Source organism: Schistocerca nitens, chromosome 6, assembly GCF_023898315.1.
Source record: "Schistocerca nitens isolate TAMUIC-IGC-003100 chromosome 6, iqSchNite1.1, whole genome shotgun sequence".
NCBI lineage: Eukaryota > Metazoa > Arthropoda > Insecta > Orthoptera > Acrididae > Schistocerca > Schistocerca nitens.
The window spans coordinates 547520488-547592576 of record NC_064619.1 but is presented as its reverse complement, the minus strand read 5'-3'; positions in this window follow the sequence as shown (position 1 = coordinate 547592576).

The window sequence follows — 72089 nt, the reverse complement described above, 5'->3', positions numbered from 1 at the left end:
TCCACCCGAATATTCAGTTCACTGTGGAGGTGGAAAAAGTGGATGCCTTCCCTTCCTCGATGTGTTGGTCAGAAGGAAGACTGATGGTACGTTGGGACATTCTCTTTATAGGAAGCCTACTCACACTGACTTGTATCTGAGAGCTAATAGTTGTCACCATCCAGCTCAGCGTGAAGGAGTACTTCGTAGCCGGCCGGAGTGGCCGAGCGGTTCTAGGCGCTACACTCTGGACCCGCGCGACCACTACGGTCGCAGGTTCGAATCCTGCCTCGGGCTTGGATGTGTGTGATGTCCTTAGGTTAATTAGGTTTAAGTAGTCCTAAGTTCTAGGGGACTGATGACCTTAGAAGTTAACTCCCATAGTGCTCAGAGCCATTTGAACCATTTTTTAGTACTTCGTACCTTGGTTTACAGGGCCCACGTTATCTCAGACCTTGAAAGTTTGGCAGCTGAGCTATCACATCTCGAAGTCACCTTTCGTCGGAATGGTTATAGTGAGAGGCAGATCAAACGTGCGTTGCGCTGTCAGCCTTCTGTGCAGCGGGTGAGTGACGATAGCAACGAAGTGGCACCTAAGTCTACGGCCTTTTAGCCTTACGCAGGAAGCATTTCCAACAGTATTGGCCGTATTTTGCGGAAATATGATTTTAAATGTGTTTTTCTACCACCTTATAAGATTAAGGCCCTGTTGGCGTCCGTAAAAGATGATCTTGGTTTACGTGAGGCTGGTGTCTATCGTATTCCTTGCAGTTGTGGCATGTCATATATTGGTTAGACAATCAGGACTGTGGAAGACCGGTGTATTGAACACAAGCGTAATACATGCTTACAACAGCCGGGCAAATCCGCTATTGCAGAACATTGCCTGGACACCGTTCATCCTATAGAATACAACAACACGGAGATTCTGGCTTGCACGTCCAGCTAGTGGGATAGTGTTATCAAGGAAGCTGTTGAAATCAAACTATCAAGCAGCCTTATAAACAGAGATGGTGGATTTTGTTTAAATGCTGCTTGGAGTCCGGCTCTGTCTCTCATCAAAAAACAGAGGGACAGAATTAGTGCTACCTCAGCTGTTGATTAATAGTCAGTATCGATATTTCTGATGTTGGTTATCTCTGGTTGTGTGTTGAATCTGCGGTTACTTGTTCTGTGTATGGTATCTTCCTTGTTTTTCCTCTGTGAACCGAGGTATTAAACTCCCTTGCACAGTTATTCCTCCTTGCAGTTGTGCCTTGAGAATGGCAGGGTGTGCTCCTGTCGAAATATCGGCGGTGGTCGACGACGTCACCCGGCAGCAAACCCGTAAGTTTTTTCAATTCGCCGGGAAAAGTTAAGGACAGCGAAGTTATTTGGTTGCGTATAGCAGTCCTTCGTGAAATCACGTTAACTGATGGGTGTTTCTGTCAGCCACCCGAATCCGAAGGGAAAAGGGAAAGAAATGGAAACTACAGAATTTCATTGAGTACTGCGGAGTGTCGAGCATAAGTTACATGCAAAAGACAACTACCAGCATGCCTCATAAGTAATGAAATAGGCAATGTTAAATAAGATAGTCACAGACGAGAATTTCGCCTTGAACTCAGTCCATCTAAACATGAACCTTACATTTTCTGACTTCATGGCAGGATTAAGTAGAAAATCGATGGACTGTTCTACATTAGCGGTAAATCTGTTGCTGTTAAGGATGCGAGAGATAAGAATATGACTGAATACAACAGTCATATTTGCAATGCTTTAAATGAATGTGCATTTCCGTATCTGAACCTATATGAAGATTTAGGAACCGAGAATACTGATCCAGCAACTAACGGATAATCTAAGACCACTAGTATAGCCGTCGCGGATAGCGCACTCATAATAGCACTGTCTGAGGTAACAAACAATAGCCATCGTGAAAATGACGCAGTCGTAGTCGGACAACTTATGTTGTTTTTGTGGTCTTCAATTCTGAGACTGGTTTTGTGCAGCTCTCCATGCTACTCTATCCTGTGCAAGCCTCTTCATCTATCTGCTAAGCGTATTCACCTCTTGGTCTCCCTCTACGACTATACCCTCGACCATTCCGTCTAGTACTAAAATGGTGATCCCTTGATGCCTCAGAACGTGTCCTACCAACCGATCCCTTCTTCTTGTCAAGTTGTGCCACAAATTCCTCTTCTCCCCAATTCTGTTCATTACCTCCTGTTTAGTTACGTGATCTATCAATCTAATCTTGAGAATTCTTCTGTAGCACCACATTTCGAATGCTTCTATTCTCTTCTTGTCAAAACTGTTTATCGTCCATGTTTCACTTCCATACATGGCTACACTCCACAAAAATACTTTCAGAAACGATTTCCTGGCATTTAAATCTATACTCGATGCTAACAAATCTCTCTTCGTCAGAAACGCTTTCCTTGTCGTAGCCAATCTTCATTTTATATCCTCTCTACTCCGACCATCATCAGTTATTTTGCTCCACAAACAACAAGACCCATTTACTTTTGTAAGTGTTCAAATGGTTCAAATGGCTCTGAGCACTATGGGACTCAACTGCTGAGGTCATTAGTCCCCTAGAACTTAGAACTAGTTAAACCTAACTAACCTAAGGATATCACAAACATCCATGCCCGAGGCAGGATTCGAACCTGCGACCGTAGTGGTCTTGCGGTTCCAGACTGCAGCGCCTTTAACCGCACGGCCACTTCGGCCGGCTTTGTAAGTGTCTCATTTCGTAATCTAATACCCGCAGCATCACCTGATTTCATTAGACTATATTTCATTGTTCTCGATTTGCTTTTGTTGATGTTCATCTTAAATCCTACTTTCAAGACACTGTCCATTCCGCTGAGCTGCCCTTGCAGGTCCATTCTTGCCTCCGACAGAATTATAATGTCATAGGCAAACCACAAAGTTATTGTTTATTCTCCATGGATTTTAATTCTTATTCCAAATTTCCATTTTATTTCCTTTCTTTCTTGCTCAATATAGAGATTGGATAAAATTGGGGATAGGCTACAACCCTGTCTCACTCCCTTCTCAACCACTGCTTCTCTTTCATGCCCCTCGGCTCTTATGACTGCCATCTGGTGTATGCACAAATTGTAAATAGACTTTTGCTCCCGGTATTTTACCGTTGCCACCTTCAGAATTTGAAAGAGAGTATTCCACTCAACATTATCAAAAGCTTTCTCTAAATCTACAAATGCTAGAAACGTAGGTTTGCCTTTCCTTAACCTATCTTCTAAGATAAGTCTTAGGGTCAGTATTGCCTCGTGTGTTCCTATGTTTCTACAGAATCCAAACTGATCTTCTCCGAGGTCAGCTTCTACCAGTTTTTCCATTCGTCTGTAAACAATTCGTGTTTCTATTTTGCAACCCTGACTTATTAAACTGATAGTTCGTTAATTTTAACACCTGTCAAGAAATGTTTACTTCGTGATTGTCCGCCTGCTTAGCTGGGTGGTAACGCGCTCGCCTCCCACGCATGCGGTCCTGCGTTCGATTCCGGGCCGGGTTGGAGATTTTCTCCGCTCGGGGAATGGGTGTTGTATTGTCCTCCTTATCATTTCATTCTCATCACCACCGCGCAAGTCGCCCAACGTGGCGCCGACTGAAACATGACTTGCACTTGGCGGACGAAGTTTCCCCGATGGGGCATCCCGGCCAAAGATGCCATACGCTCATTTCCATTTTTTTTCCCTTGGGATTGGAATGATTATATTCTTCTTGAAGTTTGATGGTATTACGCCTGTCACATTCATCTTGCTCACCAGTTGGAAGAGTTTTGTCATGACTGGTTCTCCCAAGGCTATCAATAGTTCTAGTGGAATGTTGTCTACTCCCGGGGTCTTGTTTCGATTTAGGTCTTTCAGTGCTGTGTCAAACTCTTCACGCAGTATCATATCCCCAATTTCATCTTCGTCTACTTTCCCTTCTATTTCCATATTATTGCCCTCAAGTACATCGTCCTTATACAGACCCTCTATATACTCCTTCCATCCTTCTGCTTTCCCTTCTTTGCTTAGGATGGGTTTTCCATTTGAGTTATTGATATTCATACAGGTGGTTCTTTTTTCTCCGGAGTGTTTAATTTTTCTGTATGCAGAATCTATCTTCCCATAGTGATACATGCTTCTACAGCTTTACGTTTGCCCTCTAGCCATCCTTACTTAGCTATTTTAATTTCATGTCGATCTCATTTTTGAGATGTTTGAATTCCTTTTCGCCTGCTTCATTTACTGCATTTTTATATTTTCTCGTTTCATTAATTAAATTTAGTATCTATTCTTTTACCCAAGGATTTCTACTAACCCTCTTCTTTTTACTTCTTGATCCTCTGCTGCCTTCACTATTTCATCTCTCAAAACTATCCATTGTTCTTCTACTGTATGTCTTTCCCTTGTTCTTGTCAATCGTTCCCTAATACTCTCCCTGGAACTCTCTATAACCTTTGGTTCTTTCAGTTCATCCAACTTCCATCTCTTCAAATCCCTACCTTTATGTCGTTTCTTCAGTTTCTATCTACAGTTCGTAACAATAAATTGTGGTCAGAGTACACGTCTGCCCCTGGAAATGTCTTACAATTCAAAACACGGTTCCTAAATCTCTGTCTTACCATATATGACCTATCTGAAACCTTCCAGTGTCTCCAGGCCTCTTCCTTGTTTACAATACATTTTCATGATTCTTAAACCAAGTGTTAGCTATGACTAACTTACGCTCTGTGCGAAATTCTTCCAGGCGGATTTCCCTTTCATTCCTTACCCCAGTCCACATTCACCAATTGCATTCCAATCCCCCATAACTACTAAAACTTCATCTCCCCTAACTATCTGAATTAATTATTTCTTTTATCGCATCATACATTCCTCCGATCTCGTCATCATCTCAGGAGCTAATTGACATACAAACTTATACTACTGTGATAGGTGTTGGCTCTGTATCTATCTTGGCTACAATAATGCGTTCACTACGCTGTTCGTAGTAGCTTACCCACTCTCCTATTTTTTATAGATTATTAGACCTACTCCTGCATTACTCCTATTCGATATTGTGTTTATAACCCTGTATTCACCAGACCAGAAGTGTTGTTCCTCCTGCCACCAAACTTCACTAATTCCCACTACATCTAACTTCAACCTATCCATTTCCCTTTCTAAATCCTCTAACCTACCTGCCCGATTAAGGGACCTGACATTCCACACTCTGATCCGCAGATCACCAGTTGGGTTTCTCCTGATGAAGACGTCCTCCTGTGTAGTCTCCGCCCGGATATTGGAATGGGGGACTATTTTACCTCCGGGATATTTTACACTAGAGGACACCGTCATCATTTATCCACACACTAAAGCTGCATGCCCTCGGGAAGAATTACTGCTGTAGTGTCCCCTTGCTTTCAGCCGTTCGCAGTACCATCACAGCAAGGCCGTTTTGGTTAATGTTACAAGGTCAGATCAGTCAATCATCCAGACTGTTGCGCCTGCAAGTGCTGCCCCTCTTCAGGAACCACACGTTTTTCTGTCCTCTCAACAGACACCCCTTCGTTGTGGTTGCACCTACGGCACGGCTATCTGTAATGCTGGCAAGCCTTGCCACCAACGGCATGGGAGCGGCGGGGGGGGGGGGGGGGGGGAACCAACTGATAAGAACCCAGCAATGTCCGCGATGGGGTTCTTTCCGGGTGATGCAAAGACAGCGATCAATGGTAAATGCAAGTACCTGTGGATTCACCATCTCAATAACAATCACAAGTGCACACATGTGTTTCTGCTGGTGCAGAAGAGACAAGCTTCGACAGAAAAGAACAAAATTTCTAGTAGTAACCACAGTGAACAAAACAAAGTAATCAATGAGCCCTCAACAGCGTGCAATAGTGATTAAGATGAAAGCGAGAGTGAAGATATAGCAATGTAGGATCGTTAGTGATCAATGCCGAACACCAATTGTCTGCCGAAAATCGTATAGCTGTAAAGAAAGTTCAAAAGCGGAGGATTATAAGGTGATGTAGAGAAAGAGACAATAAGTGTATTCTCAATACAAACTCCAGACCTATTACACCTTCTAAAGCATTTATATATGCCAGAAATGAAAAGATTGAAATTACAACCATAAAACACGGTGAAGATCGTTGAAATGTGAAGAACTGGTTCCTTAAATATAGAATTTCTGCACTTGACTCTAATAATAGTACAATAAGAAAGAACTACTACAACGATAGAGAATGATCAAGTGACTGGCTTCCGACACAACATCAGAATTCCTCATCTGTAAAATGCACAAACAGTGACTGAGATTTAAAAAATTTAGGAAGAACGAGAAAATGCTTTAGATTTTGCGGAGAAAGAATATTTATTCCTCATTATTTTATTTACCGCTAGGCAGATCTTTAAATAAGTAATAAACAATATTAGTTGTTAAAGACTGAAAAATATTTGTTAAAAAATTGTTTTTGTTGGCTGAAAAAAAATTTATATGGTAGTTAATATTTTCGGCAAGGGAGCAAAGTAAAAAAAAAAGAGAGAAAAAGACAGAGAAATGAAGTCTCTTGTTCGATTCATGTTAGTCCATGAGTTTAATGTTATGACAGTTCTATATACGTAATCAGGCTGAAATGTTAATTAGCATATGTTGATTCGCGACTTTTATGAAGTATTTGATTGTGTGAATCACAACTACCTAGCACAAGCTATGAAGAGAATGGAACTCTGAGAAACTGTAATGTATATTATAAAGAATAAGGAGGATAGCAGCTTAGGTGGCGATAAATAAGTAGCTTACGAAGAAAATCTAATTCAATACGACAGCCTCTGGCTGTAGAAAAGTGTGTGCCTGGAGAAAGGTCGTGGGATTCAAATCTGGGTCAGATTACGAAATATTTCAGCCTACCTTTGAACCTGACTTCATCTCTGAATAAAATGAAGATTAGTGAGGATAATCTCGTGGTTCGGATTCCACGTCAGTACAAGGTCCCCTTTGCCCGGCAGGATTACTGTGCTGGTTACGTTAATTATGTGCTGCCTTTGCAAAGTATAATCAATAAAATTCTGCTGTTTTTGTAGATTAAGGTTGCAGATGGAGAAAGACAAATCGTCAGACCTCTGTGCGTAAAATCAGATGTCATGGCTAACCTCCAATAGATAACCTGTAACTTGTCAGTGCTACTATGTCTGTGGAACACTTTTATGGTACCGGTAGCCCGGAAAACCACATAAAATTAGTACTAGAATCACTGTATAAATAACGTTTCTTTGATATTAATTCTTACGTTGGTTTGTTTCTTCTGTTTGCTTTTACGTGATTCTCAAATATAAACCGATAACGCTACCGTTTGAGCTGAGGAATCATGGTATATGTTATAACATTTCTTATAATTTGTTAGCTGCGTTTGGGGCACAGCGACGCAATAAGAACCCAGTATCAAAACAGATATACAAGTTCCTCACCTGGTTTCCCAATAATGTATCTTCTACATGAGCGGCGATACAACTACCACCTGAAGCTGAGGAAACATAGTACTTGTTAAAACATTTCTTGTAATTTCTTAGGTGAGTTTGACGCACAGTGATTAACAAGAACCCAGTATCGAGACAAAAATATGCAGAGTGTTCAGCTGGTTTCTCCCTACGTGAATGTGATTAGAAGCTTGGAGTGAATTTTAATTTACACATCGCACTAAACTATTACCTTGGTGACTTTTGTAAGGAGTCAATTCCTGTAGTTGGCAGTAGAAATCTGTACGGTGAAGCTAGCTTTCTTCCTCTATCGATCAAAAATTACCCCATGCGCTTAGAATCCAGGTGGTGAAAGCACAGCAGCAAAGGCAGTCTCGTGTTCTTCGTTTCAACACGTGCAGATCAATCCCATTTGCGGCGTGTGGTTTGGGTAGTGAGGACGGCATTTCATTGGCCGTAAGAGGCGTAGTACATTGATATCGATTATTAATAGAACATGATCGATTTCGGTATATACATTATTATAGTTACCTGAGACGACAGTATCATCAATATCGATTCAGTAAAATACGCCAATGCATGTATAGTCGATCACCAGTGTAAGTTTAGCAGGTAGGTAAAATCATCCTTAGTTGTCTTTTTACAACATGCACGGCCTCTAAACCGAATGTGGAATGTACTAACGAAGTTTTGGTTTCGTATGTGTTGTACAACAAACAAAAACTCTTCGCCTACCTGTACCTGATTTTACCGACAGGGTACAGTAATATGGCAGGATGCCAGTAGTTACTGTCCACCTTGCAAAAAAAAAAAAAAATCAAATGTCTCTGAGCACTATGGGTATTTTCTCTAGTGCATATATTTTCAATTTCGTTTTTACAACGTTCAGCTGGAGTCATCACAAACAAATATTGCTCATCACGTTGTTCATGTGATGCCCAGTGTCCAAGGAAGGTGTCGTTTTATTTCCCATTACAAGCAAAATGATTTTTAAAGTGGAATTTTACAAGCGCTTATAACAGAAGGGTCCCAAATTAGTTCAGTGCGATATTCGTTTCATAAATATTTATATAGTAAACACGAGGAAGAGTGAGTACTCAAGGGATACAGCACCGTCGTGGCCCACGCTGGCTGCTACCACAATGGAGAAGTGGGCTGCTTAGTCGCTGCTGGAGTACTGGTTATTCATCGTGTTTCACTGTTTCCGTTAATACATTGCGATAAAAAGAACATAGTATCAATCTGGTAGAGCTCTATGGAATAGGGATGTAAAACTCCAATTTAAAAATAACTAAGCCGACGCTGGTCGTCGTATGAAAGACGTGATTAACAATATTAGTTTTGGGCTGATACCAGCTACTCGTTACAAAAACGACATTGCAAATATCTGTCGAAAGACCAGAGAAGTTACGCCTGAGGGATGTAAAACACCAAGTTAAAAATAATTCTGTCGACGCTGGTCGTCGTATGAAAGGCATGATTAACAAAATTAGTTTTGGGCTGATACCAGCTACTCGTTCCAAAACGAAATTGCAAATATCTGTAGAAACACCAGAGAAATTACGCCTGAAAACTGTTAGGAGGGACGCCCCATATATGTGACTGGTTTTTGAATGTGTTTCGAAACAAACTCTAGTAATATTTAAAGTTCTTTTAAAAGCAAATAAAACTGTAGCCATACTACGAACCACCAAAATTCAGTCCCACTCTCTGTGCTGCACTTTCTGTACCCCACTTTCTGTCTTCATTTGTGTAAAAGATCCGCTAATGAGCCACAGCATTATGATGACAGCGCATCTCGAGGGGAATCACGCCTGGTGGTCTTAGGTGCCATTATAAGAGGCAGTACATGGTCTTCAACAGGGTGTATGATTACCAATAGTGGCATTGCATGCCCTGCAACGTCCTTACACGATGGACACAAGGCTGGTAAGGCGTTCTTGTTGTAGGGCTTTCCACTCCTCCACCAGGGCCCAATACACCCCTGGAAAGACGCTAATTGGGAAGGAGTACAATCTCACAATAACGTTGACTCGTAAGTGTACCTCGTTCTACGTTTTGGAGATTGTGCTTCCTCATACCATAATACATCGACCACGAAAGTGATCAGGATCCATAATATTCCAGGTCGCATTACGTAATCCCACATGTCGACAGATGAGGGTACGTCCAGAATGGCCGAAGATGATCGTTCCGGATCCGACCGGGATGGCCGAGCTGTTCTAGGCGCTACAGTCTGGAACCGTGCGACCGCTGCGTTCGCAGGTTCGAATCCTGCCTTGGGCATGGATGTGTGTGATGTCCTTAGGTTAGTTAGGTTTAAGTAGTTCTACGTTCTAGGGGACTGATGACATCAGAAGCTAAGTCCCATAGTGCTCAGAGCCATTTGAACCATTTGACCGTTCCGGTGGCGCAGGTCCTGTTGTGTGGGGATGGAAAATGTTGCATAGGCGTACTAGTCTCCAAGTTTTTGAGAAGTATATTCCCTGGTCAAAGCTATTGTGATTTTTACTGATGACAATGCGTGACCGCATACAATAGCGGATGTGGAGGAGCTCTTGGAACGAGAGCATATTCAGCGAACTGACTGGCCGCCCCGTTCACCCGTCTTAAGCGCCATCGAGCATGTGTGGGATGCTTTGGGCAGATGTAACACAGCATGATCACTATCATCAAGGGCCATCTATCAGTTAATAGTCACTCTGGTGGAAGAATGGAAAACTTCACGGCAAGAAAACCTTACCCGTTCTGTAGCCGGCATGTACCGTGTTGCAGGGCATGCGTTTGTGTTCGCAGTGATCACACACTCCATTAAGAACCCTGTGTCACCTTTTGTAATGTACGGGGCTCCATTATGAATCGTATTGACTACACAGTAGTTATTGTCTTTGAATAAAAGTCTCATTTCCGTTTGTGTAATTGCTTATTTGTTTGAATTACCTTCTGTTCTATACTGTAGAGGTCTACTATGTTCCGTCCAAGTTCAATCAACATGTGATTCTTGGCAGTGAGACAGCATGTGAAAGTTACTTTCGTCCTTAAGCTTACCACACATGCGTATTGAAGCAGGGAAGGGACGAATGGTGAACTGCTCTCCCTACGATGGGCTGCATATAAGGAAATCCAGTGACTCGCTCTTGCGACGATGGGCCACAGTTAGAGAAATCCACGGACATAAGCGACTAACAAATGGTAGATTGTTTTGCCTGTTGACGTGATCCTGTTGTGAGCATCTATGGAAAGTGGTTGAACAACGGTGAGAAAACTAGTGCGTGACAAAATGTGGGAAGTCGAAGCCCCTTTTTAGTACGTGGGGGTCGGAGGCTTGACCGTTCTGTGAAAGCAATATAGGCGGCGATCTGTAACATATCGGATGGCGGAGATCAGTGATGGCGGATATTGAAAGCTTTGACAGCATATCGTTCAGCGCATATGGTTCAACATGGAGCTCCAGAGCAGACTCCTCCTACACTTCCCCATGTTCACCCAAAGATATCGCCAATAACGTTGCATTGGGAACGGGATAATTGGGATTGTACCGTGGATCAATGGACACGTGTCGCTTGGTCGAATGAGTCACCTTTTCGTTACATCAGGTCGGGGTCGTGTGCAGGTACGCTGTGCTGCAGACGAACATGCACCGTGGAACGCAATTCCGACAGTGGAACTGTATTATAATATCGGGGGCATTCACCTGGGGTGCCATACGACCTTTGATATTGATCAAAGGCATAATGACAGCTACCGACAATGTGATCATTATTGTAGACCACTGATATACTGATATGTGCAGTAATGGAACGTTACAGCAGGATAACTGTCCGTGTCACAGACTCGAGGCTTCAAGCGTTTCAGGAGCTAGATAGTGAACTGGATGTATTGGTTACCAAAATCGTCTGATCTGAACTCTCGGGCGCAATAAGGTGCCAGTTCCGCGTTCACAAGCTACCTGCCAATAATTCACGAGAACTGCAAGGGAGTAGATCCAGAATGAGATTTTCACTCTGCAGCGGAGTGTGCGCTGATATGAAACTTCCTGGCAGATTAAAACTGTGTGCCGGACCGAGACTCGAACTCGGGACCTTTCCCCCAGGCTGTGGCTAAGCCATGTCTCCGCAATATCCTTTCTTTCAGGAGTGCTAGTTCTGCAAGGTTCGCAGAAGAGCTTCTGTAAAGTTTGGAAGGTAGGAGAAAAGCTGTGAGGACGGGGCGTGAGTCGTGCTTGGGTAGCTCAGTTGGTAGAGCACTTGCCCGCGAAAGGCAAAGGTCCCGAGTTCAAGTCTCGGTCCGGCACACAGTTTTAATCTGCCAGGAAGTTTCAGGGGAGTAGATATCTGATGCCAATGTCTGCGAAAATGTACCCAAGACAAGACGAATCCATCTCACACAATCGATGGGAATCACCGTTTTATTGCGTTTCACAGGTGGATCAAAACGTTGTTGTGTAGGTGGTCACAAAGTTTTGGTTCATGAGTGAACAGCCTAGCTGCAGTCATGGGCTGTACGGCTGGTGCCGGCGGAGATTCGAGTCCTCCCTCGGGCATGGGTGTGTGTGTTTGTCCTTAGGATAATTTAGATTAAGTGGTGTGTAAGCTTAGGGACTGATAACCTTAGCAGTTAAGTCCCGTAAGGTTTCACATCTATTTGAACATTTTTGGACAGCCTAGCAACATCGTATGGAACTTTTTGCAACAACCTCTGTGTGTGTGTGTGTGTGTGTGTGTGTGGTAGGAAAAATTAGATGTTGACCAACGGTGCATAAATAAGACACAGGAAAAGGACTATGACGTCCGCCTTCCTTGCTGCAACTGACGTGCATGCAGAAAAAGAACAGCGGCGCCTTGTCCCCAGGGACAAAGTATGGCGCTGTTTGAGTCGCAGGTTGCCGCATGGCTGGAGCCACACGCGGTTGCAGCATCTGTAGCGCACACTGCCAGCCCCTGGGGGGTCCGGCAACTTGGCGAACGCGAGAACCTCCCCGAGTCCCAGACGGCTAGCGAGTGTGAGCAGGGAGCGAGAGAGAAGGAAGCGCGGAAAGGCACTACCCATCCCTCTGCGTCCTTACTCGCCAATTATCCCGGCGGCCTCGGGCGGAACTAAAGGCTGTCTTCCGCTCGACCTGCGCCAGTCTCCGGCTGCCCTTCCCTCCCGAGAGGAGCCGACGTGTTTGTTGGCGTGCCCGCAGCGCACACGCGCCACCGAGCCTGCCATCAGTACAGAGGGGTCGCGCCCGAGTCGCAAATTGGACGTCGCACGTTTTTCGGTCGTTAATTTAGACTGCGGTGATGCCGTCGCATATCCTATACGTCAGTGAGCGCGAAGGTGGAAAACCAACCTGCTGCACTGGGACTACGGCCTGGGAATCATAACACGCGTGCAGTGTACGTTTTCTGGGAGCACCGTAACAATGGCAAACAGCTTTGTTTAAAGGTTAGGAGTGGTGTTTCTGCGTACAAGATGACGTTTCCAGCCACTGGTTAGTTCAAACGAGAGCGCTTATTTTCCTGTTTGTTTATTCAGAAATCCCGTATCCGTTATACGCCATGAACAGCTGTACGCGAATCGTAACATGCTCGCTCTATAGCTTTGTTGAGACTACTGTAATGATGGCAAACAGCTTTGTTTAAATGCTAGAATACGTATTTGTGCCTACAGCTACTGATAAGTTCCAGCGCCAGAGCGTTAATTTTCCTCTTTGTTTCTTTAGAAATATGTCTCGGTTATATGCCAAGAGCTGTCAGTTGTACTCCTGGCGAAGTGTACCGTTTCTCTGCTGTAGTTCAATATGCCACAGCTGATTTGCGTACTTATTAACATTTGTCATAGGAGTTGGTCTGAAAGCCTCAATACGAACCTGAATTAAAAAAAAAAAAAAAAACTTTCATTTACCATTTTCCACAGCAAAGAGGAATTGCATTCATAACAAGTCTTCTGCTTCACATTTATATTTCAAAATGTATAATAGAGTAGCAATTTTTTTTTTCAGAGAAAGTTCAAGGGTTTTTCTTCTCCTTAACTCCTCTTTCAACGTTTCCATTGCAAACTTGTGCCTGTAACAATAACCCTCTTCGGGTAATACGAAATTTTCTCTCGATTGTCTGTTGAAATTCTCTGTATCTTAATAATGAGACACTCAGAAGTTAGCTTTAATAGCTGTGATATGGAATTACTTGAGACGACTATTTTTAAATCTCAGATTAAGCGCTTGTCCTGATCACCAATGAAGTCTGACCACTCTATAAATAACACATGGTCTCACATAAGTACAACAAACAGTAGCATGACTAGCCTCTCCTATGAACACACAACAACGAATTGCTGTAATTTTGTTACATAACCGGCGAGAAATCCCGACGGAGGCACAGAAACAATTAGGGGTCAGACAACACAGCATCTGCAACTTTGCGTATGTGAGGATGCAAAAAGGAAAATTAATTAATATCGTGTTACTAGCACTTTTATGTTTAATTTTTCCGTAAAACCTTACCAAGAACAACAGCAGAGCTTGTATTTCCACTTTTTGTTTCGTACACCATAAGGTGAACAGCTTCAATCATTCTTACATTAGGATTATCTAGAAGGCAGAGAAAAACAGTCAGTAAACAGAGAAGGGTCATATGCTTCATTCGCACTCAGCAGTGGGCATGAAAATATTGTGGAGCAACCTTCACCCTTTATGATTGACAGGTCTAAAAAAATCCTAAAACGCAAGGTTACCAGCAATAATTTCCAGGAAGTTTTAGCTCATACTCCGCTACAGAGTGAAAATCTCATTCTGGAAACATCCCCCAGGCTGTAGCTAAGCCATGTCTCCGCAATACCCTTTCTTCTAGGAGTGCTAGATCTGGAAGGTTCGCAGAAGAGCTTCTGTGAAGTTTGGAAGGTAGGAGACGAGGTACTGGCAGAAATGAAGATTTGAGGACGGGTCATGAGTCGTGCTTGGGTAGCTCTGTTGGTAGAACCCTTGCACGTGAAAGGCAAAGATCCAGAGTTCGCTTCTCGGTCCGGCACACAGTTTTAATGTGCCAGGAAGTTTAACGCAGCGCACACTCTGCTGCAGAGTGAAAATCCCATTCTGGAACAATTTCCATTTTCACGCATTATAAAATTTTCTATATGACAAAATTAAGAAAGATAATCCCATGTTCCCGATGAGGCGCAAAAACCAACGTTCCTCCTGCGATCGATCCACAGAACTAGCTCGTAATCAACTGCTAATGGGTAATAATAGCCTTAGATTAGGCACAGTTACGATCCCTTCATTTAAGCCTGCGGAGATATGTGTAGGGAACCTTCTAAACACTTAAATTTAAGTAGTGCTGTTTCTGATTGAAATTTTTTACCCACAGTAAAAACTTGTTTACGAAATAAGTCAGTCCAGATCCGCCGAGGACAGTGATCCCTTGTATCGCAGTAGAATGAAATAGTTAATGAGGTTAATGTGTTAGTCATATGCTACTTCATTAAAATTAGTAACCGTTTTTCTTCTCCGAAATTTTACCCCAGTCATTCATAATATTTCCAGTTGGTTGTAATTCTACTTTGTTGTTAGATCTACTTATATTAAATGTACTGATTGTCAGCACACCTATAGCACAGAGACCCTGCTGAATATGGAACGTCATAACTAGAAAAAAAATATACAGGGTGAGTCAATAACTGTTGCCACCAAGAATAAGCCGGCCTGAGTGGCCGAGCGGTTCTGGGCGCTTCAGTATGGAACCGCGCGACCGCTACGGTCGCAGGTTCGAATCCTGTCTCGGGCATGGATATGTGTGATATCCTTAGGTTAGTTAGGTTTAAGTAGTTCTAAGTTCTAGGGGACTGATAGCCTCAGAAGTTATGTCCCATAGTGCTCAGAGCCATTTGAACCAACCAAGAATAACTCCGAAAGTATGATAGGAGCTGTAAAGTTTGTGGGACAAAAGATTGATGGGACAACGGGGGCCATAATATTACGGTGGTTTCTTGTTGCCAGGTGGAGTCGCTTCAGAGAAATGGTCAACTTTGTTATTTTTTAAATGGGGTGTTATAGTTCGGTACTAATGTTCTGATAGCGGCTATCGAGACGAATCGAAGGTCTTTGAAGGTCAACGAAAGTCACAAAAGTGGCATGAACGTCCATTTACAGAAGGTGTTCGAAGTGATGACCATTGGTATCAATGCAACGCTGCAATCTTCTTATCATGGACTACATAGTATTCCTTAGCACATTAGCACCTATTGAAGCACATGCACTGACAATTCTCTATCGCATATATTCAGGAATAATTGGAACGTCTTTATGAACAATGTCTTCTTGCAGGAATAAGGTGCATTTCCTACCATTTCCTCCGATGAAATAGGGGCCTATAATTCTGTCGTCCAGAATCCCACACCATACATTCACCGACGACGGTTTTTGGTGTGCAACTTTCCACAACCATCATGGATTTTCAGTTGCCCAATAATGCATTTTATGCAAATTAACATTTCCATGGTTCGTGAATGTAGCCTTTTCTGTAAATAAAATCAAATTAATTAATGTGTCATCCTTCTGAATCTCAAGTTGAGCCCAAAGGCAGAATTCAATGCGACGCATACGATCCCTACCAGTTAATTCTGGAACCGCGCGGCCGCTACGGTCGCAGGTTCGAATCCTGCCTCGGGCATGGATGTGTGTGATGTCCTTAGGTTAGTTAGGTTTAAGTAGTTCTAAGTTCTAGGGGACTGATGACCTTAGAAGTTAAGTCCCATAGTGCTCAGAGCCATTTGAACCATTTTTTGAGTTAATTCTTGGTGGAGACTGTTATGATAAGGATGATATTTATGGCGATGCAGAAGGCGAACAACACTACTGTGGCTCACGCCAGATTCCCGTGCTATTTGAAACGAATTAACACAAGGATCTCGAACCACAGTGGCCAGAGTAGCAATATCCGTTTCCTCGTTAGTAACTTTCCTTTGCCACATATGTTCCCGATGGTTTGAAGATCCAGTTGTTCTCAATTTATCGTACGCATATTAAAATATACGACGTGTTAGGTGAGTACCTTGTTGATAACATTCAGCCTATAAGTCTCTAGCTCTCACTGAATTTCGTTAGCATTCTCCGTAAATGAGAAGCATATCGACTTGTTCTTCGAAGGAATACATCATTCACATTCGCTTTATTCGACGATATTAGTCTCACCGTTCCTATTAGAGTTGTATTGGTAAACCGTCGAATGGTGTTTACACGTCAACGGCACGTTAGATGGGTCCACCGTATTCGGCTGGTATTTACTATTTGCACGATATACGAGAGAGAATTGTCAGACCATTTGCTTCTATAAGGACCTAAGTGACAAGGAATACCACTCAATCTATCATAATAAGATGGCAGCATGCAGTGATACCAATGGTCATCACATCAAACACCTTCTGAAACTGGACGTTCATGCCACCTTTTTGACCTTATTGACCTTCAAAGACCTTACTGTTACACATCATTGGATTCGTCTCGACAGCCGCTGTCAGAAAATAAGTACCAAACTATAGCATCCCGTTTAAAAAAACAGAGTTGACCTTCATATCTCTGAAGCATCCCACCTAGCAACAAAAAAAAGCAACGTCATATTATGACCCCCATTGTCCCATGCAACATTTGTCCCACAAACGTTTCAGCTGCTATCATACTTTCGGAGTTACTCTAGGTGGCAATAGTTAGTGACTCCCCCTGTATATCTTATGCAGAGATTGATGTAACTTTAATATTAATTTTACAGATGGCAAGCGAAATTATTTTCTGTTTGGAGCAAGAGATCACTATCTTTCAGCAACAGTATATATGTTTCAGCATAGGAATCACATAGCCGACCTGTTGCAAATAGCTATTCATTAGATTGATCTAGGTTCCGGCAGCTCTAAGGATTTCTTCATCGGGATGAAATTATAAGAAACATTGTGATAACTAAACTGAACGTCCAAACAGGCCTCGGAAGGTCCAAAGGTACCGCCCGACCGCCGTGTCATCCGCAACCCACAGGGGTCACTGGATGCGAATACGGAAGGGCATGTGGTCAGCACACCGCTCTCCCGGCCGTACGTCAATTTACGAGAACAGAGCCGCTACTTATCAAGTAGTTCCTCAGTTTGCCTTACAAGGGCTGAGCGCATCCTGATTGCCACCTGCATTCGGCAAGTGCTAGCCCAGCCCCACAGCGCTGAACTTCTACTGTCTGACGGGAACCAGTGTTACCACGGCGGCAAGGCCGTTGGCACACGTTGCGAGAAGGCAATGGTCAATATTTAGAGCAAATATCCTCAAGTCACAAATTAAAAACGCGTCGATCTTAGACACTTATGCCTTGCTAGGAACAACATTGACCATTGCCTCCTCGCAATGTAATTTTACGGTCTCTTAAAATTTATTTCAGGTGATGGTATCCTTAGAGCTGTCGAAACCTAGGTCACTGCACCAGTTACCTGCTATCGGTCGGTTCTGTAATTCCTATGTTGAGATAAATATCACTTCCGTTAAACACGTAGAAATTCACTCATGTAAATATGAATACACAGCGCACACAATTCCTGAATAATTATGGACTAACATTTTTTAATTCAAAGAGTTTGTAATGGGTTTGAAAACTTCTCAGGCGTACTGTCGCATGATACTGCGTAAACAAAACAATATTTACTCATGTTGAGCTCGTTGGGGTGATCTGTACTCATTACTTAGGATAAGAAGAACTTCTTAGCCGCGATCGCTATAAAAAAAGCTTTATTGTAGATAATCGGTTTCGGTAAAACTAAGTTACCATCTTTAAATCTTCACAAAAGTTATTACAAACCACAGATTTTCCAGGTACATAAAACATGAAATAAGCGATGTTCATTACAGTTCGCCAAAATATTTCCCACAACATGTCACGCCTACCGGGCACCACAGGACTAACTCAAAAACAATATTTCAACGCGGCAGGCGGACCCATGCAGGCGCATGCGGGAAAGGTGCCCACGACCAGCTTAGCCCTCTTGGCTTCGATTCCGTATCAGAGTTGTCTCACCCGATTTGGTTGCTTGCCGTCAAGGATTTCATAATGCCACCTTTATTGGTTCCCACGTTTTGCAGAGTTGAAAACGTATCTCCGTTAATTGAGTCGTTAGCTACGATTAGGGATGCCAACTTCTACAACACACCAATAAGGAACCTCAACCGTAACTCCAAATTTTTAATCTGATCAGATTTTATTTTAGTAAGAGAAGAACTCGTCCAGCGTACCATTCAGAAAAGGTATGACAATCAGTTTAGTATAACACAGTGAGTCAATAACTTTCAATGTAAATATCACAGAGCTTATTTAAATCAAACAATGGAAAATCCAGGATGGAATGTAACAATGCGACAGAATGAAAGTTGCTACTCACCATCACACAATCATAGCTTTCGACCATTAAGGCCTTTGTCAGCAGTAGACACACACACACACACACACACACACACACACACACACACACACACACACACACACAAACACACACACACGCACACAAACACAAACACACACACAAACAAACACAAACACACACACAAACACAAACAGACACACAAACACAAACACACAAACAAACACACACACACACACACTCACTCACGCAAGCGCAACTTGCACACACGTCTGCAGTCTCAGAGAGCTGAAACTGAGTGTAGTTTCAGCTCTCTGAGACTGCAGACGTGTGTGCAAGTTGCGCTTGCGTGAGTGTGTGTGCGTGTGTGTATGTGTGTCTACTGTTGACATAGGCCTTAATGGCCGAAAGCTATGATTGTGTGAATCTTTTTATAGAACGTATTTAAACTCTTACAAAATTTTCAAGTGCTAAAAATTTAATATAAACGTGTACCATTCCATATAGATGCTGATCGCCGACTAAATGGTACCAACCTTGTATTTTGCCTTAGTTATCAACGTCAAGTTATGTCATTTTTAACAAATAAAATTTTCTGACAACTGTAACTATAAGTCACAACTCAAGCATTTCACCGTGACTAATGCTAGTTATACGTTCCTTTCTTCATCTTTCTTTGTAAAAAGATAGCTGTTGAAGTCGCTTAGGAGATGAATTAGATATTATTACTTTCGACATTAATGGTCTTAGTACAACAAAGAACTAATGGCGATTGTCGACCACTGACGATTGACATCTGTTATCTACACGTAATTGTTGTTGGGAACTTGGCTCATTCCAATAAAACATTTAATTTTCTCGTGAATTTTCAAAATTCAAGGTATTGTTGGGTAATACATAGAATGTATTATTTAACCTACTTTATCAGCTGACTTAGGGTACAGTTTAAATAAGGCCAATTCAATCTTAAATACAACCTACGATAAAGAGTGAGTAACGTGATATACCATACCGAGTTTCCGAAGTATACGTCATAAGACAACTCCTTACTTCGTTATATTGATCAGTGACATATAGAATAAACATTGTTCTAATTTAGACAAATCAGTTGCACAAATAACTAAAATTAGCATAAAGATACAGTATTCTAGCGTCTTGTTCAGGATCCATAGCAGACTTTTTTTTTATTCTCAAATACTTTGAATACGAGACGACTTGAAATCCTAGCTATAGGCATTTCGTCTACTTCTTTAATTACTGTCCCAGCAAGGAGAGGCGGGAGAGAAGATCTTTGTCTCTACATATTTTATGCTGCGTCCCGTATCAAAATTGAACAGAAACAGCAGATTTTTCCGTCTGACGTAGCCTTTTGTGACTCCTATGTTCATCGAATCCGTCTTTAACATCCACACGTCTTACAAGTAGCACGGGATCATGTATTTTCCTGGTCTTAGATTTAGCTAGACTTTTATGGATACCACATAATTTACACTCAGCCGAGGTATGGAAAACAGTTATATTGAATGGCTCTTTAAGTGTCGGCCGATAATGGACAAAAAATGGTTCAAATGGCTCTGAGCACTATGGGACTTAACATCTGAGGTCATCAGTCCCATAGAACTTAGGACTTCTTAAACCTAACTAACATAAGGACATCACACACATCCATGCCCGAGACAGGATTCGAACCTGCGACCGCAGCAGTCGCGCGGTTCCGGACTGAAGCTCCTAGAACCGCTAGGCCACCGCGGCCGGCGATAATGGACACACGACATAAATAAGACAGAAAATCCAACCTAATGGAGTTCTCCGTTTCTTATGGCTGCATCCGCTGAAGTGTAATGTATTCTGGTTGAAATGTATTGCAAATGTGCTTCTCGCAGTTTCTCTTCTGGACAAGCACAGAGGATAGAGGTTTAAGTTGTGATAATAGGGTCCGTGGTTCTGAGATTCCACAAGCTCTATGAACGTGTGACCATAAACACCGCTGCACTGGAATGGATGCAGCCCATAGATACAAGTTGGTCTGTACTTTGGTGTACGAAATTCGCTGCAACCCAAAGAACAGTCTCCTTTTCTATGAATCATCATATCCAGAAATGGAGGGGTATCCATTTGTCTCCACTTCCCTGGTGTACCATACATTTGGACGGAGGAGTTTAGATGTTATATTAACGAAGAAATAGTTAATGCGCCATGCCGCGAATGTACCTTCCGCATACCCCCAGAAACACTTAGGTTTCAAAACCGCCAACTGAAGTGCTTTGTCCTCAAACTCTTCCATAAAAAGAGTACCTACTATGTGAGACTACAGGCTACCCAAAGCAAAACCGTCAGTTTGCTCAAAATATTGGTTTTTGAATAAGAAGCAGTTTCGAAAAATGTGGGATGCCGTCATCCAGCTTACTCCTACGAGATGCAACCAATTCTTGTACAGTTCTTATTACCCTTCCCAATTTCTGCAGAAATAGAATATTTCTGACTACTCACTTCATGTTATGTTGTTGTATTGTGTTACTACTAGTATGTACGTCATTTAGTTCTGCTTGAAGAAAACCTTCGTTGTGATAGAACGAATGAGCCTCCAATAACTTTTCGAGGATGCATTCAAGTTGCTAATTATTACTAGCGAAGTACTTCACGATATTGACAAGCTATTGCCGGCAGCGATCGCCGAGCGGTTCTAGGCGTTCAGTCCGGAAGCGCGAGACTGCTACGGTCGCAGGTTCGAATCCTGCCTCGGGCATGGATGTGTGTGATGTCCTTAGTTAGGTTTAAGTAGTTCTAAGTTCTAGGGGACTGAGTACCTCAAACGTTAAGTTCCATAGTGCTCAGAGCCATTTGAGCCATTTGGCAAGCTATTGCAAATGTATGTTCCTTAATGATGTGCAGTTCTGAAAATTCCTGCCAGACAACTATTGTTCACCGGACCGGTTCTCGAACTGGGAATCTTTGACTTCCGCTGACGATAAACCTACAGTGCTATCCAGACTAAATTCCCGCAACAGACGACGATCTCGGCAGAAATCATGTCTGAAAGTGGTGAGCGCATTTACACGACTCTGGCACTGAATTTCAAAAATCCTCAGTAAGTATGTGTGTTTTACAGGTGGGGTATTCATCGCCCAAATATTTATTAAAATACATGGTGAAAAGTTCACCTCTCCTTCTCTTTGCACAGTTCGCTACTACTTTCGATCAAGTGACCATTATCAAGCTAAGACGGTATAAACAGCAGGAAAGTTATCCCATAATTTGAACAAAAGTAAAACTCCCATGTCTGTATTCAATCTACCACGTATAAGTGATCATCGGACGACATCTCCAATTCTTCCAAGAACAGCAATAGAAGTCCTTGTATTGGCCGACCATGTGCAACGGGCATGGATCTCCATCACACAAACAGGCATCCCACACCTGTATAACATAAAGCATGCACTCTTGTATGCTCGTATTCAACAATCTGGCAGTTACACCGGTCATTAATGTACTAGCATTCGACATTTGAAATGGCTTATCCCTTGATTACATTAACCCGTAATCTTGCGACATAAGTCACTTAAATATGTTACCTACAGGAATATATACCAAAAATTTTATTACTGTACATTAATTATTAGTTGGTTTTGTGATTTTTTCCGTCACTGTGTTAATCATCGACGGTTGAAATTTTATATCTGACCGTTGCACGGACATGGGACCTTTGCCTTTCGCGGTAAACTTACCAAATTACATCCGCCCATCATCAGTGCCTCTTTCCCGCCAGCACCTTTCACTGTACACCAAAGATCGTAGAGGTTCTCCTACCTAACTTGCAGAAGTAGTGTACTAGAAAGACAGGAAATAAGAAAGAAGCGCGTTAGCTACAGCCAAGAGGATTGTTAGCAGAATGGGATTTCACTTGCGTTGACGTGTGCGCTGTAACTTCCTGACTGATAATTACCGGATAGAAATATGCTATCCAATTAGGTCTCAGGGCACTTTCTCACAAGTTAGTGCACATTTTTTCACCGCAGATTATAATTTCTGTTGTGGACTGGCAAGACAGCCAATCCACAATGGACGGGAGACCGAAAGACACGCGTTTTGCTCACGCAGGCTGGCGTGAGGTCTGGAACAGGACACGGTTGTTATAGTAGCAAAAATAGTACGTAGCTTCTGGAATACTTAACTTTAATCTATAATTGGTGAACATCGGTCTGACGGTACATGCATCACAAGATAAATAGCAATTGATAATGGCGCCTTGCTAGGTCGCAGCAAATGACGTAGCTGAAGGCTATGCTAACTATCGTCTCGGCTAATGAGAGCGTAATTTGTCAGTGAACCATCGCTAGCAAAGTCGGTTGTAGAACTGGGGCGAGTGCTAGGAAGTCTCTCTAGACCTGCCGTGTGGCGGCGCTCGGTCTGCAATCGCAGATAGTGGCGACACGCGGGTCCGACGTATACTAGCGGACCGCGGCCGATTTAAAGGCTACCACCTAGCAAGTGTGGTGTCTGGCGGTGACACCACAATTTCATTCTGGAAACTCACAAACAACTCGAAAGTTACTGTACTACTGTAGTATTGATTTGTAAGGTACGGGATGAAACCTCCTGAAACTTTAAGCGTTATTTGACGTGATGCGCAGGATATCGTTTAGTTCTGCTGCTGTGAAGTTCCCACGTCACTGGTTCCTCCGCTGAACATCGAACACTTTGCACAATTTCCAAGGCGCCGCGCAGTTGCCGCCCTCTAAGTCTGCCGGTACGCCCACCAACCTCCCTTTTCGCAGAGACCTCCGCGGGAATACGCTGTAAGGAAGTTGAACTGCGACGCGGAGACCGTGTGCCCGTCCCAGCGGACGAATTTCCAGAACTTTCCACATAAAATTCGACAACAGTGCAGAGACCGTTTCCTAAAACTTATGTAACTGGTCCAGAAGAATGCTTAATACGTGAAAGAAGTTTCCTATCCCCATAGAATGAACCTAAAAAGAAAAAGAAAGAAAGGAAAACTTCCAGTAGAGTGACAGATTATCTCATTGTGTACGGCACAACAGAATAATTCTGAGCCTCCTGTTATCATCAATCGGAAGTAAGTGAACAACAAAAAGCCAGATATCTGTGTTTGCAGGTGACTCACAGGAAACACAGTGGTTTACTACAGCTGTGAGAAACTGTATGATTTAGAATGAGACTTTAGGAGTGTATAAAGCACATTGAATGTTTTTTCTTTCATATTACGCGAAGACTTTGGCGTATGGGAAAACCCTTACCGGAGGAAGTGACCCCTCAGCGGGACAGTATCTACACCCTTACTGAACTGTTAACATTGTGCTGGAAAGGGTGGACTGAGGTGAGAACACAGAAAATGTCAGTGGCGACTGGTGCTCACTTTCGTTGTTGGGGCTCGGATGAAAAGTCAGTAAACTCAAAATCTGAATTATTCGGAAGCTTTTGTTCTATAACCCTCATTTATGACATACTGCTTAAAAGACCTTGATAAACAGTAAATATGGTAATTGTACAGCAATAAATATAATCCTGGGGATACCTTAGCTAATGGTGAAGTTTATACAGAAACGTCTGTTGTTGCTGTGTGTACGTGTGTGTGACTGTATGAGAGAGAGGGAGAGGGGGGGGAGGGGGTCGGTGGGAGTAATATTGTAGTTAGGCAGTTAGTCAGGTATTCCAGCTTCACTAGGTTTCTGTGTGCTTTTGTAGGTGTTTGATGGCTGTTCTGTTGTCACAGATTTCACTGATTAAAATTTAAGATTTGGAGCAAATCTGGCAAGCTTGCTTGCTTTTGCCTTACACCACAGGAAAGGAATTGGGGAAAACCATGGGTAGGACTAGTTTCATGAGTATTTAGAGGTCTCTCTCTTGGCAGATTATTTACACATTAAAGTGACAGAAGTTACAGGATACCTCATAATATCGTCTCGGATCTTCTATTGCTCGACGTAGTGCAGTACCTCGACGTATGAAGGGCTCAACAAGTCCGCTGCAGAAATATTGAGCTATACTGCCTCTATAGCCGTACATAATTGCTGAAGTGTTCCTGGTGTAGGATTTTGTGCATGAACTGACCTTTCGATCATGTCCTATAAATGGTAGAGGGAATACAAGCCGGGTGATCTGGTCGATCAAATCATTCTCCTGAATTCTCCAGAATGTTCTTCAAACCAACGACAAACAACTGTGGCCCTGTGGAATTGCAAATGAAAGGCTGCAGAAGTCAATGATCGGTTCAGTTGGACCAGAGGACTCAGTCGACTGCATGAAAACGAAACCTAAATCATTATGGAGCCACCAACAGCTTGCACAGTGCCTTGTTAACGACTGGAGTCCACGGCCTTCTTGGGACCTGCGCCACACTCACACTCTACTATCAGCTCTTACCAACTGAAATCGGGACTCACCTGACCAGACCACGGTTTTCCAGTCATCTATTGTCCAACCAATACGATCATGAGCCCAAGAGGTGCGCTGCAGGGATGTCGTGCTGTTAGCAACGTGACTCGTGCCGGTTGTCTGCTGCCAAAGTCGTACGTTCGACATCGGTTTCTGCACTTATTTCACGCAGTGGTGCTGTCTGTTAGGACTGACAGCTCGATCGTTAAGCCACTGCACTGTCCATGTTGAGAGGTAATGCCGGAAATGTGGTATTCTCGGCGCACCGTTGACACTGTGGACATTGGATTATTGAATTCTTGAACGATTTTCGAAATCGAATGTCCCATGCATCTGGCCCCAACTTCCATTTCGCGTTCAAAATCTCTCACTCCCGTCGTGCGGCCATAATCTCGACGGAAACCTTTTTACATGGATCATCTGAGTACAAATCATAGCTGCACCAACTGACTGACGTTATGTTTCTTGTGTATACGTTACTACAACTGTCTGTATATGCGCATATTGCTGTGCACTCTTGTCCTTTTGAAAGGCAAACATGTCAATCACTATATTGTAAGAGTTTGAAATTCCACCGATATCCTCCAAATGAACGGAACATACAGCCTCTGAATTAGGCTTTTCCTGACCGATACTGTTGCTGAAGTAGGTTTTAATTCTTTTTAAAGCACTGAGGCTGTTCTCTGATTCTGCTGTTGAAACAGGTGTAGTTACTACACTTTGCAAAACTTTCCGTTCTTTCCTTCGTGGGACCACAGTCCTAGAGAATTTTTAGAAAGAATTTTCGATATTTGTCTCATAAAGGCGGAAATTTCTTTAAAACAACGGTACACTTCAAGTACCTTTTTTTCAAGGAAATGTTCCTTAATAAAAGTGAATAGATCAGAGACCCCCCGCATGAACCATGGACCTTGCCGTTGGTGAGGAGGCTTGCGTGCCTCAGCGATACAGAGGGGTATCTGTTGAGAGGCCAGACAAACGTGTGGTTCCTGAAGAGGGGCAGCAGCCTTTTCAGTAGTTGCAAGGGCAACAGTCTGGATGATTGACTGATCTGGCCTTGTAACAATAACCAAAACGGCCTTGCTGTGCTGGTACTGCGAACGGCTGAAAGCAAGGGGAAACTACGGCCGTAATTTTTCCCGAAGGCATGCAGCTTTACTGTATGATTAAATGATGATGGCGTCCTCTTGGGTAAAATATTCCGGAGGTAAAATAGTCCCCCATTCGGATCTCCGGGCGGGGACTACTCAAGAGGACGTCGTTATCAGGAGAAAGAGAACTGCCATTCTACGGATCGGAGCGTGGAATGTCAGATCCCTTAATCGGGCAGGTAGGTTAGAAAATTTGAAAAGGGAAATGGATAGGTTAAAGTTAGATATAGTGGGAATTAGTGAAGTTCGGTGGCGGGAACAAGACTTCTGGTCAGGTGACTACAGAGTTATAAACACAAAGTCAAATAGGTCTAAAGCAGGAGTAGGTTTAATAATGAATAGGAAAATAGGAACGCGGGTAAGCTACTACAAACAGCTTAGTGAACGCATTATTGTGGCCAAGATAGATACGAAGCCCACACCTACTACAGTAGTACAAGCTTATATGCCAACTAGCTCTGCAGATGACGAAGAAATTGAAGAAATGTATGATGAAATAAAAGAAATTATTCAGATAGTGAAGGGAGACGAAAATTTAATAGTCATGGGTGACTGGAATTCGAGTGTAGGAAAAGGGAGAGAAGGAAACGTAGTAGGTGAATATGGATTGGGGCTAAGAAATGAAAGAGGAAGCCACCTGGTAGAATTTTGCACAGAGCACAACTTAATCATAGCTAACACTTGGTTTAAGAATCATGATGGAAGGTTGTATACATGGAAGAACCCTGGAGATATTAAAAGGTATCAGATAGATTATATAATGGTAAGACAGAGATTTAGGAACCAGGTTTTAAATTGTAAGATATTTCCAGGGCAGATGTGGACTCTGACCACAATCTATTGGTTATGAACTGCAGATTAAAACTGAAGAAACTGCAAAAAGGTGGGAATCTAAGGAGATGGGCCCTCGAGAGACTGACTAAACCAGAGGTTGTACAGAGTTTCAAGGAGAGCATAAGGGAACAATTGACAGGAATGGGGGAAAGAAATACAGTAGAAGAAGAATGGGTAACTCTGAGGGATGAAGTAGTGAAGGCAGCAGAGGATCAAGTAGGTAAAAAGACGAGGGCTAGTAGAAATCCTTGGGTAACCAGAAATATTAAATTTAATTGATGAAAGGAAAAAACTAAAAATGCAGTAAATGAAGCAGGCAAAAAGGAATACAAACGTCTCAAAAATGAGATTGACAGGAAGTGCAAAATGGCTAAGCAGGGATGGCTAGAGGACAAATGTAAGGATGTAGAGGCTTATCTCACTAGGGGTAAGATAGATACTGCCTACAGGAAAATTAAAGAGACCTTTGGAGATAAGAGAACCACTTGTATGAACATCAAGAGCTCAGATGGGAACCCAGTTCTAAGCAAAGAAGGGAAAGCAGAAAGGTGGAAGGAGTATATAGAGGGTCTATACAAGGGCGATGTACTTGAGGACAATATTATGGAAATGGAAGAGGATGTAGATGAAGATGAAATGGGAGATACGATACTGCGTGAAGAGTTTGACAGAGCACTGAAAGACCAGAGTCGAAACAAGGCCCCTGGAGTAGACAACATTCCATTGGAACTACTGACGGCCTTGGGAGAGCCAGTCCTGACAAAACTCTACCATCCGGTGAGCAAGATGTATGAAACAGGCGGAGTACCCTCAGACTTCAAGAAGAATGTAATAATTCCAATCCCAAAGAAAGCAGGTGTTGACAGATGTGAGAATTACCGAACAATCATTTTAATAAGCCACAGCTGCAAAATACTAACACGAATTCTTTACAGACGAATGGAAAAACTAGTAGAAGCCGACTTCGGGGAAGATCAGTTTGGATTCCGTAGAAATACTGGAACACGTGAGGCAATACTGACCTTACGACTTATCTTAGAAGAAAGATTAAGGAAAGGCAAACCTACGTTTCTAGCATTTGTAGACGTAGAAAAACCTTTTGACAATGTTGACTGGAATACTCTCTTTCAAATTCTAAAGGTGGCAGGGGTAAAATACAGGGAGCGAAAGGCTATTTACAATTTGTACAGAAACCAGATGGCAGTTATAAGAGTCGAGGGACATGAAAGGGGAGCAGTGGTTGCGAAGGGAGTGAGACAGGTTTGTAGTCTCTCCCCGATGTTATTCAATCTGTATATTAAGCAAGCAGTAAAGGAAACAAAAGAAAAATTCGGAGTAGGTATTAAAATCCATGGAGAAGAAATAAAAACTTTGAGGTTCGCCGATGACATTGTAATTCTGTCGGAGACAGCAGTTGAACGGAATGGATGGTGTCATGAAGAGAGGATATAAGATGAACATCAACAAAAGCAAAACGAGGATAATGGAATGTAGTCGAATTAAGTCGGGTGATGTTGAGGGTATTAGATTAGGAAATGAGACACTTAAAGTAGTAAAGGAATTTTGCTATTTGGGGAGCAAAATAACTGATGATGGTCGAAGTAGAGAGGATATAAAATGTAGACTGGCAATGGCAAGGAAAGCGTTTCTGGAGAAGAGAAATTTGTTAACATCGAATATAGATTTAAGTGTCAGGAAGTCATTTCTGAAAGTATTTGTATCGAGTGTAGCCATGTACGGAAGTGAAACATGGACGGTAAATAGTTTGGACAAGAAGAGAATAGAAGCTTTCGAAATGTGGTGCTACAGAAGAATGCTGAAGATTAGATGGGTAGATCACATAACTAATGAGGAGGTACTGAATAGGATTGGGGAGAAGAGGAGTTTGTGGCACAACTTGACCAGAAGAAGGGATCGGTTGGTAGGAGATGTTCTGAGGCATCAAGGTGTGGTGTCACCGCCAGACACCACACTTGCTAGGTGGTAGCCCTTAAATCGGCCGCGGTCCATTAGTATACGTCGGACCCGCGTGTCGCCTTTGTCAGTGATAGCAGACCGAGCGCCACCACACGGCAGGTCTAGAGAGACGTACTGGCACTCGCCGCAGTTGTACAACCGACTTTGCAAGTAAAGGTTCACTGACAACTACGCTCTCATTTGCCGAGACGATTGTTAGCATAGCCTTCAGCTACAATTGCTACGACCTAGCAAGGCGCCATAACCCTTTGCTATATATATTGTGGTTATAACATGTATCATCAAGAGCGATGTTCTACAATTGTGGATTAAATTTAAGTATTCCAGAAGCTACATACTTTTCTTTATAGCATTCATTACGTATCCTGTTTCAGACCTCACGCCAGCCTGCGTGAGTTTAAGCGCGTACCTTTCGGCTTCCTCTCATTGTGTCTAGGCTGTCTTGTCTAGACACAACATACACTCCTGGAAATTGAAATAAGAACACCGTGAATTCATTGTCCCAGGAAGGGGAAACTTTATTGACACATTCCTGCCGTCAGATACATCACATGATCACACTGACAGAACCACAGGCACATAGACACAGGCAACGGAGCATGCACAATGTCGGCACTAGTACAGTGTATATCCACCTTTCGCAGCAATGCAGGCTGCTATTCTCCCATGGAGACGATCGTAGAGATGCTGGATGTATTCCTGTGGAACGGCTTGCCATGCCATTTCCACCTGGCGCCTCAGATGGACCAGCGTTCGTGCTGGACGTGCAGACCGCGTGAGACGACGCTTCATCCAGTCCCAAACATGCTCAATGGGGGACAGATCCGGAGATCTTGCTGGCCAGGGTAGTTGACTTACACCTTCTAGAGCACGTTGGGTGGCACGGGATACATGCGGACGTGCATTGTCCTGTTGGAACAGCAAGTTCCCTTGCCGGTCTAGGAATGGTAGAACGATGGGTTCGATGACGGTTTGGATGTACCGTGCACTATTCAGTGTCCCCTCGACGATCACCAGTGGTGTACGGCCAGTGTAGGAGATCGCTCCCCACACCACGATGCCGGGTGTTGGCCCTGTGTGCCTCGGTCGTATGCAGTCCTGATTGTGGCGCTCACCTGCACGGCGCCAAACATGCATACGACCATCATTGGCACCAAGGCAGAAGCGACTCTCATCGCTGAAGACGACACGTCTCCATTCTTCCCTCCATTCACGCCTGTCGCGACACCACTGGAGGCGGGCTGCACGATGTTGGGGCGTGAGCGGAAGACGGCCTAACGGTGTGCGGGACCGTAGCCCAGCTTCATGGAGACGGTTGCGAATGGTCCTCGCCGATACCCCAGGAGCAACAGTGTCCCTAATTTGCTGGGAAGTGGCGGTGCGGTCCCCTACGGCACAGCGTAGGATCCTACGGTCTTGGCGTGCATCCGTGCGTCGAGCGGTCCGGTCCCAGGTCGACGGGCACGTGCACCTTCCGCCGACCACTGGCGACAACATCGATGTACTGTGGAGACCTCACGCCCCACGTGTTGAGCAATTCGGCGGTACGTCCACCCGGCCTCCCGCATGCCCACTATACGCCCTCGCTCAAAAACCGTCCACTGCACATACGGTTCACGTCCACGCTGTCGCGGCATGCTACCAGTGTTAAAGACTGCGATGGAGCTCCATATGCCACGGCAAACTGGCTGACACTGACGGCGTCGGTGCACAAATGCTGCGCAGCTAGCGCCATTCGACGGCCAACACCGCGGTTCCTGGTGTGTCCGCTGTGCCGTGCGTGTGATAATTGCTTGTACAGCCCTCTCGCAGTGTCCGGAGCAAGTATGGTGGGTCTGACACACCGGTGTCAATGTGTTCTTTCTTCCATTTCCAGGAGTGTATTTGGCGACGAGGATGGGATGGTCGTATTGCTCTAATTTACTTGTGTCATGGCTTCGCCACAATCTCCAGATGTACTGTCCGAATTTTATCGCTTGCAGAATCAGCAGACGCAGGCGTTATCGGATGCCCTTGGACAGCTTGTCCAGGGTCAACGTGCAATGCAAAACGATGCGGCAGCCGCCGCTCCACCGCTACTGCAGCCACAACACGCAGTTGCACCAACTTTTCGTCAATTTGATGCAGCACTGGAAAGCTGGACGGAGTGGTCACGCCAATTTGGATTCCATCTCGCCGCCTACAGAATTGAAGGTAATGAGCGGCAGCCTCACTTATTATCATGTGTCGGCGTCCAGACGTACCGTGTGATAGTGAAATTGTTTCCTCGACGCGACGTAGCAACTCTGTCCTACGAAAAAATTTTGTCTGCATTAGATGCATATTTCAAGGAATTAGTCAATGTAGTTGCAAAAAGGTATACGTTCGTCCGTACAAAACGTACGGCCGGTCAAACTAATCGGGAGTGGGTTGCAACTTTGCAAGGCCTTACTAGGGATTGTGCTTTTGAGTGTGAATGTGGACTCCCTTATTCAGATACTATGGTGTGTGATGCAATTGCACAGAACGTTTCTGATGTTCGTATAAGAGAACAGATTTTGAAACTAGTCAGTCCCTCCCTTCAACAAGTGATGGACATATTGGATCGGCAAGACACACTTGACTTTGCTCAGGAATCGTTTGAAACTTCGCCGGCTGTGTGTCACGTTAACCGGCCAGCCGGGTGAGCTGCACGGAACAGTAAACAGCCCTCGCGCTCGTCTGCGCAGCTGCCGCCAAGCTCTCAACCACGTGTCCCGCGGCAGCAAGCAAATGCAGTGCTAAAATCATGCCCGCAGTGTGCAACCAGACATTCGCGTGAGAACTGCCCATCACGCCAAGCTATTTGCTTTTTCTGTAATAAATAAAGGACATGTTCACAGTGTTTGCCAGAAAAAGCTCAGAACGGACACTAGCAACTACTCCAGGCCCTTTGCTTCGCGCCGGAATCGAACCAAGAATACTCAGGCTCGTGAACCTTCGCCCATGAACATTCATGTAGTTAATTCCACTCCGCCCAGTGCCACTCTCTCTAACTGTGACTGTGTTCGTCCCACAAATAGTGTGCGTTGACGTCGCCGGAAATCATGTCAATTAGCAAGTGATTCTGTACCAGTGTCTGTTCAAATTGCACGAGACAGTCGCTCTTGTCGTCAGCAGGACAATAAACTTTTTGTAGATTTGGACATTCATGGCAACGTGATCCCATTCCAGCTTGATACCGGAGCTGCAGTTTCACTAATCAATCATGACACCTACAAACAACTGGGCACACCTCCGTTGCATGCCGCAAATGTTACGTTAAATAGTTATTCAGGTCAGAATATCCCTGTGTTAGGACAGTGCAGCCTTCTTGCAACATACAAGGGACAAACAAAACTTGTATCTTTTTACGTCCTTCATTCTTCTTCTGCAGTGAACTTGTTTGGTTTAGATTTATTTCAGTTGTTTAACTTGTCTATAGAAAATCAGGTCCTATCAGTGAACCAGACTGTGCCATCAGCCAGTGTTTCTCGTCTATGTGAAGAATTTGCAGACATTTTTGCACCGGGTCTCGGTTGCGCTAAGAACTATGAAGCACATTTGGAACTGAAAGTAAACGCGCAACCGAAATTTTTTAGAGCGCGCAATGTTCCCCACGCATTGCGTGATGAGTTCGCACGAACATTACACGATTTGGAGTCACAAGGTGTGACTGAACGTGTGCAGGCTTCTTTCTGGGCATCGCCCTTAGTAATTTTGCCAAAACCTTCCTGAAAATTGCGACTTTGTGTGGACTTCAAGGCAACAGTGAATCCACAATTAGTGATTGCCACTTCTTCTTTACCCCGCCCGGAAGATCTTTTTGACAAACTGTGCCCGGGTAAATATTTTTCGAAGTTGGAACTAGCAGATGCGTACTTGTAAATACCGGTGGATGAAGAATCCCAGCGCGTTTGGTGGTTAACACGCATCTTGGTTTGTATCGATTCAAAAGACTGCCATTCAGGTGTGCATCCGCCCCTGCATTGTTTCAGCAATATCTGCAAACTGTTTGTGCGTCGGTCCCTACTGCAGCAAACTATCTGGACGATATTGTGATCTCCGAAAAGACGGAAGAAGAACATTTAGCCAATCTCAGGACATTATTTCAGGTCTTGCGCCAAAATGGTCTTCGCTTGCGGAAGGACAAATGTGTGTTTTTTGCTCGTGATTTACCATATCTGGGACATGTAATCAATGCCCAAGGCATACATCCTCGTCCAGAGCACCTCCGTGCCATACAAGACTTGCCTTCGCCGCAGAATTTGAAGCAGCTACAGAGTGTGCTGGGTAAAATAAATTACTACCATCGCTATGTGCGCAATGCCTCTTCCATTTCAGCTCCGCTTCATCGCTTACGCTGTAAAGGTGTTCCGTTCGTCTGGACGACGGAATGCGAACGCGCCTTTCGCCAGTTGAAATCGGCGTTGCTTTCAAATACTTGCCTTACGCCATTCGATCCCCAGAAACCCCTTTTGTTAATGGTAGATGCATCGGATTTCGGGATCGTTGCTGTGCTTGCGCACAAAGATGGATCGCATGACCGCCCTATTGCCTTTGCGTCCAAATTGCTCTCGTCTGCGCAAAGAAATTATTCACAAATCGAGAAAGAAGCTTTGGCTCTCGTGTTTGGTGTTACGAAGTTTCATGATTTCTTGTATGGTCGTCACTTTACCTTCATCACAGACCACAAACCTTTGACATCGCTTTTTCATCCGAACAAGCCTGTACCTCCACGTACAGCGCAGAAATTCATTCGCTGGTCTATTTTCCTCTCGCAGTACCGCTACGATATCTTGTATCGGTCCACTGCTAAGCACGGAAACGCAGATGCGTTGTCCCGTTTGCCTGTTGCTGAGGATAGAGCATTCGATTCTTCCGAACTTGCTTGTATGTTCATTGATGCGGAAACCGATGACGTGGTCAAATCGTTTCCGATTGATTTTCGTCGTGTGGCTACAGCCACGGCTGCTGACCCTGTCCTTGCTACCGTTTTGCGTTTTGTTGCTACGCAATGGCCCTTGTCGAAAACACGGATCGAGGATCCGTTGGTTCGCCGATTTTTTGCTCACAAGGAGAGACTTTTTGTTCGCCGTGGTGTTTTGCTGTTGCGTTCTGATAATGATCACTCCCGGGTCGTGGTCCCACGTTCGTTGCAGTCCTCTGTCTTACGACTTCTCCACCGAGGACATTGGGATCTAGTGCGTACGAAACACCTTGCTCGTCAGCACTGTACTTGGTTCGGAATCGATGCTGCGATTACGAATATGTGCTCTTCTTGCATGGCGTGTGCCGAACAACAATCCGCACCACCACGGAAATTCTTTGCATGGCCGAAAGCCACGTACCCTTGGCAACGCTTGCACATCGATTTTGCTGGTCCATTCTGGAATGCTCGATGGTTGGTTGTGGTAGATTCATTCAGTAATTTTCCTTTTGTTGTCCGGATGTCTTCCACGACGTCATCTGCCACCATCCAAGCATTATCCGCTATCTTTTGCATTGAAGGTCTTCCACAGACTATTGTTTCCGACAATGGCCCACAATTCATGTCCGCAGAATTTCAGTCATTCTGCCGGGCCAATGGTATTCAACATCTGACATCCGCGCCGTTTTCGCCTCAGTCACGCGGTGCTGCTGAACGATTGGTCCGAACTTTCCAGTCACAAATGTTGAAGTTGAAAGAGTCGCATTCTCGGGTGGACGCGTTGTTGCTCTTCTTGTCCTCGTATCGCTCTCAGCCCGGAGATGGTCGCTCGCCGGGTGAGTTGCTCCACGGTCGTCCTCATCGAACCTTGATGTCTTTGTTACATCCGCCGCATCAGGTTCCTGTGCAGCGGCAGCCACCTGCTTTTGCTCCAGGCGCCGTTGTATACTATCGCAACTATCGAGGTTCACGGCGTTGGCTCGCAGGGCGCATTCTTCGCTGCCTCGGCCGCGCTATGTATCTGGTTTTGGGGGCCTCTGGTGAGGTGCGTCGGCATCTCAATCAGCTGCGCCTCTGTCGTCGCACGGGTTCTGCCGCTCCCCGTCTGCTTTCAGCGACGGTGCCGTCCGGTCAGCGCCCTGGGGACCCATCTACTGGCTCGCCTCATCCCCAGGTGTTACCGACGATGCCTTCCATTTTGCCCCATGGCGACGCGCCGCCGCCGCCGCCGCCGCCGCCGCCGCCGGTCCTCCCGCCGGCGCCGCCCGCAGTGGACGCTTCGCTGCAGCCGCCGGGCGCCTCCCTGGGTCACGCGCCGCCGGACCAGATGTCGTCTTCGCCCGTCGGGCACCCCGACGCGATGGAGGTCAAATCTTCGGCCCCTCCTGTCTCTTTACGGGCGCATACACCGCATGTTGGCGTGCACCCTGGACTAGGTTTTCGGGCGTTTCCTAGCTCCCCTCGGACCGAATGGCAGGGTGCGGGTGGCACAGCCTCGCTTGTTGTTAGGCTCCCCACCTCGTCGCATACGTCAACATGGGGTCCTCCCCACGGCGGACGGAAGCCTTATAACACGACCGTACGCCGATTTGCGGGGGAGGAATGTGGTGTCACCGCCAGACACCACACTTGCTAGGTGGTAGCCTGTAAATCGGCCGCGGTCCATTAGTATACGTCGGACCCGCGTGTCGCCACTGTCAGTGATAGCAGACCGAGCGCCACCACACGGCAGGTCTAGAGAGACGTACTGGCACTCGCCCCAGTTGTACAGCCACCTTTGCAAGGAAAGTTTCACTGACAACTACGCTCTCATTTGCCGAGATGATTGTTAGCATAGCCTTCAGCTACAATTGCTACGACCTAGCAAGGCGTCATAACCCTTTGCTATATATATTGTGGTTATAACATGTATCATCAAGAGCGATGTTCTACAATTGTGGATTAAAGTTAAGTATTCCAGAAGCTACGTACGTTTCTTTATAGCATTCATTACGTATCCTGTTTCAGACCTCACGCCAGCCTGCGTGAGTTTAAGCGCGTGCCTTTCGGCTTCCTCTCATTGTGTCTAGGCTGTCTTGTCTAGACACAACATAAGGGATCACCAATTTAGTATTGGAGGGTAAAAATCATAGGGGGAGACCAAGAGATGAATACACTAAGCAGACTCAGAAGGTTGTAGGTTGCAGTAGGTACTGGGAGATGAAGAAGCTTGCACAGGATAGAGTAGCATGGAGAGCTGCATCAAACCAGTCTCAGGACTGAAGACCACAACAACAACAGATCAGAGACCGATGTAACGCCTTCAGACGTATCGGGTGATAAATCACGGACAGTTCGTTTTTCAATTTATCGTGGTAAATAAAAGGGCAATAACTTAATGAAAACATATTGACTACACGTTCTTTGAAATGTTCCCTGAATGTAGAAAACATTTTTGTGTTAATGATTTCGATGCTACTAAGTGAAAAAGAGTTTTGAAATCTTACTTTCAGTTGGTTGCCCACGATGTCACATACTTTTTTGAAATCTGCTCTCACATTAAATTCAGTGCTACATTTGGATCGTGTTCTTAGACAAAAAAAGTATTTATTTTAGAAGCTCGACATCTTTCGACGTTCTCTTGTTTCTCAGAAAGATCTGTCTCAAAATGACGTAATTCATTGGATACAGCAACGACATTGGCGCTTTGCGTCTCATCTGTGTTATATATTATATCAACACGTTTCATAATTCTAAAGAGAAAATTTATAAGGATCAAAGATTTTTGATTGTGAAGTAGGTTTCTTAAAGTAAATAATTCTCCTGTTGTAATATCATCCTAAGTACCTCTTCGTCAGTCTTGTTAAGACATTCCAATAACTGTTATTTGTTTTCTTGAACAGTGCTTACAATGCGAGGTGGGAAGTTCCATCTAGTTGAAGAAACTGAAGGAATTCTCTCGTTGCATAGTGTCCCCATCAGATCATTTCGCTTTAATGATGAAGAGAGAAATGTTCTTACTACAGGCATTCTGAATAACCAAATAATGCTACGAATAGTAGGGAACGTACGTGGGATATGGGAAACTACTCTGCATCAGTATTTGTGGACCATCATCATTGCCTCTAAGTACTTGTATGTCATCATATGCCTGAGCGATAAGTTTTTCTCGATCACTGTCCATTTGCTGTAGGAGCACCGGAAAAATATTTTTATCTTTATCGTATACACCCCTTTGTTGTTCATTAATGCAAAATAAAAGAAATAATTTAATTCTTTCACTGTTAAACTCTAATTATATTTGTCTCGGACCATTGTACTTCGTATATAAATCCATGGTTCTCTTTTAAGTGCATCTTAATACCTTCGTATGGAACTAACAAGCTGGCTACTACTGGTGTATTTATTTCAACGTCTCCTCTAGAGTGACGTGGTACAGGATGCAATTCTGTTTTGCAGATATGATGCAGATATCTACTATTTCTCCTGTCTGATGAATCCCATTCAAGCACTGTATAAAGAAACTCTCCTTAAGCACGTCACTGTGATTCATACGGTTACTATTAACCTCGAGAATGGCAATGACACTCACATTTTATAACATAGCAACTGTCTTAACTCAGTTTAAGCGAACATCGATAGATTAAAATATCTGCACTCTTATACTACAGCCATTAAGTGAAAGCGCTGATAACGCATGTCAAAAGTACGAAAAAATTAAACCGTAGACAGTTTTCCATAACAAATGGCAGTTAGCTTATGGGTTTGTGTGCTCCCTTACAGAAGTTCTTGCGTTCGTATTTCATGCCTGAAATGCGTGTACATATAAAGGAAAATTCAGTAGGTCTTTTACTTTCAGTTATTGCTTATCGAGAGGGAATATTGTCTGGGTAAAAACGCTATAACGTGAAACATGTGTAGCGGCCATGGTTTGAAGTAGATACAGTGACCTGAAATTTGTTGTAGGTAGCATGCACCAACGATTTTTATTCACGACCAGAATCGTAAAATTACGAGGACCAGTGCAAAAGTTTCGTTATCTGCAGCCTACTACCCACGGTATAAATACAAGTGACAGTGTCAGTACAGACAGAAACCTATGACCTTAATCATTAGGCTGACCTTGGTGGCTAGTCTTATAGTGGAGCGACTGATAATATTGAACTTTGTTGATGTCTTGAGGCTATATATTACCGAAATATACAACTTGGCGGAACTCCCGTACTCACCAAAAAATGTACAGCATTGGCTACCTAAGTTTCTGTTACGATATTGCATTGCCAGTCTTCTTCAGATAGCCTATACGATGCAATGTTCTTCGGACATGTACGCATTATTTGCATAGGAAATGAAGCCTATTGTGTGTATTGACGAACTGCAATAGATATGACGTGGCACACATGGACGTTTACGGTCAGATCTGTGTTCGCTCCTTAAATATGAACAACATAAGCAAATAAATGAGTGCGGTCTGCTGACTAATTGCTGCCAAAGGATGCACTGTATTTCGAATACTGCCAATGTTACTCAACTTCTTCTTTTGCCACAGTACAAGTCTTTTTTTTTTTTTGCATTCAAAGCTCAGTTATAGGGGTATACTGCAAGGAACTCAGTTCTCAAACCAGTGTCAGCATTTTCCTGAGGAATGCTTTCTTCGTTCACGCCAATCTATCGTCCTGCTGCAAACGAGTGTGACAGTTGTTCTTAGATAAGAATAATCGCTTACTTTTTTCCATTGTAAATTTCAGTTTTGGTGCTAACGAAGTTGCTGTTCTCCTTTTTCTTCGTTGTATGTGTGAACCTGAATATCTTCTTTCCACTTCGCACCACTACTGCGCTGTTTCTTTCTAGGCCACACCTGCCCTGAACATGTTGCCCAATCTTTCAGAAGTCTTATTCACTTTGGGGAAGAAGCACTATCGGTTGCGAACCATGTCGTTGTATTATGACGCCTCTATATTTTCATTCTTCTGCAGCAGTGTTCGTTCATTTACTTGTCTGTTTCTTGGACGTAAGATCTTCAAAATATGCTTCTGTCTAACACGTTTCGTCACATTAACTTGTTTCGTTTGCTCTTCTACTTTCATTAAACCTTTCGGTGCGGAGTTTTCATGTTGTATACCCCACGCCTTTCATTTACCTTTACGGGCCCCGTCCGAGCATTTCGAATATTATATTCCACGTCCAATCATAGAACATAATCTCTACTTTCACTATTTAGCTAATGTATTTTGATTTGCGGGGTTAGTGTAACTAATTGGCAGTGGATGAACGTAACCTGGACCGTTGTATATATATTCAAATACCGAAACCACACAATAAAATGCCGTTAAACTATGTATGATAGCCGTGATACAATGGTATATTTCCTTAGGCTCATCACTAGTTTTGAGCCGTTACCGTCCATCATCTGGGTCCAAAATGCTTTTTCATGAACAGCGAAGTCGTTATTAACTCCAACATCCCACTAACCAACTCCCATTAGCGTTCCCATTCAGTTACTTCATTGTACATATAACACTAGTACTTTCTAATATTGGTCCATGAAAGAGACTAGGGGGCTTTAATGCTAATATCTCACTAACGTCTTCAGTAACCATATCCTTTCAATCCCAGAGATAGACAATAGACAATTTCACTTACTGATTACCGTTAATGTCCCACTGAGGACTGTTTCAAATAAACAACGAGGATTCTATTGCACGCAATTATAATGTCGGGACTACCAATTATACCTTTCTTAATGTTTTCGCAGGGGATCGAAAATTCCATCATTTCACGGACGTGCGTCCTAGGTGCAATTAATTCTTTTTTCGGTAATTCTGCTGACAACCTTACAGCAATTCGCAATTTCATTGTCTTGGAACATTTTTAAATCACTTAACGCAATGCTGTGGAGTAAATGCACTGTTGCTATCAAGAACATTAGTCACGGACAAATATTTCTGCGTCTAAAGACAAAACAAAGCAAGCGCAGAGTCAGCGAATTCACCGTGCTTACGAAGTACGTGGTTGATTATTTAGGGTGGCATATGTAGGAGTGCCAGGAAATGAAGACTTCAATCAATATTTCCTTTGAATTCGCAAGCGTGAAGTTTCCTTCATTGCCGCGCTAGAGACCCTCGCCTGGTTTTAGCAGATTTTTAGCGCAGTAGTATGACGCTGTTGTCAGAATCTCACCTGTAATCAATCAAATGCTTGTTTTGTTTTGATCTTAGAAGCAGGAAGTTTTACCTATGGCACACTCTCGATGCTGTCTTCGACGATAGCACCTTTCCTCCAGAGTACTGTGGAAAGTGACTAAAAATGTTGCAAAGCGACTCACCTTGAGAACGCTGTAAGGCTGACAGCCGAAATACCGCAATAAGAATTAATAATATCCCGGATACACAAACAAAGTGTAATGGAATAAATTATATCCTATTTCTAAACTTTGGAATTAGCGGACGAGTTGTCATTTCCTCTTTCACGATCTTATGCCTTCTTGAAAATCCCTAAATGGCTCCAACCTAGTAACTAAAATCGATATAGACACACACGTGCGCGCGCGCACGCGTGCAGACATATATATATATATATATATATATATATATATATATATATATATATATATATATATATATATATATACGAAGACTAGCGCAAGCGCGTGCGTGAACACTCGCTCACACACAGATGGCGTAACCGGTATACATACAGATATTTCTGTCGATGACTGACGACGGTGTACTAAACAAAATTTTGTCGGTATTTACATGATTTGCAGGCTAATAATAATAGCTATTACAGCCGGCCGAAGTGGCCGTGCGGTTAACGGCGCTGCAGTCTGGAACCGCAAGACCGCTACGGTCGCAGGTTCGAATCCTGCCTCGGGCATGGATGTTTGTGATGTCCTTAGGTTAGTTAGGTTTAACTAGTTCTAAGTTCTAGGGGACTGATGACCTCAGCAGTTGAGTCCCATAGTGCTCAGAGCCATTTGAACCATAGCTATTACAAGCCGTATGTCTTTAGGTTGGGTAGCACCTCCACATACCCGATGCAAGAGCAAGTCATTAATGCCAATTTATCTCTGGGCAGCAGGTGAGGTATTGCAATGGGGGTGCGTTGGTGCAAAACGATTAGTTTATACTGATCGTGCTGAAAACATCAGGTCGTAAAGTGTGTGACGTGTTAGTGGGAAGACTCTTCGACGTAGAGTAAAAACAACTGACACACTGATGTGTGCAAACATTGAGGTGCCACTAATGAAAATATCTGCATTTATAACCGTTAGACCTTATATAATTATATAAAATGGGTTTGTGGATAAAGTCGATATAATGTGTTTGTGAGTGAGACTGACGATACTTCAAGAACCATCTACCGCCAATCACTGGTTTTTATGTGTGACGCTACCCTTGGCTCTCTCCGCGTGCTCTTTAATGGCACTATGATGACACATGTGATCGTCGATGTAAGAGGGTCTGAAATGTCCGCCACTACGTGGCGGTCACTAGTGCATCTCCGCTCCACTATATTTTCCAAGGGAAACGATTCGAAATCTCGAGCTTCACTGATTATTATTGAATGCTATCGAATGTTTTTGAATGATCTAGAATATTTTAGAATTTATAGAAAACTTCTTGCTAACGGCGCATACCGCAGTAATCCGCAATCCGACATAATCGTCTTAACCGATGAGTTCAACAATATTGTAGAAACAACGGAACCAGTTATCGAAAAAGTGCATCCGCTTACAAAAAGAAAGTGCCTAACCGAACAATAGTAGAGAGAGTGAACAAATTTAACAAGAAAAATGAATCGAGCAAAAAATCAGCGAGTACATATTATGACACCAGGGCCAGTATCTATTGATACAAAGGTGAACCAAGACAAAAGTGTAAGCTCACCAACAGAATTCTTAATTTCGTGTATTGTTCCCGGTATGCCCTCGCAAAGAACGCTTCTAAACAACTTCATACCATTGGATATATTATCTGCAAAAGAAGAAAGGGAAAACAGTATACCTCGAAATCTAGTAATTCCAACTAACTTACAGTTTGCCTTTGAACGTCTTCAGTGTCTGATAATATTAAAGCATATTATGAGTAACAATAAAACAAAAGGGCTAACATTCCAGTGCTTGGGGGTGAATTTAAAAGAATAGTGTTTCCTCTACACAGAACTCAAAATTGCATGTTCATCTGCTGGACAACCTGTCCGCACCCGGAAGTGAAATACTAAATTCAGCTTAAAACAATGTATTTTGAGTAAGTTAGATGGTATTCATATGAGATGATCAACTGTATAATTTAGGGTAAAAGAGAACCCTTATAGAATCATTTTGTTGTCGGTCTGTCGGTCTGTGTGTCTTTCAGTCCGTCCCATTGTTATAAACCTTTTTCCCTCAAGAATAGATGGACATAACAAATTGAAATTTATGTAATTGACTGAGGTCTATGACCTCTTGAGGATGTAAGAAATCGAAGCTTTGAGGTAAGTTATAAAAGTCCCCTTTGCAAAATTATGAAATATGAAACGTCCCCGTGGAAAAATTATGAATGACAGTGCTTGAAAATCTCTTACTTTATTCGATTTTCAAACAGCTGAGTTAAACTGAACGTACTCAGACAGTTCTCTCTTTACTTATTCTGATCATCACTAAACTGACACACAATATTTTTAGTGCAACGCAGTCTGACTTTCAGTAATCCCTACAAAAGAGTGGCCCTGAAAAACAATAACCAACACCTTTCATGAATCACTTATCTCACAAAAATCTTCGTTACTCGAACTACTGCAATACAGCGAGCGCCAATACTGCCAGCTAAATGAAAGATTCTAACTACTGAAAGCAGTAACTACTGATAGGCACAGTTAGCAAATGTAAGATTTGGATAGAGAACAAACAATGTATTTACCTTTAGTAACCTCTCAAAACTCTGGCATCTCTCTCTCCACATCTACTACTGCTGGCGGCTCCCCTCCAACTGCACTGCACAACGCTACCCGCTGTTCACATAAAAAAATGGTTCAAATGGCTCTGAGCACTATGGGACTTAACTTCTGAGGTCATCAGTTCCCTAGAACTTAGAGCTACTTAAACCTAACTAACCTAAGGACATCACAAACATGCCCGAGGCAGGATTCGAACCTGTGACCGTAGTTGTCGCGCGGTACCAGACTGAAGTGCCTAGAACCGCTCGGCCACTATGGCCGGCTGTTCACATCCAACTGCCCAACTCTACAATAGCGAATACTCCAACAATCCAACCAGCCACAGACTGCACACAGCACAGTCAGTTATTATTATATCGCTACGTGGCGTTACGAACATAAAAAACTAAAGAGCCTACTTACAAGTTCAAACAAAACAAACGTCCATTTATGGAATATATTTTGGTACTAGCAAACTTACTCGTAAAACCTATGGGTACCTCCAGTTGACCTAGAACCGTGCAATCTGGGAATAAGTCACGTTTCACATTATAACTAAAGAAAAAAGAACTGAAAATTGTTAACCTCTTATTACATCACCCGAACAAAAATGCTTTCTTGCCATTTGTCAGCCGACTGTCTGTCCGTCTGTAAGGTCCCCTGTCGCTCAGGTATGGGTAGACGTATCAAGTTTACATTTATGTAAGGTCTGCTGTCTCTACGTAGTTAAAAATTTAAGCAACTCACTGCAATCAACAGATACTGCTATTTATGTCACACATTTTGATACTAAGAACTCATTCATCAAAACCTATAGGGTACTTTCGTTGCCTTGAATCATAAAAATGTCGACAACCGACCAAAATCGTCGAGATTCTCGATTCCCGAGACCGATCAACTACTTATAATGAAGATAGTACGGAACCCTCGTAGTCGCGTCTCACCAGTTTCTTTTCTAGTACAGAAAAAGAACTGGAAGAAAGACAAAGCGATCTGATACTTTTCAGCTAGTGAATAAATATTTTATTTAGGGATTACAAATGGAAATGGATAGCGTTATCCCTGGAATGAATCACTTTAGGTGCTGTTCCCGTTTGCAGAACTTGTCACTCGATTCCCGTCGCGTGAAGCGCTCTGGTTAAACATCTCCCCTGCGACGCGGCCGGTGTCTGCGGCACTCTCAGGTGCTAATGCGCTCGCCGCCGCCCAACCAGCCACTCTGATCCCTCTTTGATTTCGTCTGGAGTCTGAATCGCGGTCGTGGGCCACCGCCGCCTCCCGCTACTCACTGTCTCATTCCGTATTCAGTGTGTAAACTCGCGGAAGGCAGGGGCGGCGTAAATTTATAGTGTGGGAGGCGGGTTGGAGGGGGAGGGGGTGGCAGGGGTATGGGGCGGGTGTGGGGGGCGGCAGCCTCACTAGGCTCCGGGGGCAGACGTCGGACGGCCGAGTTGGCGGTCGGCTGCAAATGCCCCGGCGGTGAACAAGTTGGCCAGAGCGGTGAGCAGGCGGGGTGGAGGCGGGAACCGCGCCATCTCCCGCTTAATTGTGTAATTACTGCACGTGTCCGTCCAAGCCTGGGCTAACCCACTACTGTTTCGGTACACTTATAACATAGGTGGAGTAATGGAAGAGAGTTTCTGACCCATTCGACCAGTACCACCCACGAAGCTTTTTGTGAGGCCAACTTTCCAGAGTTCGGAAACTATTATCGTCACATCGCAATAAGCTTAATCTACAGATTATACTGGCCACACAAACAGCAGCCAGTCATTGGCCTCACTCAGTCCAGCCTTCGGCATCTTGTCAGCTACATCTTCATCTCCCAGACCCAATATATGCATGCCTCCCCTGGTATTACCCTTCCATCTCGTTCTCGCCCGTCCTAGTGGTCTCCTTCCCTCGGCTTCTCCGTCCATTACCGCCCTTATTACCGTGTTCCCTCCTTTCGTCCTCACATGTCCGTACCACCTGATCTCTTAGTTTTTCACACTCGCTACGATTTCAGGTAGTGTTATAATCAAATTAGTTCTCTGTTTTTCCTTAGTCTCCCCAGTTCGTATTCTTTGATTAGTACATATACAGGGTGAGTCACCTAACGTTACCGCTGGATGTATTTCGTAAACCACATCAAATACTGACGAACCGATTCCACAGACCGAACGTGAGGAGAGGGGCTAGTGTAATTGATTAATACAAACCATACAAAAATGCACGGAAGTATGTTTTTTAACACCAACCTACGTTTTTCTAAATGGAACACGTTAGTTTTGTTAGCATATCTGAACATATAAACAAATACGTAATCAGTGTCGTTTGTTGCATTGCAAAATGTTAATTACATCCGGAGATATTGTAACATAAAGTTGACGCTTGAAACCTCCGACGTTCAGTTGCGTGTTGTAACAAACACGGGCCACGGTCGGCGAGCAGCATCTGCAGGGACATGTTTACGATGATGACCGTGTTTACGAGTGTGGCTGTAGTGCACTGTTGTGGTTTGGTCTAGCTGTCGCAGTGTCCGCATGTAGCGCTTGCTGCTATTGTTATTCTGCATTCGTCTCCGCACGCAGACCAACTGTAGTACACCGTGTTACCAGACGTCTGTGATAGTGTAGTGTTGTAGGAACTGTGACCATTGTGTATTCGAACTCTGAAAAGGCGGAGATGATACTCATCTATGGCGAGTGTCGACGAAATGTAGCTGAAGCCTGCAGGGTGTATGCAGAACGGTACCCGGACAGAGAGCATCCAACGTGCCGCACATTGCAAAACATCTACCGCCAACTGTATGCAACAGGTATGGTCGTAGCACGCAAACGGGTCCGTAACAGGCCCGTCACAGGAGAAGCGGGTGCAGTTGGTGTGTTAGCTGCTGTTGCCATGAACCCACACATGAGTACACGGGACATTGCGAGAGACAGTGGAACGAGTCAAAGTAGTGTCATGAGCGTACTGCATCGTCACCGCTTTCACCCGTTTCATGTGTCGCTACATCAGCAATTACATGGTGATGACTTTAATCATCGAGTGCAATTCTGTCAATGGGCATTAACAGAGAATGCGTTGCAGTTCTACTTGTTTACCGATGAAGCGGGTTTCACAAACCACGGGGCAGTGAATCTACGGAACATGCATTACTGGTCCGTGGACAATCCTCGCTGGCTCAGACAGGTAGAGCGACAGCGACCGTGGACTGTAAATGTATGGTGCGGAATCATTGGCGACCACCTCATTGGTCCTCACTTCATTGCAGGGGCCCAAACAGCTGCAACATACATCGCGTTTCTACAGAATGATCTGCCAACGTTGCTCGAAAATGTCCCACTGGAAACGCGTCGATGTATGTTGTATCAGCATGATGGTGCACCTGCACATTTCGCAATTAACACTAGGCTGACCCTTGACAGGATGTTCGACAGGCGTTTCATCGGATGTGGAGGACGCATAAACTAGCCAGCCCGTTCTCCTGATCTTACACCTCTGGACTTCTTTCTGTGGGGTACGTTAAAGGAGAATGTGTACCGTGATGTGCCTACAACCTCAGAGGATATGAAACAACGTATTGTGGCAGCCTGCGGCGACATTACACCAGATGTACTGCGGCGTGTACGACCTTCATTACGCCAGAGATTGTAATTGTGTGCAGCAAATGATGGACACCACATTGAACATCTATTGGCCTGACATGTCGGGACACATTCTATTCCACTCCGTAATTTAAAACGGAAACCACGTGTGTACGTGTACCTCACCCCTCATGGTAATGTACACGTGCGTCAGTGAAAAAGACCAATAAAAAGGTGTTACCATGTGGACGTAATGTGCTGTTCCAGTCTCTTCTGTACCTAAGGTCCATCACTGTTCCCTTTTGATCCCTACGTAATTTGGTGCTCTCCGATAAAAACGATCGAACAGCGGAGGAGTGGTACTCAAGCGTCAACTTTAGGTTACAATATCTCCGGATGTAATTAACATTTTGCAATGCAAATAACGGCACTGATTAGGTATTTGTTTATATGTTCAGATGTGCTAACAAAACTAACGTGGTTCCAGTTAAAAAAACGTAGGTTTGTGTTAAAAAACATACTTCCGTGCATTTTTTATGGTTTGTATTAACCAGTTACACTAGCCCCTCTCCTCACGTTCGGTCTGTGGAATCGATTCGTCAGTATTTGATGTGGTTTACGAAATATATCCAGCGGTAATGTTAGGTGACTCATCCTGTATATTTCTCAGTAACGGTACTTTATTTTAAAAAATGATGCGTATTTTTTGTTTTTATTTTTGTTTTTGTGAGGCCCCATGGCTCGTTAACGTTGCACACTATTGGTTTGATGATGGTCTGATATATTCGAGTTTTGCCTGCCTGGATAGTAACTTAGACCTTATGATGTTTGTATAGCTCCCCCCCCCCCCCCTCCTCCAGCTTAAATTCTCGTTATAGTCTGTTGTTCTATAAGGTTTTGTAGGCTGATGTTGACATCGAGGTACATGAATGTGCATGTCTTCTGTATTGTAAGGTTCCTGATTGTTAGATGAATTGGTCCCAGCTCGGTTCTTCTTCCTGTTACCATGAACTTTGTTCTTTGTTTTACTTTCAGTTATACTTAGACATACTTTCGTTGCTTCTTCCATCAGCAACTGAAATCACTCAACAGAGGAAAGTCCACTGGACCTCACGGGATTCCAGTTCGATTCTACACAGAGTACGTGAAAGAACTTGCCCCCTTCTAACAGCCGTGCACCGCAAGTCTCTAGAGGAACGGAAGGTTCCCAATTATTGGAAAAGAGCAAAGGTAGTTACAGTTTTCAAGAAGGGTCGTCGAGCAGATGCGCAAAACTATAGACCTATATCGGTCACATCGATCTGTTGTAGAATTAGAAATGTTTTTTGCTCGCGTATCATGTCATTTCTGGAAAACCAGAATCTACTCTGTGGGAATCAACATGGATTCCGGAAACAGCGATCGTGTCAGACCCAACTCGCTTTATTTGTTCATGAGACCCAGAAAATATTAGATACAGGCTCCTAGGTAGATGCCATTTTCCTTGACTTCCGGAAGGCGTTCGATACAGTTCCGCACTGTCGCCTGATAAACAAAGCAAGAGCCTACGGAATATCAGACCTGCTGTGTGGCTGGATTGAAGAGTTTTTAGCAAACAGAACACAGAATGTTGTTCTCAATGGAGAGACGTCTACAGACGTTAAGGTAACCTCTGGCTTGCCACAGGGGAGTGTTATGGGACCATTGCTTTTCACAATATATATATATATATATATATATATATATATATATATATATATATATATATATATATATATATATAAGTTATCTAGTAGATAGTGTCGGAAGTTCCATTCTGCTTTTCGCGGATGATGCTGTAGTATACAGAGAAGTTGCAGCATTAAAAAGATGCTGCGAAATGCAGTAATATCTGCAGCGGATAGGCACTTGGTGCAGGGAGTGGCAACTGACCCTTAACATAGACAAATGTAATGTATTGCGAATACATAGAAAGAAGGATCCTTTATTGTATGATTATATGATAGCGGAACAAACACTGGTAGCAGTTACATCTGTAAAATATCTGGGTGTATGCGTACGGCACGATTTGAAGTGGAATGATCATACAAAATTAATTGTTGGTAAGGCGGGTGCCAGGTGGAGATTCATTGGGAGAGTTCTTAGAAAATGTAGTGGTTTACAAAACACTCGTTCGACCTATACTTGAGTATTGCTCATCAGTGTGGGATCCGTACCAGGTCGGGTAGACGGAGGAGATAGAGAAGATCCAAAGAAGAGCGGCGCGTTTCGTCACAGGATTACTTGGTAAGCGTGATAGCGTTATGGAGATGTTTAGCAAACTCAAGTGGCAGATAGTGCAAGAGAGGCGCTCTGCATCGCGGTGTAGCTTGCTGTCCAGGTTTGGAGAGGGTACGTTTGTGGATGAGGTATCGGATATATTGCTTCCCTTCTCCCGAGGAGATCACGAGTGTAAAATTAGAGAGATTCGAGCGCGCACGGAGGCTTTCCGGCAGTCGTTTTTCCCGCGAACCATACGCGACTGGAACAGGAAAGGGAGGTAATGACAGTGGCACGTAAAGTGCCCTCCGTGACTCACCGTTGGGTGGCTTGCGGAGTATAAATGTAGATGTAGATGTACAGTTCCCATTTTCTGCTGGTCTTCCATGCTCTTTCTTATCACCACAATATCATCCGCGATAGCCAGGTCTCTTACCTTTCTCCCCATGGTGACTCCTGCACATTCTTGTGTTGCTATCCTCAGTGCGTTGTTAAGTGCCAGACTGAAAGGGTTGGTTGCATAATATCTCCTGTCTCCCTAATGTTTTTACTTAAAATGTTTCTGAGAAATTCCCATGTACTTTCACTTTACACTTTCATTCCATCACATACGTTTCAGTTAGCTTTATCCGCTTGTCCGGTATCCCACACTTCGCCATTATTTTCCACATGTCCTCTCCATGTTATCATATGCTTCGCTGAAGTCTGTAAACATACACAAGCTATCCTAATTGTGCACCCAGTTCTTATCCAGTATTTGTCTTAGAGCGAATATTTCGTAGGTTGTTGACTTACCCTTTCTCAACTCCGCCTATGCTGTGTCTAATATATCGTCAATGTGCAGGTTGAGCCTGTAGTATAATTGTTGATGTTATAGCAAGGGCATGGTGAGATATCCCTCTACAGTTCTGTGGCCACATTTTGTCTCCCTTCTTGTATATGGGATATAGAGCAGCAGTTTTCCATTCCTCCAGCATTGCTTCTTACCTCCACACCTGTTTTATGAATTTAGCTAAGCATTCCTATGTCTTGCCTCCCCATCCCTTGATGAGCTCTGCTGACGTCATGTCTGGTCTTCCCGTTTTTCAGACTTTATTTTGCCTTCTTCAACTCCATCAGAGTTGATTCTTCGACTAATGGTAGTATTTTCTGGTTGTTTTCTGCCCTGTTTGCATTGTCGTAGGTATCTACCAGTTAGTTCAGCAGTTGTTTGAAGTATCCTCTACAGTTATTTAGATTACCTTCATTTGTGGAGATCAGCTTTCCAGTTTTCTAGAGATTGGAAAACCGTTTGATCTAACACCGCTTTTCCTATAAGAAATAAATATCCTTTACTTTAATTTGATTTGTGATGTTATGTGTGTCACAAGGGTGGGAGGGAGATAACAAACAGACAGTAATGCTATGGTTTTAGGTTCTGTCAGTAACTGAACGATCTGGACAATAACCAGATAGTCATATTTACATACTTTTGGGTAAACTGCAAAAAACTGTTCAGACATTGGAAACCTATTATTAATCTGTCTTGTCCCTTCCCATATTTTATTTGGGTCACCAACACACTGCAATCGCGTATTATATAACCAAACAAGGATTTATTATTATCAAAACACAAAGAAATTAAGGACATTAGCTGTCAGTGGACATTGACTTTTTATCAACGGGGAAAGCCGAAAGTTTTTGCAGGACCGGGATTCGAAGCCACTACGCTATCCAAACACAGTGGCCACCACATCTACCCGGACTGCCTCAGCACGCCTCCCGTTGGACCCAAATTATCAGCTTATACCACATACCACTATTGTAGTGCCCCTGCTCATTGGCTTCATCACTCACGGCGTCTCACCGATTCCCTTAAGAGTTAGAGTCTGTAGTGCATCTCCAATGAAGAGTTCGTTGGACGTAATTGCCTAACATACGTACATATATGTATGTACAACAGCATATAATTCATAAATAGAGAGTCTGCTCCCCATTTGTAAACTTTTCTGTGAAAATCGACGATAGGCGTCACCGCAAGTGGCGGAAGTGAACAGTGGACAAATAGTTATCCACATTTCCGATAGGTAGCAGCACTAACTAGAGACGACTCTCCTCAAGAAAAGTGGGTATATATTGGATCACAGAACGTTCGGGTGCAGTATTGTAGATGATAAGGTTCAAATCTAATGGGTATTTTGCGGACACATTCGACCGTAGTGGAAGTGTCCAAATATTTAGCCACCATTCGTCAACCACAGAACAACATCGAGTATTGTGAGCGTCAAAGGGTTAAACCAACGCATAAGCCGGAGCCAGCACGGCTCACTACGTTTTTCTTTCCAGATAATGTGACTGCCCTTTCTAGAGACGTCCACTTTTCTTCCTTTGAACTGCCTCCTTAGTTATTCCTTACTGCGGTGTCTATAGCCTTATACAACTTCAAGTATATCCCTTCATCCCGCTTCTTAGTGCAATGATTCTTCGTGACTAATTGCTTGATCTTCAGCTACTCTCCGTCACTACTAAATTGTGATCCGAGCGCATCTGCTCCTGGCTACGCGTTTCAATCGAGTATCTGATTTCGGAATCTCTGTCTGACTATGACGTCATCTATCTGAAATCTTTCCGCACCTCCCGGCTTGTTCTGCTTCTTGACAGAGTATTCACTATTACTAGCTGAAATTTGTTGCAGAACTTAATTAGTTTTTCTCCGCCATCATTTCTAGTACCAAACCCATATTCTCCAGTAAGCCTTTCTTGTACTCCTTCCCATTAGTGATATATTTTCATCTCCCTTTACATACGGCATTACACTTCCTATCTTCTCATACATTTTCTCTATCTCTTCCTCTTCAGCTTGTGATATCGGCATGTATACCTGAACTATCGTCGTTGGTGTTGATTTGCTCTCGATTCTATGACGACAACCCTATCACTGAACTGTTCACAGTAACACACTCTCTGCCCTACATGCCTATTCATAACGAATCCTACTCCCGTTATATCATTTTCGTTACTGTTGATACTACCCTATACTCATCTGACCAGAAGGCCATGTCTTCTTTCCATTTTACTTCACTGAGCCCCACTATACCTAGGCTGCGCCTTTGCATATCCCTTTTCAGATTTTCTAGCTTCCCTACCGACTACAACCTTCTGACATTCCACGCCCCGACTGGTATCAAGTTACCCTGCCGTTGATCATCTCCACCTTGCCAGTACCATTCTGGAGATCTGAATGGGGGATTGCTCCGGAATTTTTGCCAATGGAGATGTCGTCATGACCCTTTATTCAGTTACATGCTACATGTCCTGTGGATACACATTGTGTGTCTTTAAGACTGTGTTCCATTTCCTTCTGCATCCACATGTCACTGATCGTTGTTGATTCTTCCGCCTTTAGAGGCAGTTTCCCACCCTGGGGACAAGAGAGTGCCTGAAGCTTTATTCACTTGTCCGTCCTCTTGGACGAGGCCGTTGGCTGAATGAGGATGGCAACTTAAGCCGGAAGTTTTCGTCCGACAATGCTGGTGACTTTTATTCAAAATTTAAGATGTGACGAGGTTCGAAACAGGGACTAATTACTAATCAAAGACGATACCCCTAGATCACGAGCCGTTATCTGTAAGAAATCTAGACCAAGCCGCTACAGTGACACCACACTGTAAAACACTGAGCTGCTTGTCATTCCCATGGCCCTTGCCTTTGTCGGGGAATCCTCAAACAGTGAGCCCAGAGCACTGTGCGTCTGCTGTCCAGGGCGTTTACTGGCCCGCTGTTTGCATTCTCCTCTCACCATTCCACCAAGACTGTATTTAAGATGTGAAATACGGCTCCCGGGTTCGATTCCCGGCGGGGTCAGGGATTTTCTCTGCCTCGTAATGACTTGGTGTTGTATGATGTCCTTAGGTTAGTTAGGTTTAAGTAGTTCTAAGTTCTAGGGGACTGATGACCATAGATGTTAAGTCCCATAGTGCTCAGAGCCATTTGAACCATTTTTTTTTAAAATAGGGCGCCTACGTAGAACCATTTGTTAAATAGTGAAGAAGAAGATGATCTTACCTTACCATCGCTGCTATTCTTCTCATTGTTTCGATTGGTCTAAATGGTATCTGACGAATTAGCAATTCGATATGCGTATCAAAAGGTGAGAAGAGGCAGGCCAGGGAAGGGCTGATGCTTCTCAGTGTATAGATTGTAATGTGGACCTGTGAGTTTATGGATAAACAAAAAACATGTATGATTGAAAGGGCACTTGTTTTTATAGGAAATCCCTTTTTTCTATAGTAACAAAACATGCGACATATCATGCCATTAGCTACGCTTTACTCAGGTGAAACAACTGGACAGAAATTATTGACCCATTACATCCAATGGGAAGGATTAGGTGGACGTAAAGGTTGAAAATTGCCCACGGATCGCATTCGGGAGGACGGCGGTTCGATCACGCGTCCGGTCAGCCTGATTTAGGTTTTCCGTGATTTCCCTAAATTGGTCCAGCCAAATGCCGGGATGGTTCCTTTGAAAGGGCACGGCCAATTTCCTTCCCCGCCCTTCCCTAATCCGATGATACCGATGACCTCGCTGTTTGGTCTCTTCCCCCAAACAATCCAATCAAATTATCCATGGACTTGTAAAAAGCATTCTCATATGTACTTTGAAAAATGGCTGTCAGACGTGTTTTATTACTACGATACAATTGTTCCGAATGCACACTGAACAGAAAATGTCATTTTCGGAGATATGTGTGACGTTCGTGCCTAGCGAACAGTGCACAGTCCTCCTCGAGTCCACATTCCGGCGAGCGAGAGTAATATCTTCCCGTTGTTCTATCTGCGACAACAAAGTGAAAGCCTGAAAGGGAGACACACTGATGTCTGAGATCTGAGGATACAGACCTAAACACTATCGCATGTGTTTTCTTTGGTAAGATTTAGTCACACTTTGCGATTATGAAATTCGTTGCTGCCGTTAATTTTTGCTATCATTCCCAGCATTATTTCTATTCATCTGAATGTCGCCGTTTTATGTGTAATTGGGACCTACAGATTCTGTGAATTGTCTTATACTAGGGTGCTACATGGGCGAGTGAATCCATTCCATATTCGTCATTCTGGACCAGCATCAAGTCTGAGAATACATTCTCGTTCACTGACGATATTTCGTGAGGATAACTGGTAGATCTTACTTCAGAACCGCTTGCGAGATTTCTTCGTATCACAGACCACATCTACTGGACGTTTGTGTCCCTCTATATACCGCCACACATTTCTGCATGGTAGTGTTAATGGAAACGAAAAAGCGTTAATACACCCTTTGAGAGGTTTCCAGTACACTCAAAGTGTAATGCTGCAACATTGCTTATGGAGCACATGAAATGATTGCATTTAATCGTCCCACACTTAAAAACCTACGTTAGAACGTGGTGTAGCCTCCATGGGTGGCAATGTAGACAATCACTCTGGCATTCAGTCGATCGTACGAATGGCGAATAGTGTCCTGGGACACGTTATGCCACCCCTGCTCGACCTGTTCACGTAGTTCTGTGAGAGTTATTGATATTTTAAACATTTTGTGGTTGTGCGCTTTAGCAGCTGTGTATGCAAGTATATAATATTTTACAGTCAACCAACAGGTTGCACACAATAAAAAAAACCACATTAACAGGTTTAGATAGCTCTAAGATTATCTTCATCAGAATGGTAAAAGTTACCTATAAAATATATAAGTTACAGGTAACGTACATCAGATAGTTACATACCTGAAAATTCTCAAATAAAAACCAGAAAACTGTACTTACATGAACTCACATTACAACTTTTAAATTTTCAGCAACGGTGCTATCGTCAAAAGCCATGTATTTGTGCCATGAGTCAAGAATATGAGTCATAATAAAAAAGGCAGCCGTTATCACTGAATAAACAATCATAGTTGCATGCGGCGGCACAAGTTAACTGGTGTGACCAGCAAAACCAACCCATACACAGTGCAAGAGGCATCCTCTGAAGGCACCAATCGAGCCATGCACGCCGATGCCATGACGTGAGTGGGAGACGGGACAGAGGTGTGCATGCCCGTAGTCCTGTTGCCAATAACCGATTCGCAAAAGCGCGTTTTGACACTACGGGCTCACAAGCGCTGTGCTGTGGTAGCTGTATGATCTGCCACGGCTACCCTTACAATAAGACGATCCTGGCGGCCGTCTGTGCTACATGGACACCCAGCACCTTGTATGTGGGTGTAAGATTGTTCACGTACCCACTGATACTAGCATCTTTGTGCAAACTCGCAGCACGTACAACTTGTCCGGCAATTCTCCGAAAAGACCGTCCCGCCACTCGGAAGACCACAATCTGGCTCCTTTCCAACTCGCTCAATTGGCTGTAGGAAGCACGAGTGCGTCTTTGTGGCATGGTTATTAGCTCGATGCGCACATTTTCTCCACACTGAGTCTTCTGGGTGGAAGCATTAAAAAAAATGGTTCAAATGGCTCTGAGCACTATGGGACTTAACTGCTGAGGTCATTAGTCCCCTAGAACTTAGAACTAGTTAAACCTAACTAACCTAAGGACATCACAAACATCCATGCCCGAGGCAGGATTCGAACCTGCGACCGTAGCGGTCCTGCGGTTCCAGACTGCAGCGCCTTTAACCGCGCGGCCACTTCGGCAGGCTCGAAGCATTCAATTTTAAAGACACGGATAGCGCTCTAGTAGCTGTGGCACAGTGCTGTCTGCTGGCGGAAGACGCTGAAACTACACCTACTATCCTCCAGTGGATATACCATCATAGCATCAAAATCAACAATATATATCGAAGTAATTACTATTAGAAACAGTCTTGATCACAATTTATTTAACAAGGTGACCAGTTTCAACCACTACTGTGGTCATCTTCAGACCATTGAATAGGAACCTCTTTCCTTGAAGAATCCTTGAAGAATTAGTAGTGATTCTTCAAGGAAACAGGTTCCTACTCAATGGTCTGAAGATGACCACAGTAGTGGTTGAAACCGGTCACCTTGTTAAATAAATTGTGATCAAGACTGTTTTTAATAGTAATTATTTATGACATTGATCACTGTTGTGCCCATAATGTATTCAAAAGTAATATATCGAAGTGTACTAATTTTTTTTCTGGATATATATACACAGGGTTGACCATTGATCATGACTGGGCCAAATATCTCACGAAATAAGCGTCAAACGAAGAGACTACAACGAACGAAACTTGTCTAGCTTCAAGGGGAAACCAGATGGCGCTATGGTTGGCCAGCTAGATGGCGCTGCCACGGATATCAACTGCGTTTTTTTTAAATAGGAACCCCCATTTTTATTACATATCTGTGTAGTAAGTAAAGAAATATCAATGTTTTAATTGGACCACTTTTTTGTCTTTGTGATAGATGGCGCTGTAATAGTCACAGACATATGGCTCACAATTTTAGACGAACAGTTGGTGACAGGTAGGTTTTCTTAAATTAAAATACAGAACGTAGGTACGTTTGAACATTTTATTTCGGTTGTTCCGATGTGATACATGTATCTTTGTGAAGTTATCATTTCTGAGAACGCATGGTATTACAACGTGATTAATGCTCAAAATGATGTCCGTCAACCTCAGTGCATTTGGCAATACGTGTAACGACATTCCTCTCAACAGCGAGTAGTTCGCCTTCAGTAATGTTCGCACATGCATTGACAATGCGCTGACGCATGTTATCAGGCGCGTTGTCGGTGGATCACGATAGCAAATATCCTTCAACTTTTCCCACAGAAAGAAATCCGGGGACGTCAGATCCGGTGAACGTGCGGGCCATGGTATGGTGCTTCAATGACCAATCCACCTGCCATCATACATCATGTTGGAAGTACATCGCCATTCTGACATGCAGTGAAACATCCTAAGTAACATCGGTAGAATATTACGTAGGAAGTCAGCACACATTGCACCATTTAGATTGCCATCGATAAAATGGGGGCCAATTATCCTTCCTCCCATAATGCCGCAGCATACATTAACCCGTTAAGGTCACTGATGTTCCACTTGTTGCAGTCATCGTGGATTTTCCGTTGCGCAATAGTGCATATTATGTCGGTTTACGTTACCGATGTTGGTGAATGACGCTTCGTCGCTAAACAGAACGCGTGCTAAAAATCTGTCATCGTCCCGTAATTTCTCTTGGGCCAAGTGACAGAACTGTACACGAGTTCAAAATCGTCGCCATGCAATTCCTGGTCCTTAGAAATATTATACGGGTGCAATCGATGTTGATGTAGCATTCTCAACACCGAAGTTTTCGAAATTCCCGATTCTCGCGCAATTTGTCTGCTACTGACGTGCGGATTAGGCGCGACAGCAGCTGAAACACCTAATTGGGCATCATCATTTGTTGCAGGTCGTGGTTGACGTTTCACATGTGGCTGAATACTTCCTGTTTCCTTAAATAACATTACTATCCGGCGGACGATTCGGACACTTGGATGATGTCCAGGATACCGAGCAGCATACATACCACACGCCCGTTGGGCATTTTGATCACAATAGCGATACATAAACACGATATCGACCTTTTCCGCAATTGGTAAACGATGAATCTTAACACAGGTAATGTGTCACGAAGCAAATTACGTCCGCATTGGCGGAATGTTACGTGATACCACGTACTTATACGTTTGTGACTCTTACAGCGCCATCTATCGCAAAGCGAAAAAAGTGGTCCAACTAAAACATTCATATTTCTTTACATACTACACGATTATGTAATAAAAAATGGGGATTCCTATTTTAAAAAGCGCAGTTAATATCCGTTTGACCTATGGCAGCGCCATCTAGCGGGTCAAACATAGCACCATCTGATTTCTCCCTTCAAGCTAGACGAGTTTCGTACTTTGTAGTTTTTTCGTTTGATGCTTATTTCGTGAGATATTTGGCACGGTCACTATCAATGGACCACCCTGTATATGTATACTGAGAATAGCACCAGTGCCGTGTTTAAATAAATAGATGAGCGAAATTTAATTCGATATCAAGACTGATTTTCCAAGAAAAACTCCTCCCTATATGTTCCCACAGACGGTCTGAAGCCTATTCCTCAGCGAGAGTACTTTTCATTTTTTCATCAGTCGTATGACTGGTTTGATGTGCCCCACCCGAATTTCTCTCCTGTGTCAACCTCTTCATCTCAGAGTAGCACTTCCAGCGTGCGACGTCAACTATTTGCCGTATGCATTCAAATCTCTGTATTCTTCTACAATTTTTACCCTCTACGTCGCCTTCTGGCACAAAAGCCGGTGCTCCCTGAAGCGTTAAATTACACTATGTGATCAAAAGTGTCCGAACACCCCCGAAAACATACGTTTTTCATATTAGGTGCATTATACTGCCACCTATTGCCAGGTACTCCATATCAGCGACATCAGTAGTCATTAGAAATCGTAGGAGAGCAGAATGGGGCGCTCCGCAGAACTCTGCGTATTTAGAACGTAATCAGGTGATTGGTTGTCACTTGTCATCCGTCTGTACACGAGATTTTCCATACTGCTAAACATCCCTAGGTCAACTGTTTCCGATGTCTTAGTGAAGTAGAAACGGGATGGGACACCTACAGCACAAAAGCGTACAGGGCGACCTCTTCTGTCGACTGACAGAGACGCCGACAACTGCAGAAGATCACAAAGTGTAATGGGCAGACATCTATCCAGACCATCACACAGGAATTCCAAACTGCACTATGACCGATAGGTGGGGGGCGGGAAAACCGGGATTTCATGATCGAGAGGCTGCTCGTAAGCCGCATTTGGTGTAAAGAGCGTAAACATTGGACGATTGAACATTGTAAAAACGTTGTATGGAGTGACGAATCACGTTACACAATGTGGCGATCCGATAGCAGTGTGAAGAGCGTAAACATTGGACGATTGAACATTGGAAAAACGTTGTGTGGAGTGACGAATCACGCTACACAATGTGGCGATCCGATAGCAGTGTGCGGGTATGGCGAATGCTTAGTGAACGTCATCTGCCAGCGTGTGTAGTGCTAACAGTAAAATTCGGAGGCGGTGGTATTATGGTGCGGTCGTGTTTTTCATGGAGGGGTCTAGCACCCCTTATAGTTTTGCATGGCACTACCACAGCACAGGCCTGCATTGATGTTTTAAGCACTTACTTGCTTCCCACTGTTGAAGAGCAATTCGGGCATGGCGATTGCAGCTTTCAGCACGATCGAGCATCGGTTCATAATGCACAGCAGGTGGCGGAGTGGTTACACGACAATAACGTCCCTGTAAAGGACTGGCCTGCACAGAGTCCTGACCTGAATTTTACAGAACACCTTTGGGATGTTTTGGAAGGCCGACTTCGTGCCAGGCCTCACCGACCGACATCGATACCTCTATTCAGTGCAGCACGCCGTGAAGAATGGGTTGCCATTCCCCAAAAAACCTTCCTGCACATGACTGAACATATGCCTGCTAGAGTGAAAGCTTTAATCAAGGCTAAGGTGGACCAACATTATATTGAATCCCAGCATTACCGATGGAGGGCGCCACGAACATGTAAGTCATTTTGAGCCAGGTGTCCGGTTACTTTCAGTCTTTTCTATACGTTCCTTTTCTCGCCGATTCTTTGGAGAACATCCTCATCCCTTTCCTTACCAGTCAGCTTAATTTTCTACACCCGTCTGTAGCACCAAATCTCAAATGCTTCGATTCTGTTCTGTTCCAGTCTTCCCGCAGTATGCTATGTGTGTATGCTATGGAATACTATTCATTGGCCAAAGCACTCTCGGTCACAACCTTTTGCAGCAGCAATATTTCTTTTTCTGTAATTTTGATATTCAATAAGGTAACGTCATTGAGCTCGGACCACGTGATGTGCAAACTTTTGTGTACCGGGTGGCTATAATTAAAGTGAACGTAGGTCCGAATGCTGCATAGCAAGCTGTATACGTTGCTGGGCGTTTAAATATCGTAAGTATGTCCATTAATCGGTGTGCTCGCGGAGTATGTTGAAAAATAATAGTAGTCCTACTTTCTTCCACCAGGTGAAAACATAGCGCTGTAAGCAGTCAGAATATGGTGTGGGTACAGGACAAGGGGAGGTCAGGAACAATCAACCACACGATAACGGTGGCTCTGGAAGATTTATCTGAGTATGGTCACAAGTTGCAGCGGTTATACAAAATGGTCTGAGTCAGCAACATGCAGCATCCACAACGCGGCGTAGTCGACAGTTGCTCGCAGCATATCAGATCACGAAGGATCGGCCACATATCTAATAAACAATGTTTTTCAGATATCGCTACAACATGGACATAGATGGGGGTATCTGGAAGGCCATATATATTGCAATTCTTAAGTGATGATGCAGACGTTACTGTAGGTTTCTCGAAGCAGATCTTTCACCTGGCAAGCAATTCTGGTCTCGCCCCATAGCACATGGCAAAAGCGGTGTGTACACAAATGTGTTCTTCCAAAGCTGGAATCACGTTTTGCACAAGGAGGTGGTTATATCGTGCAGATTTCACGGTGCACCCAACACGCCTATTAACTGGAATCTTTTTTTTAAGAATAATCCGCAAACGCTCCGGTTAAGGAACACGCCTAGGCTGATTCAGCGTCCTGGGATGTATCAGCTCGCATTCCAGCACTCGGAACACCATCGGTGTAATTAAAACCAACCTGTATGTGTTAGAGATGGAATTGAGCTGCCTGCAGGCAGTCAAAAAGGTGTCAGTCCTTTGACGTTCTTTGGATCTAATTATCATAGGCTGACAAGAGTTCGCTTTCTCCTTTGATGTAGTTTCGACCTGATAAAGGTAATAGAAACATGATCTTTTAATAGGTTGTTTCCACAACGTACACTTTAGCATAGCTATATACAGTATGGTTCCATGGCAAAAGATTATAAATTAGTAATGTTGTTTAACCTTAACCTTTCGTACCTAAAGCCAGTCCAGTTACTAAACAAGTTAACTAGCAACAGTTAATTCAAAAACTTGCTACGACTGTCAAAATTAGTTCAGTAAGTAAACAGTAAACTTTCATTTGGTAGCAACTGTCAGGGTAAACAGTCACGATATTTCACTTACAAGGGAACCTCCCCATCGCACCCCCCTCAGATGTAGTTATAAGTTGACACAGAGGATAGGCCTTGAAAAACTGAACACAGATCAATCGATAAAACAGGAAGAAGTTGTGTGCAACTATGAAAAAATAAGCAAAATATGCAAACTGAGTAGTCCATGCCTAAGATATGCAACATCAAGGGCAAAGTGAGCTCAGGAACGCTGTGGTCCCGTGGTTAGCGTGACCAGCTGCGGAACGAGAGGTCCTTGGTTCAAGTCTTCCCTCGAGTGAAAAGTCCGTCGATGCGAGGTAAGTGAGCCGTAGTATGGGGACGCTACTCCTAAACGAACATCGAAACGCACGACGTCAGTCGACTATAGCGCACGGAAGAGAGAGTATTCCTGCTAACGAGGCTCCCTGGCTGGCAGTTGCCTGTTCGCTGCTTTGGACGAGAGTGCATTAAATACGTGAGATGTATTCCGTGGGCAATATGAATCTAGCAAATATAGCTCGGGAGTTCAATAAAAATCGCACGGCTTTGCGGTGCGGTCGCAAAACACAGACACTAAACTTATTACAGTGAACAGAGACGTCAATCAACGAACGGACAGATCATAACTTTGCGAAAATAAAGAAAGTAAACTTTTCGCTCGAGTGAGGAATTGAACCTAGGACCTCTCGTTCCACAGCTGCTCACTCTAACCACGGGACCACGGCGCTCCTGCGCTCGCATTTCACTTGATGTTGGATATCTTGCGCATGGACTACTCAGTTTGTATATTTTGCTTATTTTTTTCATAGTTCCACACAACTTCTTCCTGTTTTCTCGATTGATCTGTGTTCAGGTTTTCGAGGCCTATCCACCGTGCCAACTTATAACTAAATCTGAGGGGGGTGCGATGGGGAGGTTCCCTTGTTAGTAATGAATGTATTGCCATTAAACACACTGCTTTCAGCATCAAGATGAAAAGGGAGACATTCAAAAAATATTTCAGAGATTTCTGATGGTGTGTCTGGGGCTCGCTTTGTCCTTCAACGGTAAAATATGACTGTCATGCATAGTAGTGTACTCCATCCGAAAATATTCCTTCCAATGCCCCAGGCTTCAGTTTTTATTTTTGTAGTATTTTTGAGTTACGCAAGAATAATCTTCAAACCAGGAAACCCACAACGGTGAAGTGAACCTTCTCACTTCACCGTTGTGGGTTTCCTGGTTTGAAGATTATTCATGCGTAACTCAAAACTGCTACAAAAATAAAAACTGAAGTCTGGGGCATTGGAAGGAATATATATATATATATATATATATATATATATATATATATCTTTACGTACTACACGAATATGTAATAAAAATAGGGGTTTCTATTTAAAGAAACGCAGTTGATATCCGTTTGACCTATGGCAGCGCCATCTACCTGGCCAACCATAGCGCCATATATATATATATATATATATATATATATATATATATATATATATATATATATGTGTGTGTGTGTGTGTGTGTGTGTGTGTGCTTGTGTACACTTTACCAACTTCCCAGTCCCTCTCTTGGAGAGTCTGAGCCCATAGTTCCTTTGATGACACCGAAGGGTTAGCCTTTTGATGTAGTTTCCTTGTTCCCCCTGGAATCCTCCTCTTTACTTTGTTGGCCATGTATTGTAAATTCTATGTAAAATGCCACACCGTAAATATCTCTTCAACTAAATAGCTTCAACTGTGTTTGCTTCCACTTCCCTCATTTCTTTTTCTCTGTTCCATGAACTTATTACTTAAAGGGATTAACGTTCACTGTAGAACACGTTTCCCACTTTATTTTTAACTTCTTCTACACCTTTACCCCAAACCTGATTGTCAAGGGAAGGAATGATTCGATTACGATTGTGGACGGGGCCGTAATCAGTTACTATTGGTTGCCTTTTACAGTTGTACACAATTTACGTTACATCAGTAATTCCAGACTCAACAATAAATAAAAATACCACACGTTATTAAAGAAGAAAAAACAACTGTGTAAATAGTAGTCTTTTCAGTGAGATACAATTTAGCAAATCACCTTTAAATAGAGATACAGCAGATAATGTTTTAAAGGATAGTCACTGTGATCTGGGCAGAAGGCCTTCCACGTCAGGAATGGCAATAAATTAACAATTGTTTAAAACTCGCTACTACTTATAAATTACAGGTATTGAAATATTAAAGGCAAGTCGCCACAAACACAGCAGAGGGCATCAGGTGCCAGGAATGGCAGTAAATAACGTTTTAAAGGCTTACTGCGTAAATACGATTACCAAATTGGGATTTTAAGGCAAGTGACCACAATCACGGCTGAAGGCCTTACACACCAGGAACGGCAATAATATAAAAAATTTAGAAACCTGCTGCAAAACTTAAAATACAGTAGCAAAAGTTTAATAAAAAACAAGCAACTGATCACCACTTGGGTGAAATAAGATAACAGTAAACGTTGTAAAACAACGCTTAACATCCACTGAAAACTACACTGCTTTATTTATTCCAGAATGCGACCAGAACTATTTACTAGACACATATAACCGTTAATGTAGGCATTACAAGGTACTGTAATAAATGATACAATAATAAAATACAAGAACCAAGGGGCCACAGACGGTGCTCCAGGAATCGACCTCTGAGAAGGTCAGGCAACAAATACTTTCGCGAGCGATGAGATAGGCAGTCAAGAGCTGCATTCACTTCACAAGATGGTAATGATAATTTTGCTGAAGCTCCCTGAGGTCCGATAAACCAAATGCAACGATGTAACAATACGCCAAAGCCGGATTCGTCGGTCTGCACTACATCCCCAGAATACCATGCTTATAGTGCTCGGAACGAGAAAGGAATACCACCAGAGTAGAAGAATCACCAACCGGCTTACAATCAAGAGAGGTGTCGAAACTACACGCCTTACCTGACAGCAGCGGCAAGGCGAGGAAATGTACACTGCCGTTACATACACTTACCCCCAGGGCAGGTAACTGAGGCGTTAGCGGCCACCAGGCAAGAAAAATCACCGCTGGTTGAAGTTAACAAATTGTAAGAAGTTGAACGCAGTAAATGGTAATAAGAAGTCGAGGAAAGTTAATCAAATCCGCCTTTCCCAAGCACTCCACTCACTGCTCTTTGCCTCGGCGACACTACAAGCAGCAATAAGAACCCAAATCACTGGAGAATCGCGGGATATCACAATGGTGGTGGTTTCCCTCCTTGGACTGAAATGCACCCATCTTAAAGCTTGCTGGATCCGGTTTACGAAGAGGTCGTGCACCCTCGTGACCGGAGCCCTTCCATCCGGCAGTCCATGCGCGCCGCCAGCGGTCCCGGCGTGTTCTGGCACTGCGTGCACCTGGCTCCTCCTGAGTACCCAACCGAAATGGCACACTCACACGAGCCGGAAAACAACGTCGTCGCCATAAAAAGTGGGCAACAGTTACTACATATCGATAACCGGCGCTGTTGCCACTTGCGGACAGGCAACGCTTGCGAAACCGAGTGGCGCCTGTCAACACGAGAAGAAGACAAACAACCAACTATACTGTACTATCTGCCCTCCAACAGAGGGCGGAAACCTACAGACTGCAGCAACGCGGGCCCCAGCAGGGCTCATTAGCATTCGCAAGTCACAGCTACGCCAGATACCTGACGCATGAACAACATTTAGTACGATATTCCCAGCACCTGAATAAAACTGTTTCTTCATCATCCTCTACAGTACAATGCATTTCTTTTGTATTTATTTAACCCATTGTCATACTGTTCAATTGCTAATGTCGTTACTATTTTCGTCAACTATCACCAAGTCATCCCCGAAGAGCGAGTGTTTAGCTCTTCATCACCCATTTACAATCCAGTCTGGCAATATTTATCTACCCATGTCATCAGCCCTCCTTCCAGACAAATTTAAAGAAGAAAGAGAGGGAGAGAAAGAGAGAGAGCAGAGAACAGAGAAGCTGGTGCAATCCTGTCGAGACTCTTTGTAAATTTATAATTCCTCAGATAATACATTAAAAGCTTTCATTGAGCTGGTTAATCCCCAGGATTAGGCTCTAGCTGCATTAAAGTAGAGTATTAAACCAGCATTATTCCTCTTTCTTACCTACTATCTATTGAATGACAGTGTGTCATACGGCTTTTGTTCGTCTACGAATATTACATGAACTATTTGCCCTCTTCAACATGTTTTCTTAGATTTTTCGGTAAGAAAATGCCATCTACACATGATGAAGATTACATGAACCCATTTCCATAAATAAACGTATACCAGATTCATATCAAAATTTCTTCATGTGACCCAGTACTGAGAGGGAAGGTGATATTGCACGTAATACATTTCTTAACTTTATCATTCCTACATAATCTGTTTTCAATTATTTGTCTTAATGTAGTAAAATTTAGAAACGTGGCTTTCACGACGTCTCATCTATGTCAAGTGTTTTGATAAAAATATTGAAGATGTCTTACGTTTTTTAATGATTCCATGTTTTTTCTTCTATTGAGAAATTCTTTTGCTTTCCATGTACTTTGCTGAAGTAGTATCAGTCGTCTAGGAGTACGCAAGTGGTTTCCGTCGAAGCGTTATTCATTTAGTGAAGAAACAACCGTGAGTCGTTTTTAAAATGATAGATTCAGGTGTATGACTAAACAAAAGTTACTATTTCCCTTACAAAAGAGGCTGCAGCTGTATTCAAAATGTTTTCGTGAGCCACTTGCTACTTCTCAACAAGGGTTAAAAAACTGTTTGGTTGCAAAATTATAAGAAAATATAAACTTAGAAGTTGTTCAGATTCAGCCTTCTAGATTTCAGAGCAGAGGCATTATTTTCTAGCTCTCTCTTGACTTTACTAGGATTTAAAAAAAATTTTGTTACAACAATAGTGAGAGCAATGTATGTAATACGAGTCCTCAGATTTTCCGTATAAGCAGGAAAGAATGGTGAATATTCTTCAACACAAATATCTGACTGCGAATTATTTTAGAGTTCCGTCTATACAGCGGAAACTGTGGCTTCATTTGGTTGTTTAAGATGTTCGACAGGTTTTCGTCACATATACGTAAGGTGCACAAATCTTTCCGTCGTCATTTTTATAACAGAAATACATAGCAGTTTTACACAACAGTAAAATACGTTATTCCATGTGGCAGAGGTGCAATTAAAGTTTCGTTGCGTTGCTCACACATTAACCATTTACTACGCTGAAGTCGTAGATTAATAGAAATCAGATTTCCTAGTTTCTACCTAATACACAGCAATTAGATTCCAGCGCACTCGTTAACATGTAACTATTATGATTATCAAAATTGGAAGAGTCTCTGTCCACAATGTTTGTTTTGAGGCATTAATTTCTTCTCCGATTTTGATACATGCAAACTTATTTTCTAATGTAGTGAACTCATTACGAGATCCATATGTGTCGAAACAGCCTTAGAGAAGCATCAACAATTACATACCATCACTTAGGTGTTTGGTTGACAACTGTCCTTCATTAATTTCCAGTCTTGTTTCCCCCCTCCCCCCCCCCCCCCTTTTCTTTGCGGGCTTTTATATTTCTAAGTGAGTGAAAGGCCAAAGTGTTTCGAGCCGTCTCCTGTTTTTGCACGTCTTTGTATCCTCTGTTGCTTCTTGTAACGCCAAGTTGTAAATAGGCTGTTTATATGTGTGTATGTTGGCAGCACTATGTAGCGCTCTGCATTAATCACTCTGACAGTGCTGTGCGCAGTCTGTAAGAGATTCTCTGTGGCAGGTCGGATGCAGTTGAGGTGAAAAGCTAGCAGTGATGGAAGTTGGGAGTGAATAGTCAGCAGTGATGCAGATTAGGGTTTAATAATTAGCAGTGTTGGAGGTTTGCAGTATTAGCGCGAGCGGACGGTCCGAATGTGTGTCCGTCATGGAGATTTAGTACCCATGATTATATTTTTTTTTCAACTGGTTGTCACTTGATTAAGGTAAAATCTGCTAAATACATTGTTTGCTCTGGAACAAAATCTTTCCTTTGCTAACCACATGCCTATTAGTAGTTAGAACCTTCAGTAGTTAGAGTCTCTTCTATAGTTGGCAGTATTGGCGCTTGTATCGCTGTAGTTCGTGTCATGAAGATTTTCTGTGAGGTAAGTGGCTTATGATATTCTTCTAATTCTGTACAATTCTTTTGTATTAATTATTTGAAAACTCAGTTTATCATTTTTTGAGCAGTTAGACTGCGTTGCGCCTGGATATTGAGTGTCAGCTTTGAGATGATAAGAATAAGTAAAGAGAAAGTACGCTATGGTCACTTTCACTCAGCAGTTTTAGAATCAAATAAATTTAGAAGTTTCACCTTCTCAGTTATTTCAATTTAAGGAAAAACATAATAAAGAAGGTGCACCCGTCGACCCCTAGCCGAGGATACCTCACTGGAATTTTTTGATTTTCTTGTAGTTTCAATAATTAGTGCAAGATGAGAAATTATTTATTCTTTACTGCTAGCACGTAATTGTATATAGAATTTAATTTATAGTTGTTGTTTCTCATTGTTGTATACTGTAATGAACAAAACAGTTGTTCCATGCATGTGGATTTGCACCAAGTATTTAGCAGTCGCTTTTGCAATTAATTAGATATTTATTATTTTCAGTGCTATTTTAGTTTGTCTTCTCATTTTTGTTTTTCAGATTGTGTTTTTTTCTGTGTTATCGTGTGAAATAGTGCGATAAACATGACGTGTGAAAAACGTAATACTAAGCTAAAAGTAAAATGAGAAATGACAGTGACGACGAGCGTATGCTGTTAGCTTTACTTTGTAATAAAGTGACAAATATTGAAAACAGTAATTTGATAATTGTGCTTAGCGAAATGGACCACGTAGTGAATAATGGTGTAGACAGTTAAACAATTAGTGAACAGGGAAGTATTGTCGACAGCTCGGTCGGTAACAGTTCGCCTCAAAAATGCGAAATGACACAATAAAATCTTGCAAACACTGCAGATTCAGGTTTACCGTCATTACACGTTCCTCATTTAAGTCAAGATACATTCTCTGCTATTCGAAATGCGAATGTTGCCGGTGTAAATGCACTGCCGAGAAGCACAAAGGAACATTTTTCAAACATTAATACATTGTTATTGCAATTTATGCAACAAATAGAACAAAATCAGAAATTAATGGACCAAAAGATCGAAAAGCTAGATATAACAGACCAAAAGCTTCAAACGTTAGACACAATGGTACAAAATTGGCAAGGAATACAGCAACACCTCCAAAAATTAAACAGAATTGAACGACCACTTGAAGTAATACGTGGAAATTTAACTGCTGGGTCACCTGGAATCTAACTAAAATATGAAAAGGTTTCTGAAGTTGTGAAAACGCTAATTTGTGAGCATTTTCAGCCCATCTTTTCGCAAAATGAAGACACATTACAGAATCATGAAGCTGATAAAAAAGAACCGCAGATTACTGTACATGATAATGACGACATCTTACAGGCTGGATTTGACTCAGTTTCATCTACCAATACGGTCACGCAACGTAAAAAATTGGAAAAAACTTAAGGAAACAGTAGATATGACTACGACACGGCAGTAATACATGGTATTTCGGAAATCTTGAAACGAGTCGGCAGGGTGCACCGAACTTTGAGACGGAACAGCCGACACGACGTAAGAATGACAGATTTGCACCTCGGCGTCATGATGACTTCGAGTGTAAGGAAAGGAAAAGCCTTTTGCATCCCTGAAAGGTGTTATTTCCACCACTTCACATTAAGTTGGGGCTGATGAAATAATTTGTTAAGACATTGCCAAAAGAAGGAGAGTGTTTCCGATATCTTTGTGGACAGTTTTCTGGTTTATGCGAGGCAAAGCCAAAGGAAGGAATCTTTGTCGGACCACACATTAGAAAACTAATGACAGATCCCAACTTTGTGGACAAAATGGAAACAAAAGAAAAGGTACCATGGATAACTTTTAAATTAGTTGTTAACGGTCTGCTAAGAAACAAAAGAGATCCAAACTACAAGACAATTTAAAGAAGCTGAGCTGTAACATGAGCATTAAAGTTCATTTTCTCCACTCACATCTTGACTACTTCCCTGCAAACCTTGGTGATTTAAGTGAAGAGGGCGAAAGATTCCACCAAGAAATCAAAAAAATGGAAAGAAGATATCAATGAAGGTGGAACATCAACATGATAGCGGACTACTGCTCAACGAATCAACAGTCGGAAGAGCAATAAAAGAAGCTTCGGCAGAAAGCGAAAGCGTTATTATAAGGACTTATGAGCTTAAAGAGAAATGGAAGTGTACTGGAAATGTAGTTTAGAACATGTTTTACAAATAAAATAAAGTTTTATAACGTTGGAAAAAATGTGAATAATTGTTTAAATTTTGCTATTACACCCAAAAATACCTGACGTGATAGAAAAAAATGTATTGCATTTTCGAAATCTGTGCTGAAAAGTACGTAAATTTCGGTTATTAAATTCCAAACAACTTTAAAAAAATATTTTTTTGCAGTCCTGTGTAATGAAATAATTTCAGATCTGTTGGCATTAAAGAACAACAGCAATATGTGTAGCCGACAGTTCTATACGAAATAAATTACATTTCATTTATCATTTCACAGTCTCAGTATTTCGTAATTGCGTCGATATTTACTCGTAAATGTTGGGCATTACATACTGTGGTATGAGAAGCAAATTCGATTTAAGTGTTAAGACATGTAGGAACATCCATCACGAAGCAAAATTGTATTTCTTTTATACGATGAACGCCATCGCATAAATTTTAGCATGGGAGCACGTCAGTCATCAGTTCATATCACTGCAGCAAAACAACCAGCAATATGTACTTGCCTTTTATGCCACTTTAGAAGAAGATTCCACTGAGGACAAGGTACGCCGCTAGGGTGCTACCGGTCGGTGGCTGTTGTTTAAGTCAGAACCGACAACGTTTTCCACTTCACGGGGAGATGCCGGCGTGGAGCACTCCGCCACGCCTCTCGTACCCATTTACAAGTGAAATGCGCTACGGTGCTTTCACATTAGGCCGAGGTTTATATAGTGATCGCCGACTGCTCATTTAAAAATTGTCACCTGTTAGACCGCGAGTGCGGTAAGGCAACTATTATTTCTTCTTCGGATGAATAGTGCATCATACTTCCATTTCAGAGAAATGCATGGAAAGGGTACGGGGTTTCAGTACCGCTCAGTACGTTGGTTATCTGTTCACCAAGACCGCAGTTCAAACACTGTCTCACGTGGGTACTAAGTGATCTCCTTGGATCACCTTATTTGAAAAGATCGACGTGTATTGAGTAAGGTAATGACAGACATGTCTCGACATAAACATTTAAGTGTTCGCTTATTTCTAATTATTACATGTTGCTTGAGTCTAATCGTCCTTTTCATCCTGGATGGGAAATGGATAATAAAATCATTCCTTCATGAAAGCACGCTGTCATCTCCTGTGACGTTGATTCATAACGCTATAGATCACTCGAAACTATAGCAATGGCGTGATAATGTAATTAACGCCACACATTACTGTCACATAGACGAACCCATCATTGCGAGCAAAATTGGCTCTTATGTTTGTCCCTTCCCTAGCCTCGTTATGCGAAACGGTTCTCTCCAGCAACGTACGTGTCTTTTATCCACGTACGATTCGTTTCATAAAGCTGTCGTGTTTCATTTAAGAAACTAGAATTTCGTATTTCCAAACGTTTTCGATTACTTCATTTTCTGATAGACCAAAGTTACGTTCAAAAACCAGTCGGGAAAGTAATCATCTCTTTGGATATAATCAATTGTCAAAAACTTTATTTCAATATCATCAACAAATCTACATGGATAATGTTTATAAATTAGCTGGTATGCCCTACTCTACATCACAGCAGTGAGAGTTACCTCAAAACTTTCGAAAACAACTATAGTTTCATTGTGCCACCGACAGAAATTTACATAACGGTGTTCACATTTCTTGGCATTCAGTATTGACACAGAAGGTCGATAGTCAAATGATGAAGAAGTTTCTTACATGTCTGGCTAATCAGACTACGATTATGATGAAGTTATAGATTTTAGTGGGATCAGAATCAACTGACACATGTTCTGTGGTCAAACTTTGTAATAAATAATTTAAAATAACTGGAAAATCTTTAAGTAATATATACGCATTTTATGTTCGAAGAAAATTTACCAGAATTAAAATGAGGATCGGATCTTTAAGAGGAACGAGCACTATGCTACAAAGTAAAATTTAAAAATAAATTACTTGTGGTAGCGCTTCAGAAAGACTGATACAACGCAGGAAGCTCAATTTTTTTTTTTTTTTGTTTGCTGTTGACAGCTGTTGGTTGCGGGTGATGCAATGATATTATTTATCCGTAATTAGCATTGATGCTCCGTTAGTTTCGACAACTGAAAGATGAATGAATAGTAAGGGATGCCCCATGACGCTACACTCTGCTAGCTCACCGAAGTTTAATTGAGGAGTATACATAATTATTTTCAAGTACAAAGAAAATATTTGTGTCACTTTCCAATTGTAGCGTGGGTGTGATCTCTTCATAAATCCTAGCAAATATTTCTAACAACTGAAAATGTCAATGCACAGAGAGAAATTCATCAGGAAACAAGTTAATATAACAGACGTTCTGTAATTCATATATTTAAATCGCAATATCGAAGTGGCATCTGCAGATTTCCCTGAAAAAATTCCTTTACCATATGAACTATGGTGAGAGATTTAATCTTTTCTTCCAAATTATGTTACTTCTCAGACAAGACAACAATGTTGTGAGTGTGAAAGTAATCAACTATCTTTCAATCTCTCCACTCTCAGTCTCTGAATAAACTGTTCTATTTACTGAGGCCAATTGATATATCATCACAGGAATTTCTTAAGTATTTTTGTGTGATTCACAATAGACATAGAGCAGTAAGAACAGCTCAGAGAAAAACATGCACTACGAAACTTCTGATGATAGTTTTTCACTTCATTTAATTCTGAGGAAAGACTCGTTCCCGATAAGTAAAGTAAAGTAGAAGGTGCAAAAAATATTTCAGAAATATTGTAGCCCGAATACCGCGAAAAAAAATTTAAAGATGCCTGCCTTATCCTTACACCCTCTTGGGCACACGAGAAAGTAAAATCATAATTACTTAGCCGGCCGGTGTGGCCGTGCGGTTCTAGGCGCGTCAGCCTGTAACCTCGTGGCCGCTACGGTCGCATGTTCGAATCCTGCCTCG